Consider the following 72,089-nt stretch of genomic DNA (forward strand, 5'->3'; position numbering starts at 1 on the left):
AAGTTTGTTAAAATGATTTATATTTATAGTTTTGTATACTCTTCCTGAGAGTTCTTATCCTACCAGTTGGGTTTGCATCCCAGGGAACATCGACTGCTGACGTCTACTTTGTTCACCTACTTGTAACCTCACGTGACCCATTTTAACTTCCTGTGTGTTCCTTCCAATCACTGTTCCCTAATCCTGCTAACTTTCCATCCTGGCCTTCATGGCCTTCGTGGCCTTCGTGTCTCTGGCTGTTTTCTCGTGTCTCCCTGAGCCCCACTGTCACAGGGTTGTTTTTTATGAAGTGGCGTCTAGGTTGCTTCACACATTTTATTTAAAGCAAGGAATGCCTTGGTTGACAGTTTTAATCTGACTCAGGAGACATGTTTCTAATGATCATTTCTTGATGACTTCTTCCCTCCTAAAGTCTCTGTGTAGAACCTACACTGCTTCCTTTCAGCTCACTTGCTGTGGAGTAAAGCTGGACCAGCTTTATTATTATTATTATTATTATTATTATTATTATTATTATTATTATTATTATTATTATTATTATTATTATAGAATTGCTTCATTCCTTCCTCCTTTTCCTCTCTCCAGGCCCTTCCATGGACCTCCCCCAACTCCTACATGCGTTCTGTTTGCTCTTTCTTTAATGTTACATGAACTAATTGTTTTTAAAAGACTTCTATGGTCGAGAAGCTCCAGTCCTGTTCTACCTGGCCTAATTTTTTCTCATGAAGAGAGACAGAGTTTCGTTGGTCTGGCCTTTTTTTTTTTTTTTTTTTTTTTAACTTTTATTGAATGTCTATGATTTACACATCATGCACCAAAATCCTTCTCCTCCCCCAGTAAAATAAAACAAACAGACAACAAAAAAATCTTGTCACAGAAGCTGCAGTGTATCACGCAGTATAGCCTTTTGTCCACATATGTTTACTTTCAAATGTTCATTGCTACAAGTCATGGGTCTGGTTGGAGGCCTACACTATCGTTACCAGATCCATACTGGGATGCTGTCGGATCTCCCGCTGTTGCCATGTGTCAATGAGAGTCTTAATCTTTGAATCTGCAGATCCAGCCCCTTCATGTGGGGTAGATGTTGGGGTGAGGTTCACTCAGAGCCCTGGATCAGGGCCCACTCCCTTGTCCTCAGGGCAGGGCTCACTCTCTTGCTCCCATGTCACCATGGCAAGGCCAGCTCTCCTGCTCCTGTGTCCTCAGGGCAGGGCCAGCTCTTCTGCTCCCATGTCTTCAGGGCAAGGTCAGCTCTCAGGCTCCCATGTCCCCAGGGTTGGCTCACCTGCTCCTGAGTCCTAAGGGCCAGTTTTCCTGTTCTTGTGTCCTCAGGGTCAGCTCTCCTGCTTCCATGTCCTCAGGGCCAGCTCTCCTGCTCTCGTTCAATTCACCAGATTGTTGCTAGCTGTCAAGGCTTGGATGGCCTCCTACTCCTGTGGGTACTGGATCTTGTGGGCCATCAAGCAGGTGGCAGGTGGAGGCCTTTCAAAGTCTTTGTTGAGTAGGTCGCAGAAACCATTGAGGTTGGCCCAGCTCAGCTTCTTGTCACGGGGAACTTGTGACTCTGCTGATTTACACCTCCCAATTCTCTGGTTCCATTGTGTGCTCCATGTGCCATGGGCCCTGCCTCGGTGCTGCCCCTAGTATCCACCTCTGCACAATCCACCTTTCAGAGCTGAGCGTGAAAGGAGGTCCTTGAGGCCTATGGTATGGGCAGTGCCATCCTCGCTTGGGCTCGGTTCTGAACAGCACCCCCTCCTCGAACACCATCTTTTTGGCCCACACTGCACCAAGCCACAACCCCAAAAAACAGTGGCTGTAGCGGTGGCGGTGGCGGTGGCGGTGGCGGTCCCGACTCCCTGGGAGCTCACCTGAGCTCACCTGAGCGTGGTTCCATGGTCCTGCGGTGGGACGGCATGGATGATCCACATGACAGGATTTCTTTCTTTCTGGGAAACACCAGCACTGTGTTTTGGAGCTCTCAGTATGGTCCTTTGGTGGCTGTGCAGTCACTGCTGTTCTGCGGATCAGACACCATCTTGGATGATCTCAGCTCGGTTATTTCTAATACATTGCACGAAGTGTTTCCTTCCAATCAGGCTGCTCTATGGGTGAACATTTCTGTGTAGCTCTGGAACACAATCATCCTCCTCAGATTGCATTGAGGACTTCATTTTCGGGGGCCCTTAGACCTGCGCTCACCTTCCTACCCATGCCCGCCACTGGGACCTACTCCTGCAGCACGGACCCACCGGGTCTGGTCCTTTCCCCTGTAGAAACGCTTGTCCATTCCCAGAGCAAAGGAGCTCTGGCATACTACAGCCAACTTCATCCTACCTCGTTTTTCCTAGAAATCTTCCCAGTGATGCTCAGAGATGTTCCCCTCCAGCTTGCATGCCATTCCTTCCATAGGACAACAAGGGCTAGAAAGGTACAGCCACCAACTCCCTGCCTGTTTATAGAAATGGTTTTATGGTTCCCTGTCCTGCCATCTTTTCGCGATGTGTGGCTGTTAGCACTACGGTGGCAGTTAAGTAGTCATGGTATACATTGTGTGTCCCATAAAGTAATATACTTATCACCTAGCTACTTAAGAACAATAAATCACTAGCTCCATTGTAAAACACTGGGTTTACATTTCGGTACATGGCTCAGGGTGATGCTGCTGGATGGAAGCAAAGGTTGAGATGCTTTAGAGGGAATTTTGAGGGTCCCTCAAATAAAACTATCAGAGAATCTGGATTTGATTCCCAGTATCCATGGGGCAGCTTACAACCATCTGTAACTCCAGCCACAAAAGATCCAGCACCCTTTTTCTGACCTCATTTGTACACACATGGTGCACAGACATACATGCAGGCAAAAATATCATACACACAACATAACAATAAAAGAAAAAATTTAAGGCTCTTTGAGGGCCATTCTTGTAATATGTCTGGATTACAAATCTGTGGAAGTCAAACTTTTACCTTACTGAAACAATAGATTCGGGTCAGCTGGGACTGAAGCTGTGATTAATAAAAGGCCAATGTTTCTTCATGGGAGTATTTCCTTGAGATCAGCACATAGACGCTATGGTCTAGGAGTGGGAAAGGACTGCATCTCAGTCTGAGAGTTTGGCAATGTGCAAGATTCTTCTACACTGTGCTGATTTAGAAAGCAACGGATTGGTTCATGGAGTGCGGCTGAGGTTTAGCACTGAGGGAGATCAGGAAAGGTCATTGTCAAAAGTGCAGCCTCAGTTGTAGTGGGGTTTCCAGAGTACTGAAGACACCAGAGCAATGGGATGACAACCAAGGACAGGAACAGGTGTGGACTGGAGCTAGCATGAGCCTATGAGATAGTGTGTGCACATGTGTGTGTGTGTGTGTGTGTGTGTGTGTGTGTGTTGTGTGTTATGGGTAACAGAAAGAGAAAACAGGGCATGTCCCAAGCCCTTTGCAACCCAGAAGATCATGAGTGAGTCCCATCTGTCAGACATGGAGCTTTTTATGACTTTGGATTTTGGCTTGCTTTGATCTGATTATAACTGTGCCTTGGTTCTTCCCTCTTGGAATAATAAAGCATATAATGGATTTTACAGAAGCCCACAGTTAAGAGATTGGATTTTTTTTTTAAATAAAGAGAACTTGACTTTCATATCATTGGAATTTTTTAAAGACTGGAGGATTTTTAAAGATGAATAATGTTTTATATTATGAAATTAGCATGATATTGGGGACCAAAAAAGTGAAAGGATATGGCTTTAAGTGATGTGTTTGTGTGTCAGTGTTGACAAGAGGTGGAATGACATAGCTCTGTTATCAATTTGATGCACCTGGGAAAAGGGAATCTCATCAGACTAATTGCCTCCAGCATACATCTGCAGGACTATCTGTGACATTTTCTTCATTGTTGTGATTAGTATGTGGAAACCCAAACCACTGTGGGTGGTATCTCCCAGAGACAGGTGAGCTGGACCTGTATAAAAATGTATTTGAATTTGAACCTGGAAGCAAGCAGCAAGCAGTGTTCCTCTGTGATCTCTACCTCAGTTCCTACCTCTGGGTTCCTCCTTTTAACTCTTGTCCTGGCTTCCTTCAGTAATTTACTGCAACCTGAAAATGAAATTAACCATTTCCTCCCCAAGCTGCTTTTGGTAATGGTGTGTTATCAAAGCAATTGAAGGCAAACTTGAAAGACCATAAGGAGGTAAATCTCAACTACCTTGGCCCTTTTCTGTATATCTATCTCTCGACCATGCCCAATGCTACCGTAATCTTCTGCCTTATGGTAATGAGTGAAAATCTCCGAAACAGTGAACCAAAATAAGGTTGCCCCCTTCAAGATATCTTTCTTCGGTTTTTGTCACAGAAAAGAAGAAGAAAAAAATAATAGCACACAGAACATGAAATGTCACAAGTAACTAAAAATGAATACATGCTAGACATTTTAAAAAATAGATGGGTCCAATCTACTTTTAAATAGCCTCTACTTCACCCTCAAATTCTTCTAATATACAGGTGTTTTAGTTTGCTATAATTGCTGTAATAAAGACCATGACCAAAGGCAACTTGGTGTGGGATTATTTGGCTTAAATATCTCACATCTAAATCCACTGAGGGAAGCCACAGCAGGAATCTGGAGGCAGGAGCTGATGCAGAGGCCCTGGAGGAGTGCTGTTTCTAGTTTACTCTCTGTGGCTTGCTCTGTTTGCTTTCTTTTACAGCCCAGGACCTCTGGTTGGCTCCTTAGTAGTACTGGTCCCTCCCACATCGATCATTAATCAAAAAAAGGTAATATAGACTTGCAATCTGATGGAGACATTTGCTCAATTGAAGTTCTACTTCCTAAAAAACTCTAGCATATTCAAGTTAACAACAACAACAACAAAACCCCATAAGGACACTAAGTATTATTACTCATAGATTGGGTTTATTTTAAAATTAAATCAATTTTTTATCTTTTACATAGTTGTGTATTTATCAAAACAATAGTGCTCAAATACTTTTGCATATAATTATATTTTTAACTAAGAAATGTAATTTTTTAATGGCGGGAAATCGTCATGATAACTACATTATTTGGTACCATATCTGTTTGGTTTTTGCCTTTTGTTGTTATACTTTTGTGAAAAGGTAGATTGGGAAATCCTGCAGTCAGAGAAACAGAGAGAGTGCAAGGAGAAAGAGTAGGAATGGAATGTCAAGACCTCTGAAAGGCTATAGCATGAGGGGAGGAAAGTAAGCAAACGTGCACTGGCATCTTCCCACCTCGGACTCAAGGGCATCCCAGGGCATCGCATGTCCTAGTCAGCATCTCTTTTGTTCTCCAGGGTGGTGAGGGCTGAGCCAGCTCAGTCTGAGGTTATTGAAGTCTTCTCAAGGAATGATGCCAGGCAGAAAGATATTTTTTTCAAAAGAAGGAAGGTGGGAGGTGCCAGCAGTAGCAAAAGCGAGAGGGCAGGTAGGATGGCGGGAAGGAAGTTCAGTGCTGGCCACCCAGAGAAGACGTCCCCTGAATGGAGAGGATGGAGATCTGCTCAGCCAGAGGGCAGACAGCTGGTGCTTCAGCTTCTACTAAAACTAAGTGCGAGATAGTTTTTCTGGCACTGTAACAAAGTGCCTAGGGGAGAATGGCTGCCCTACTCCCTAAAGATGTAGCCCCTTCAAACCATATCACCAGCTGGCAAGGAAGCCTTTTAACAAGTGGGCACTTGCTGGGTGGTCCAGATCCAAATTACACAAGTGAGAATTGCTGATATTCTTGCTCAGTTTTTGTAACAAAATAATGGCTTTAATTTTTTTTCTTTATTTTTAACAAGGAAAAAAAATCAATAAAGCCTGGCATAGCATGCCAGCCCGTGATCCCAGCACTTTTTGGGGCAGAAGGATTGTAAATCTGAGGCCAGATGAGGCTATGTAGGGAGACGCTTTCCAAACAATAAACAACAACAAAAATAGAAACTGTGAAAATGAATATGGAGACGTCACAAAGAACGGACAACATACCGTATACTGGGTTACATTTTAAATTAGGTATTTTAGAGGCATATGCCTTTAATCCCAGCAGTTAAAATACTGAGGCAGTAGGATTGCTCTGAGTCCAAGCTATTATAAAGTACACTACACAGCGATACTATGCCCCAAAACACACACATGTGGATAAATACATAGATAAATAAGCACCTAACAAGGCACTTAAGTAATATTGTCAAGGGGAGAACATGGCTTACAATGGGACCCATTCCCAGATCCTCAGTCAATTCTGCAAGTCTGGAACCATGTCTACTTGCTTGACTAATCTGAGCATGAGATGATGATAGCAGTTTGATGGACAGTCAGATGATAACGCACAGCCAGGCTTCCTCGCCAGCTCCCCATCCCTGGGAGGTATTAATCAGTGAAGCCTTTGCCTTGGAACAGATGCTTTGAAAGGAAACCCTAAGAACTTCATTTCCCAGCTGAAGGGAGAGAGTGTTTCACTCATTCCATTCCAGAAAGCAGGGGTACCTGGGAACTGAACGTTTCTTTCCACTGGAGCCCAAAGATAATCTCATTAGGAGCACTTCGTGCACTGGGGGGTGATAGAGCAAGCTGTAGTCTAGTCTACTGCATAATTTTCCATCTAAAATTACTTCCCACTGGACATAATGACCCCATCAGTCAACCTATCGACTGGCTGATTAAATGAAGAAAGAAAATAATCCTAGCTGGTCTCAGATGGTGAGAGTCCAGCCGCCCAGGGGACTGAGATTTCCTGAGAGCCTGACCCAGACCTCGGTTGGCCAGCCTGTATTCTGTCTTCAGTCTGCCCAGGAGAGGCCACTCAGGCCAAGGGAGAAGCAGTTCTCCATTCAGCCTGTAATCCAAGATGGAGATACTGAGCCAAAATCGGTTTTTCTTTTTCCTTTGTGGTGGATCCAATGCTCAGCAAGCACCCCTGAGGCAACCTGACCTGAAACGTCCCTGAGATGCCACAGAGAGCTCGCCTCAAGTGTCTTTGAAGCCTAGGTGTACTGTGACAGAAAGTCTACATTCGGTGAAGAAAAATCAGCCAAATAAACAAAGTTTGCTCAAAAGAAAAAAAAAAGTACAGGCTTTTTTTTTTTTTTTTTTTTTTCCAGGAAAAAAATTGAAACAACCTGGAGAACTGTCCATGACAAGCTGTCCTGCTGGAAGACCCTCTAAGCCAGCAGCTACAGAAGAGATTGGTGACATAAGTGACTGGCTCAAGAGGGCAGGCACAGCAATTGATTCCCCAGGGCTGGTTTCGTTATCTTGAGTTCCAGGAGAGCCTTCATGAAGCTCACAGAGACTATGGACGCTGGGAAAGAGGGGTGGCTAGCACTCCGTCCTTCCCCAACCATTCTCACACCTTCTGGAAGGTCCCCTTGGAAACAAAGACCTCACTCCCAGGAGAATGTTCCTGGTACCAGGCTCTGCCCAAGATGCCCCACCCCACCCCACCCCACCCCCACTGGGTCCACAGACTCAGTCCCGTCTTCCAGGCAGGTGCCATGACTGCACGTTTCACGCAACGCTAACACTGGTTCTGACATCAGTGCAGAGTTCTGAGCTCTTAAAGAACAGCCAGTTCAATGAAGCACAGTATTTCTTATGATCGAATATCACTTTCATGTTCTTTTGAAGGGGATATTTTGACGACAGAGAAAAGTCAAGAAAAATAAGCAGGTAAGTCTGTTAGAAAGAAAGAGGCTTGACAGGGGCCTTCTCAGTGCAATTAGCTCCACAAGACAACTGTTCTGTTTCACCAGCAGAACACTACCTCAGGATGAGGCCCCACCCACCCACTGCATTAGGGGAAATTCCACAGAGCACTTCTTGCACCAGGACCTGTTGAAAGGGAAGGCATCATTGTTTGCAATCCATTGCCACCCATAGCTCAGTGGTGTGTGCTTTGAAGGGACCCTAGGCAGTATTCAACTGTTGTGAACTTTTTTAGTTTATTTAAAAGTTTTGCAGTTCTCATATTAAATACCTCCGAGAATCTCAAATCTTCACATTCCTATGGGATATCAAAGAGCTTAATGCTGTTTGCTTTTCAATGACCCCAAAAGTTTGTAGATAGTGTGACTGAGAAAGGATTTGAAACATTCTAAAATCCCTGGGGTGAGTGAATGCCTCCAGGTGAGTAAGCTGCATGCAGGAAGGGGTGGTGTGTGTGTGTGTGTGTGTGTGTGTGTGTGTGTGTGTGTGTGTGTGTGTTGTGAGCTGGAAGTACTCCCAGGATAAGCCCCATTTTTGTTAGGTCTCCTCATCTTCATTTAATTTCTCTGACCCTAGCAGAGGAGCTCAGTACTTTAGGGCTTTCATGAAAGACATCTAACAGGAGAGGGGAACCTGGACAGAAACTGGATGTTAAGGACTCAGCCTGCAAGGTACCAGAGGAGAGAAGAGGAGGGGCAAAGTAAGAGGTCACGCCATCCATCTCAAACAAGGCTTGGGGCATACAGACCACATCCTGAGCAGAGCCCCATATGTGCTCTCCTGTAGGTAGAATTCTGATCTGCTTAACAGAAATGCTTACAGTCGGCTAGGATCTCCTGTTCAAAGGACTATGAGGGTTGGCCTTTCTGAGGGAACTCGCCTGACCAGCAAAATGTCCCTGGCATGAACACCTGTGTTTGGCTAGGGCTGACACTCCCTTCCCAGCATCACCAGCCTTGGCATCGGGGCTGCGTAGCTTGGGGATGCTGAGCGGGGCAAGTAGAGAGACACCTCAGGTGATTGTTCTAAGCCCACAGAGCTAGTGGCTGGTTGGGGACTGAAGGGACTGGGGCTGACTCCAGCTTTGTGTTTAAAAATCTAAGAGAAAGAAAACTACAGCATTTACTTCTGACCTTTCTTCAGTAGCAGGGCCCTCTTTAAACAGAAGGGCTACTTGAAAATCATTTAAATGATAAACACCCAGTGGCCTGATGGCACGGTCACTGGAGCCCAGGTTCCAGGGCTTTACCAGTTTCACCTGCTGTGAAAAGTTCCTTGACAGACCTCGGAACGAGATGGATTTGACAGACACCCTGCCCAACTTCCATATCTGCTTAGTCTGGGGTTGTCATAGGAAACCCACCAGAGCACCCCAGCAAGCTTCCACTTGTCACTAGAGAGAATGACAGAACTAAGAATGGCCATGGCAGCGGATCCACAGCTCACTCTCAGGAGAACGCAGAGACCTTTTACAAAGGCATCTGATGCCAGGCAAGTGAATGCCATGGGGGCCTCGGCACACTAGGATCAACTCTATGGAACAAAACGTTGCTCAGTCAACCAACACAGCTTCGAGGTCAGACTTGTTGCTGTGTGTGAGTGGATGGGTACAGTCTTGTACATCTTCATCCAGTTCATAGAGCAAAAGACAAATATTTAAACAGTAAATAAGATGCTGGAGAGATGGCACAGTTTCATCAGCATGGGCTGCTCTTGCACAGAACCCATAGTCCAGGCCACCCAGCACCCTCTTCTGGTTCCCACAAGCACACACCATATCTACATGCAGACAACATTCAAATGCAAAGTAAAAACAAATAAACATTCTTAAGAGTAATAGGTAAAAATTGTCACATGAAAATGGAGACTATTTTAGAATGACAGGAAAAAAAAACAGACATCTTAAAATCAAAACTTCTCTTTAAAGTTATAACTGAGCTGTTCATTATAAAGAAACCACATGCCCTGAAAAGATTTTAAAAAGCCAAATGTCACCCACTTTCCTCTGAGTCAATTTAAATAGTCTTTTGTGTGATACACTGAGAGATGGGACACACTTACATGCTGCTGCTGCTGCTGCTGCTGCTGCTGCTAACGCCCTGGGAAGAAACCTAACTTCAGCTTCAACATCCCCTCTCAGATAACTAAAACATCCTTGAAGGTTGAGGAAATGCCTCACTCAGAAAAGTTCTTGTCTCAAAATTTGGAGGATGTAAGTTCGAGCCCCAGAACCTACCTTAAGACACTGGGTGTGGTAATGTGCTTATAATTCCAGTACAGGAGAGGCAGCGACAGGCAGGTCCCTGATGTGCACTGGCCAGCAGGCCTAGTCTAATTGGTGATCCTCAGGCCAGTGAGAGACAATATTCAAAACAAACAAGGTGGAGGATCCTGGAGGAATAGCTCTTGAGGTTGACCTATGGCCTGCACATATATGCACACTCTTGTACATGTGTACAGACAGACACACACACAGAGAGAGAGAGAGAGAGAGAGAGAGAGAGAGAGAGAGAGAGAGAGAAACACACAAGCATACACCTTATGCTTTGCTTTCATTTTTTGAGACTTTCATATGTGTATATGATTAAATATGGTCATATTTACCCATGTTCTTCTCCAGCTCTTCCCATATTCTCCCAGCACAGCCTCCTACAAACGCCACGTCTCTTTCCTGCTGCCCAGCAACGACTCACTGTCAGTGACTCCTCAGTGAGGGATAGAACCCGCAGACCATCTGCGGCGTCCACGGTGGCATGGGGCTAGCTTGATCTTGGGCAGGAAACCATAGCTGTTGTTAGCTCATAATTGCCATAGCATGGCCCTTCCAGATGACAGCATCTCACAGCTCTCCTCTCTCCTTCAGTTCTTACATTCTGTCCCCTCCTCTTCTATGATGGCCCCTGAGCTGTGGTAGTGGCCGTGCTACTATAGATGTACTGAGCACTCAGTCTCTTACTCTGGGCATTTTGGCAGCCATGCATCTCTTCATTGACTGCTGCCCATTGCAAAAAGAAGCATCTGTGACCAAGGTTGAGAGCAGTCCATGTCTGGCAGCACCAGGAGCTGAGCGGATGGTGGAAGTTTGGGCCAAATGGCCAGAAACTGGAGACCTGTTACCGCTAGGCTCCAGGAGCTAGGCAGGCTGGAAAAGGTTGGCGCTGGAAATTTTTATTCAACACAGAAACTATTTAAGGTAAATCATAGAGGTCTTTGGATAAAATGATAAAGTTAAGACCCTAGATGATGGAGTAAAACAAAGGTTATGTTCCACAGCCTAGTCACTTTAAGAAACCTTATATATTACTCATTTTCATAATGTATTCATTTCTTATAAATTATGTCTAATTTCTCTGTAAGATTAGATTGAAACAGAATCCCAAGGAGCTTTTTTCACCTTATTTATTTTCTTTAACATGAACAGTAAATGTTATTTTATTTTAAGTAAGAAATCACTTATATTGAAAAAAAGCCTAGGCCCTATATTTCATATGGAGAATAATATAAAACACAAACATGGTATTTTAAGTGATATATATTTAAATTGTGTTGGACTTCAACATGGGAATTTTTAGATCAACAAAAGAACACCAGTCACATCTGGCAGGAAATCAAAGAAAAAAATCTTTTTTTTTTTTAAGTCTAGTTTCAACTTCAAAAAAACACAGAAGAAACAGAAATAGCTAGTTCTGCATCTATTTGAGCAAATTCCTTGTTCCACTGTGATTCGAAAGGTCTCTGGGGAGCTAAAAATGAGGGAAATAATATACAAGGACAGAACCACATTTGAAAATATGATGTTCATGATGCCTGTGGCATGGGTTTGATAAAAAGGAATTCACACATGGACAAGACTTTCTCTTTAGTTTTATGGAAGATTTTGATAGTAACCATTTTTGTTACTATCTTACTTTTATGTTATTGTGACAAAACATCATAATTAAAGCAATTATGAAAGAATTTAATTGGAGCCCTGCTCATCATTTCAGAGGGTTAGAGTCCATGGCCATCATGGCAGACAGAATGGCATCAGACAGATGCAGCTGCAGAGTGGTATCTCAGAGCTTACCTACCAATCCACGGACACAAGACAGAGAGAAAGCTGATTGGGAGTGGCCATGGACTTTGAAACCTCAAAGCCCCACCCCCAGTGACACGCCTCCTCCAACAAGGCCACGCCTCCTAATCCTTCCCAAACAGTTCCACCGAATGGGGACCATGCATTCAAACATTTGAGCCCATGAAGGCCTTTCCCATTCAAATCACCACAGTTACTTAGAATTTAAGGAATGTGTCGCGACCCTTCCAACCAGCGGAAAATAAGGACGCGACCCGAACGTTCTTCTCCAGGCAGTTTATTCAGGAACCTTTTCAGCAAGCTTCTTCTTTTCCTTTCTCCTTTCTCCCTTTCCTTCCTCCCAGCGCCCCTTTATATCCTCTGCCTCACCCAATCAGCAGCTCTTACGTCGGGAGCTCCAATTGGTTCCCGACAAGGCGGGATGCATACGTCAGAGCAAAGCGCGGCCCACAACCCAAATAAGGACTTGTTTACCAGGAGCAGAATTGCAAGTTATCCTGCCTGGCAGGTTGCCAGGCTCCATCTTAGCGAGGGCGATAGCTTCAGCTTCCCACAGTTCCCCCTTCTTTATTTTAAAACACAACAGGCGGGAGTAGAGGTCTGATCTCCAGTTGTCAAAATGCGAGATTGTAATGGCCCAGCCAAACACCACTCAGGGAGCCTGGCTTGGCCACACCCAACCCAGTGCCTTTTTCCTGGAGACGGGGTCTGGGACACTAACCCATATGCAATCAGACATGCTCCTCAGGATGACACTGGTCTTCCTGCAGCGCCATCCCTGCAGTGCTAAGCCTCGCATCCTGAGCGTGACGATCCAGGGGACTGCTCATGGATCCTTCATATAACCAAGCCAAATCTGCGGAGATTGGCCATCCTCTAGGGCTGCAAAGCTTGGCCAACCATGGCATTTGCTCTTTGTTGTTGATTGTGCAATCGGCACATAAACCAGAACGCAAGGCAGCTGATAAGAATGAGGCACAGGCCCAATGCCCCCATGCCCGCCCATTCCTGGAGATGGCCCATGGCTTGAGCAGTCCCACAGGAATGCAGAATTATCCAGATGTGAGTATTATTAATAGATTTTTTACAAAAAAAAAACTCTTTAAAGAAATAGGCTTTGCAAAGAACAATATTGAGCAAGCAGAAGTTGTTGATTCTGTGGGGCCTTAGTTTTCGTTCACAATCTAATCCAGTCTCAGTCCAGAAAAACTAAGGACCAAGGCTGCTAGAGTACTGATCAATGAAGGCCGTCCATACACCCTTTATTTGTCCTTCTATCCATCCGTTTGTTTATCCACTCATCGTCTACCCCACCCATCCACCCACCGAGTGTTTATCCACCCATCTTTTGCTCCTCTCTTGATGCCACTCTCATTTCTTCTGTGGAGTGGTAAGACCACTAGTGAGAGGTTTATTTGGGAAACAAACTCTCGTGCTTATTAGCTAGGGTATTGCCCTTGGCTCCACGGAGCCACTTCAATTTGTGATGAACTTCTTAAAGATTGTAGCTCAGACATAAAAGCTCCACCAGAAACATGTTGTGATAGTAATTAATCACCACCAAGTCCTCTTGAGGACATATGGAGTGTCTAATCACTACTTAAGAGTGGCATGTCATTCTGGAAGTTTCTCATTTCTATAGCTACACATTGTTAACCGAGAGCCTTTGCACTCAAAAGACCTTGCAACCTACATTCCTATCAACTAAATTGGGGGAAGAAAATTAGGAAAGAACAGCTGGAAATCATTTGTTCATTGATATAGGAAATTACACTACACACACACACACACACAGAGTCACAAAGGCATAAGGAAATGACAGGCCTGCTGTCCTGTGTATGTAAAGGTCATGGTGACAAGCAATAGCACCATGATCATGCCAAAGTGGGCATGTTGATCGGTGCTCTGCATGCCTTCCTCAGGTACATGGGACTCTGTGAGTGTTTGTGACTGATTTAGACAGCATTTCACACACACACACACACACACACACACACACACACACACACACACACACAGAGCAAGGCCCAGAGGAAAATGGCAAAAACAATGTTCAGGGCAATATCAGAAATTATACCCCTATTTCCTTGAGAATGCTGGTCACTACTAAATAGAGAGTCTTCCCTCTGTTATGCAAAAGCCCTAAATAGGTTTGCAAAACAGATATTATTCTTAAGATGCTACAAAAAAAAAAAAGTAAAATTCAAACTATAGGCTAAGGTTTAAAATTAATTAGGCAGAAGTGTGAGAATGGTTATATAAACATGGTTTATCTCATTCCTACCCCTCCTACTCTTCAGTCAAAATTGCCAGAACGCAGGGAAACAGGCAGAAGGTACTCACATTTCCCCCTGGATATAGTGTTCATCCAAAGTAAGTAGAAACAGCATTCCTGCCACGGACACATAGCGTTCAATTCTGAAAGTCACAGCATGTATCTACCAAATACCACGGAACCTGAGACAGGGGTGGGTGGGAGGCGAGGGAATAGGTAAAAAAGTAACGGAAAGGAACCAGAGACCAACATCTGTTAACTTTACTTATGCTTAAAAGAATCTTTAGAGATGGAAATCATCGTGCAATTCTGTCTTATGAATGCCTTTGGCTACAGTTCTGCGCAAGGCGCTCCAAGAGACGGGGAGGGGCGGGTAGAAGACTGAGGATTAAGAGATGAGAGCAGACTGAAAACCAGCTTGGAGACTTGCCTGTGATTGCTTTTCCAAGAGCCCTCATGGCACCAGGGCTTCCAGGCCATAGAAAGTGGGAGCATGAAGCTTTGGTGCTTTTCATTAGAGCAAGTCTAAAATCAATCAAGCTCATGCAGCGAGCCTAGAAGAGACAATGGTGGCATCCCAACATGCATGTCTCCCTAATTCCTGCGTTCGTGTGTGATTCCACCCCTCTCCAGCCTCCCTCTACACTCTGTCCTCTTTCCTCCCCCACCTCCCCGCCCCTCCCTCACCCCCACCCCAGCCCCTGCCTCCATGTTTTCTAAGTGTGAGCTGTACTCTGCGCATGCGCTCATGTTAAAGTCTGAGTTACATCCACACAAGCAGAGGGAAGGGGCCTTTGCAGAATCTCCTCTTTGTACCAACCGGAGCCAAAACTACTCTCTGCAACTTGTTTCTGGGCTCGCTGGGAGTTTGCTTTTCTGCCAGATATCCTTACGCTCCACAGACATTTCCTAATTCATCTTTACAAAACCGAAGGTGAACCCGTGATCATTATAATTTTTCATCAAAGCCAGGGAAAAAGAATTAGCGATGTTTCTGTGCCAAGAAAGGTTTCTTCTAGCCTTGGACTCAGGACTGTGAGCAGTCATGACCTTTTCTATAAGGAAGTGACATGGGTTAAGCAAAGCCAGGAGTGTGGTAAGGCTTTAGCCGTTGCACGGAACACCACACTCCCCGAGGAGGAGTCCCCAGGTGATACTCAACTTCTCGGTTGGGTCCTGCTGAATCACGTGTCTTGAAACACATAGGTCCTCAGAATTTATCTTTTTTTTTTTTTCTTTCAGATAGATTTACTGCATGGGGATCTGGCACTAGAGAGGAAAGAAAAAAATGGAAAGAGGGCCAACGGTTGAGAGGGATTTTTAAGATGTGAAAGACTTGATGCTTGCAGTCCAACATCCTGTCTGACACAAGTATCTGAATAGTTTCCCATCCGCTGAAGGCCATCGTTTAAGCCAAGGAAGCCAATCCATTTTGAGGAGAAACTTGTGCCTTGGGGTTTCTACTGCTGTGATAAAACACCAAAAGCAACTTGGGGAGAAAAGGTTTATTTCAGATCACAGCTCCATAGCATGACAGAAGCCAGGAAAAAGAACTCAAGCAGGACAGAAACCTGGGGGCAGGAGCTAATGGTCACAGAAAAGTGATGCTTACTGGTGTGCTCCTTATGCCTTCCTCAGCCCACTTTCTTATAGCACCCAGAACCACCGCCCGGGGGTAGCACCACCCGCAGTCTGCCTGCCACCTCAATCGCTGCCTTTATAAGCACATCGTCTCCTTTACTATATTGGCGCCTTCTGCTTCTTACTCATAAGAACACGTGGTGGTACCCAGTGTCCCACGCAGATATTCCCAGTCTCATCACACAACTGTAAGACACTATTCACAGGTTCTCCTTGATTAAGATGCAGACATATCTTTTGGAGATCCCCAATTTAGTTATGGCAACATAATTGATGCATATACAAAGAAATTCAAACCCTCATAAGAGCAATGCAAAATTAAGAAAGAAAGGAAGAAACAGGAACAATGGCTCAGAAAGTGGTAGGTGCGGTTGTGTATGCACATGCACACGTGTTTCTAGAAGCTGAATTCAGGACTCACACATGCTAGGCAAGCAAGACGAGTCCCTTCTAATGATGTGACACTGTGGCTGAGAGCCACTTAGAGAGAGAAGAACAAATACAAAGGTCCTAAAAAGTAGCTGTGGAATCCGAGGAGACAAGGGCAGCACAGAGGCCAGCATTCAGACAGGAAGTGCAGCAGGATACAGGGCAGAGAGGCGGGATTTGACCTTTAACCTCAGCAGGAAGGAAGCTGTAGATGGTGAGCTGCTTAACCTTGAATGTCAGCTTTGTCAGAGTGAGCATCACCTAGGAGGTTAGTAAGGCTCGCTTGTAGCCACAAGCCACAAGCCACACCTCTGAGGACATTTCTGAAGATTATTAACTCCCTCTACACGGGCATACCCTCTCTCCCCACTCCCTGGCTGCTATGAGGAGATTAGCTCTGCTCCTCCACAGCCTCCCACCACAGACCCAGAAATGATGAAGTCAACCAGTGACAGAGTGATGCCTCTGAAACTGCGAGCCCAAACTAACATTTACTCTTTTCAATGATTTCCCCGGTATTTGGAGCAGCAACAAAAACCTGACTGATGGAGTAGGCTTGGCTTCTTTTGCAGTAGTTGGTGTGTGTGGGGGGGGGGGGGGGATACCTAATGGTGAGTAAGAAAGAGGGTAACGTGAACCATTTAGGGGTGAACCTCAACATCCCGTTTAGAGATACGACAAACTGGGTCTAGGGTAATAGCTATGCAAGTAATGAGACGTAACCTGACTTGAGATGTATTTTGAAAGTTGGTTAAGTAAGATTTGCTGATTTGATCGACTGAGTGGGGGAGGGAGAGGGTCAAGGATGGATCTTGCAGTTTTTTGCGCATATGGCCCCAAGAAGAAGATCCATCATCAAATGAGACGTTATCGATACAGGAGGAGCAGGAATTTCATTTTGAAATCAGAAACACCTTTTCTACATCTGACTAGATTGGGAATGTTTGGGGCAGTATGACCCTTAGACCCTATACATGTCGGAATGGAGACATTCTGTTGTCTGCTGGATGCAGGAATTAGCCATGTAGAACAGAAGATAGAGCCCAGATGTCATCACTGGTGACTGAGTGGAAAAAGCATCAAGGAGTGTAATCAGAGAGGAGGATTCAAACTGATCCCTGAGCCTCTCCAAACTCAGGGAATCAGGAATCTTGCAAGAGCCAGGACGTCAGGCCTGTGGCCAGTAAAGAAGTAGAACTGCCAAAGTCTGATGACCTGGAGCCAAGACTAGAGTGCAATCCAAGAACTGAGTCACCAGGTATGTCAAAGCCGCTGACATGCCAGTAAGGCCCACTTTGAGCTTCATCACTAACGTTATCAGTGTGGGTGTCACGAGGGGGTCTCCCCAAGAGCGGTGTTGATGGATGCTGGCCATAAAATTCATTTGATTGTGCTCAAAAGAGAACAAGAGAGAAGCAAGCATAAAAGCTGAATTATTGCAGCAAGTTTTGCTGTTAATAATGACCATCCGAAAGACTGGGCCTGTTCGAACACACTGAGAAAACGCTCCTGAAGAGCTTGAGGGTGTGTTCAAGAGGAAAGTTGGTGAGTGGGTAGGAAGGGCAGGATCCAGGGTGTGGGTTACTAACCAGCCTCATGTGGGGTCTGGACAGGCCCTCCTAGAGGCGGTAAGGAGCTCAGAGTATGTGAGTACTGAGACAAAGTGGATAGTTCCACGGTAGGACAGTAAACATACCCGTTCGGTGGCTTGCACGGTTGTGTGTGTTCAGGAGACAAGCCACGTCAGAAGAAGGAAGGTAGCTTGAGAAGACGTGCAGATATAAGTGAGTATATACCATTTGAGTCTTTCTGCTTCTGGGTTAACTCACTCATTATGATCATTTCTAGCTCAATCCATTTATCCACAAATTTCGGGAATTCCTTGTTTTTAATAGCTGAGTAGTATTCCATAGTGTATATGTACCACAGTTTCTTTATCCATTCTTCTACTGATGGACACTTAGGCTGTTTCCATGTTCTGGCTATTATGAATAAGGCTCCTATGAACATGGTTGAGCAAGTTTTCTTGTTGTGTGCTGGAGCATCTTCTGGGTATATTCCAAGGAGTGGAATAGCTGGGTCTGCATACTAGCCCAAGGGGCATGTCCCACGAAAGCCTTCACTTACCAGGAAACTGGGACAGAGGGGAGGACATCCTATTGGGACTCTAAGTGAGAGAAGCATGGAAGAATAGAAAAGTAGAAGGATCTGGAGGGTCCTAGAAACCTACAAGTAGAACAATATGATAGGCAGATTTGGGCCCAGGGGTCCCGCTCAAACTAAGGCACCAGCCAAAGACAATACAGGCGGTAAACTTTAAACCCCTACCCAGATCTAGCCAATGGTCAGAACATTCTCCACACTTGAGTGGAGAGTGGGATATGACTTTCTCACATACTCTGGTGCCTCACATTTGACCATGTCCCCTGGAGAGGGAGACCTGGTGGCACTCAGAGGAAGGACAGCAGGTTACCAAGAAGAGACTTGATACCCTATGAGCATATACAGGGGGAGGTAATCCCCCTCAGGAGCAGTCATAGGGGAGGGGAATAAGGGGAAAATTGGAGGGAGGGAAGAATGGGAGGATACAAGGGATGGGATAACCATTGAGATGTAACAAGAATAAATTAATAAAAAATTTTAAAAAAAAAGAGAAGACGTGCAACAGTATCTAGAGAGTGGACAGTTAAAGACAGCAATGAATTGTCTCTTGAATTGTCTCCAACAGCACTACTCCATAGAACAATGCAAGTTGCTCACGGAGCCTCATGTTTTCTAGTAGCCATACTGAAAATTTTCTTTTAAAGGCACACTTAACTGTATAGCATACGTGTGCATGGTGTTTGTGTACGGCGTCCTTATATAGTGTGGGGGGGTGTGCACGTGTGTGCAGGTGCATGTGAGTGCAGAGGCCAGAGGAAGCCACGAGGCATTTTCCTTGATCACTTTCAACCTTCTTTTCTGAGACAGGGTCTCTCACCGAACCTGAAACTCACTGTTTTGGATGGGCTGGCTGCGAGTAAGCTCCCAAGATCTGCCTGTCGCTGCTCCCCAGGCAGTCATAGCAGTACCTGGCTTTAGTGTGTGTGTGTATGTGTGTGTGTGTGTGTGTAGATTTGAACACCAGCCTTCTTGCTTTCAGAGCAAGGGTTCTTATCCCTCACTCTTCTAATCACTTATTTTATTCAACACAACATGTTCAAAATATTACCACTTCAGCATGCACTTAGTCATAAGATATACTAAGCATTTTTATTCCCCTCTGCTTACAGCAAAAATACTGGGCTCCTGGGGGCGGGGGTGGGACCCGGCAGCATGTACAGTAAATGTACAGCCATGTACAGGTGAATGATCATAAATACTGACAACAGAGATGACGCAATGGCTCATAGTTAGGTGGGGAGGTGCAAAAGGCAACAGGATCAAAGGACTTTCAGAACTGAGACGCTGTGCAGCATACACAGAGATGTAGACATCCTACCTTCAGAAAGTTGATCTTCATGGCAGATGCACCCATTAGCCACACTGTTACAGACTGTAGCATTAGCTGTGCTCCAAACAAGTTAGGACAGGAAGAAGTCGTTTTCAAAAAGGGTAACCCAAAGTTCAAAGTCAATAGAAGGTCAGTCATGTCCCAGAGGATGAATGGGATTTTTATCATCTCTGGGAACCATAGTACAAGGTAAGGGGAGAAATCACATGCTCAGAGAGAAACATCGAAAGGTATTCAATATGTCTTAGAATAAGAGAAAAAAAAAAAAACAAAAAACTTCTTTATGTTCATCAAGAGAGTGATTGGTTGAAATGGAGTAGATGTCTTTAAAGATGTCTGGGTCTGGGTTTGGCTGAGTTGGTAGGGCGCTTACCCAGCACATATGAAGCCCTGGATCCCTCCCCAGCATCACATACCTGCAGTGGTGCACACCTGCAGTCCCTGCACTTGACTTGGGGAAAATGGATTGGTTAGAAAACCAGGATCATCAGCTACATAAAAAGCTGAAGGCTGGCCTGGGCTACACAAGACCCTGTCTTCAAAAGAAATAGTTCTGTAATCATTGTCTCATAGGAGAAAAGGTCTCATATAAAGATACAGCCATCCCTTCAAAATATGATGCTTCCTAGAAGTGGGGAAACGAATGACAAGACTGTTCTCAAGAAATAAATGCTGTCCTTGTGCCCACTCCCAGACTTCCATCTCACACACACACACACACACACACACACAGAGAGAGAGAGAGAGAGAGAGAGAGAGAGAGAGACCTTCCACTTTAGAATTCTGTGAATCACATTCATGTGTAAATGGTCTGACATGTAGAAAAAGAAGGCATACATACACATGCCTTACATATATAACATATGTTTATATATAAATATACACATTACTTATATAAGCATAAGTTATATATTTATATGTTCTATAGTTTACTTTATAATATACATTATATATTAGTAATATAATACATACAATATAATATGATAATTATGTATAATATGTAATAGATTAATACATATAATATGTAACTTCCCATTGGCAGATTCTGGAAGAACCTGTCTCAAACCAAACCACAGAGACTTCATTTCATGGTTAAAAGGGCTTTGCTTGTGTGTCCTCCTCAGTCCTCAACAGACTACTTGCAGGTGCTTCTCCTGACAACCTTCCTCCATTCCTGGGATTCCCTGCCAAACTGTGGCATGGACCCAGGTTCCTTTCCTGTGGACTCTCTCAGCCCCTACTTTCCTACTTCTAGCCTATCCCCATTCCTGTGCGACAACTGCCCCCCTCCCCATGAGCCCCAAGCCACGTTCAGCCCAGGACCTAAGTGGCTGAAGGACTCAGGTAGGTGATTGGCACTGCCCTCCTGGTCCTCCAATATGATCTCTCTATTCTCACTCTCAATGCTGTAATAACCTGCTTACAGCTGCCCTTCTTCTCACAACTCCATTTACTAGAGAAGCCAACTCTTGCTTCAGGGCCCTATTCTTTTCATCCCTGCCTCCCTGTATAATGTTTTGCCTTATTATAACCTAATTGTAGGGTCCCCTCTTCCCACTACCCTTCCAACTCCATGGTGAACCCCCACCTCTTCATGTGAACAGGGCCCCCTAGCTCTATCCTGAAGCCACTATCAGCTTTTCTCCTGGCCCATGTCATTCCTCTCTGCCACCCACTGCCCTGCAGAAGCATTCCCTGTCAGGCAGCCCACTACCACCATATTTTCCTAAGATGCAGAGAGGCCAACAGAAGCCAAGGGACAGAACACCCACTCAACAAACGCCAGACCTCAACACCTAGAATCCCCTGCATCATCCCGAAGCCAAATGCCTAGCCACAGGGAGACTATATGTTTCCGGCAGAAGCCAATAGCCCTACTACTGAGGCTACAGGAAATACAATACAGCTGGAGCATGAGAAAAGGACTTCAGAATAGCTATTGTAAGTACATCCAAAGACCTTAATGATGATATGAGGTCTGTGGAAATACAAACAGTGGAATGAAATAATGGAAACAGTTAAAGTCACAAAAGTAGAAGCAGAATCACTAAAGAAAATCAAAACTGGGCGTCTTAGTCAGTGTTCTAGTGCTAGGAAGAGATATCATGACCATGGTAACTCTAATTGGGGATGGCTTTTAGTTTCACAGATTTAGACCACTATCAGCACTGTGGTGAGCATGGGAGCACACAGGCAGGCAAGTGCTGGAGAAGGAGCTGACAGTTCTACATCTGGTTCTGCAGGCAGCAGGGAGAGAGGAGGACACTGGGCCTGGCTTGGGCTTCTGAAATCCCAAAGCCCATTCCCAGTGCCACACTTCCTCCAACAGGGCCTCTAATCCTTTCTGATATTGCCATTCCCTATGAGCCTATGAGGGGCATTGTCATTCAAACCACCAGGCTGACATAAAACTTGAAATGAAAATTTTAGAAACAAAAATTTCAGAAGTAAGCCTCACCAACAGAATACAAATATGAAAGAGAGCCCCGGGCATCTAAGGCAAGGTACAAGAAGCAGACACCTCAGTCAAAGAAAATATTAAATCTAAAACAACAACAACAACAACAATAAAAACCACACAGAAATCTGAGACACAATGAAAAGACTATATCTATGAATAATAGGACTAAAGAAGAAGAAGAAACCCAGGTCACAGGCACAAAAAAATACTTTTAAAAACATTTAATGGTATCATAGAAGAAATTCTGCATGACACATAATAATCAAAATATTAATCATACAGAACAAAGAAAGACTATTAAAAGCTGCAAGGGGAAAAGACCAAGTAACATATACAGGCAGATCCATTAGGAATAGCACCAGGCTTTTCAGTGGAGACTCTAAAATCCAGAAGGACCAGGACAGATGCTCTACAAACTTTAAGAGATCACAGATGGCCCACCCAGACTACTATGCCCAGCAACTATCAATGACAATCAAGAAAGAAAACTATTCCATGCTAAAAGCAAATTTAAGTTGTATCTACCTACAAATTCAGCTCTACAAAAGTGACTAGAAGAAAAACTTCAGTCTGAAGAGGAAGCAGTAGCTCACACTATAACAACAAAATAACAGGAATCAATAATACTACTCATTGATAACTCTCAATATTTTTTTTCAGAGCTGAGGACTGAACCCAGGGCCTTGCACCTGCTAGGCAAGCACTCTACCACTGAGCTAAATCCCCAGTCCGATAATTCTCAATATTAATGGTCTCAATTCCCCTATTAAAAACACAGATTAAAATATCGGATTAGAAAACAGGACAGGAAGACCAAGAGGGCTAAGTCTGATGAAGCAAGACTTTGCTGATACACTCCTCCTAGACAAAGGGGTGGAGAGAGCGGCCCTTATTGGAGAAAACCACAGGGCTGACTGGACTACCCAATGTCTTCCAGCACTGTCTTTGCTATTTTTAAAAATTAATTGAACAAAAATTGAAGAGAAGTGGGTATGCGAAAGAAAGAAAGAAAGAAAGAAAGAAAGAAAGAAAGAAAGAAAGAAAGAATGAAAACAGGATTCATTTATCTGCTTTATCCAAGAAACATCAAGGATAGATAACACCTCAGGGTAAAAGGATGGAAAAGTACTCCAAGCAAATAAAACCAAGAAGTAAGCAGGTGTAACAATTTTCCAAACCAAAAACAATCAGAAGAGACACTGAAAGACACTACATACACATTAACACTAAATACTCACCAAAGAAAAGATTCAAGAAGAGGATATTATAATTCTAAACATTTATGTGGTAAACAGGGCACCCAAGTCTATTAAAAAAAAAAAAAACCACTACTGTAGACTACTATAGCTATAACTATACTGACCTTCAGACAGTAACAGTGGGGGACCTCAATACCCTGCTTTCACCAACAGACAGGGTGTCCAGACACTATTCAGAAAAATGCTTGAGTTAAATAATGTTATAAACCAATAGACCCAGCAGAGATTTACAGAGCATTTCACTCAAAACACAAAAGAATATACCTTGTTCTCAGAACTTTGTTGAACTTTCTGCACAAAGCACATCTCAACAACAACAGCAAAATAGCAATAACACTATGTACCACATCTGACAACCATGGAGTAAAGCTAAATATCACCAACAGCATCAACAACAGGAAGCTTACAAACTCATGGAAACTGAACAACGGACTGATGAATGAAAAATGGGTCATGACAGAAATTCAGAAAGGAATTGAAAACAGAACAATCTCAAACCTATGGGACAAAATTAAGGCAGATCTAAAAAGGCAAGTCCAAAGCACTAAACGCCTACATTATAAAGTAAAGTAAAACAAAATTTAAAAAAAATGGAAGAAATCTCATATTACCAACTTAACATTATACCTGAAAGCCCGAGAACAAAAAGAAGAAATCACACCCAAAAGGAGTAGATGACAGGAAATAATCAAACTCGGGGCTGAAATCAATAAAGCAGAAAACAATACACATAATCAATGAAACAAAAGATTAGTTATTTGAGAAAATCAGTAAGATGGATAAACCCCTAGAAAATTAACTAAAAGATAGAGAGAAGCTCTAAATTAATAAAATTATAAGCAAAAGGGAAGGCATAACAACAGACACCAAAGAAGTACAGAGAACCAAGTTAAAAAGTCTGTACTCGACCAAATTGGAAAACCTAAAAGAAATGAGTGCATTTCTTGATATATATATATATATATATATAAACCTATCCAAGTTACATCAAGATTGGATAAGTAATTTAAATAGACCCATAACACACAGTCAAATACAAGCAGAAATTAAAAGTTTTCCAACAAAACAACCAGGGCTAGTTGGATTCAGTGAAGAATTCACTGACCTCCAAAGAGGGTGTCTTTAAGTCAGTGTTCTATTGCTGTGAAGATGCACCCTCACTATGGCAGCGCTTATAAAGGAAAGCATTTAATTGGGGTTTACTTACAATTATAAAGGTTTAGTCCATTATCCTTATGGCAAGGAGCATGGCAGCAGGCAGGCAGACATGATAGCTGAAGAGTTCTACATCTGGATCTTAAGCTAGCAGGAAGAGAGAGAGAAAGCCAACCGGGCCTGGGTTGGGCTTCTGAGACTCCAAAGCCCACCCCCAATGGAACACTTCCTACAACAAGGCCACACCCACTCCAACAAAGCCACACCTACTCCAGCAAGGCCACACTTCCTAATCTCTATCAAGTAGCACCACTCCCTAATGATTAAGCATTCAAATATACAAGCCTATGGGGCCATTTGTACTCAAACCCCCTGCTCCCCCGCATTCCACTCTGGCCCCAGTAGGCTTGTAGCCATATCATAATGCAAAAATATACTGAGTTCAACTTCACAAGTCTCCATAGTCTATTACAGTTTCGACACTGCTTGAAAGTCCAAAGTTCAAAGTCTCTTCTGAGACTCATGCAGTCTCTTAATTGCAATACTCTGTAAAAGTCAAAGTCAAAAAGCAGATCACATGCTTCCAACATATGATGTCACAGAATATACATTACCATTCTAAAATGGAGCATAAGAGAGGAAACACTGGACCAAAGAAAGATCTAAAGCCAGCTAGGCAAACTCCAAACTCTACATCTCCACATCTTTTGTCAAAGCTCTCTTCAGATCTCCAATTCCTTTAAGCTTTGTTGACTACAACATACTTCTCTCTTGGGCTGTTCCACACCTTGCCAGCAGCTCTCCCATGGCTCTGACATCTCTAATACCTTAGGATCCCCAAGGCAACGCAGGCTTCATTTTTTGCAGCTTCATGCAATGGCCTCCATGCAGGGACACCCCTGACACTTGCCTGGTCTCACAGGCTTTCCTTAGTCATAGAGGGAGAGATCATATAACCACTTTCTTGGATCCTTGACTCTAAAGCCAGACCATGTGGCCAAAGCTGCCAAGTTCTGCTGCTTGCTGGGGCTAGACCATGGACCTCCTCGTTCAATTACATCTACATCTGCTTTCTGTTTTCAATGGTTTCCTTCACTGCTTAAGCTTTTCCCTCATTCCTTCTCACAAGCGGAAAGCTTAGCTGGAAGGGTCATGCCCTGAGGACACCAATCCCTTTATCCCATTTAGCACGAGGCTTTTCTTCCATCTGTTCATCTCCTTAGGCTCTAGCCTTATTACACTTCCTGGTGTCCCTTTTCTCCTCAAACTGTATATTTTTTTTATTTCTCTTTGTCTAGTTTGCTTCTTTTCATTAGAGATCTGCATAAGAGTGACCAATAAAATCCACAGGACACAGTCAATACTAGGCTGTCTGGAAATTTCTTCTGCCAATGCTATTAATTCAAAACTCTTCTATTTAGTTTTATGCTAATTTCTGGATAAGGGCAGAAAGCAGACACATTCTTTAGCATAATATCACACACCAAAAGAAATGTGGCCTCTAGGCCACTTACTAATATCTGTCACTTCTGAAACTTGTTGGACTAGACCATCACACTGCGCTCTCAGTACCACTGCCTTCCATGCTCCTACCATTGTGGCCCATTAAGCCCCACCTAAAGTATTCAACTACTATCCTAATCCAAAATCCTAAAGCCCACATTCTGACAACAAGCAGCATGATCGGACGGGTTACAGCAACACCCCAGTCCCTGGTACCAACTTCTGTCCTAGTCAGTGTTCTCTTGTTGTGAAGGGACACCATGACCATGGCAACTCTCATAAAGGAAAACATTTCATTGGGGTTTACGTAGAGTTATAAAGCTTTAGTCCATTATACTTATGACAGCAAGGAGCATGGCAGCAGACAGGCAGACTAGTAGCTGAGAGTTTTATAGACCAAGCTGGCCTCGAACTCATGGAGATCTGCTTGTCTCTGCCTCCCCATGTGTTTGGATTATAGGCGTGCACCACCACACCCAGTGCTTTCAACATTCTTATCTTCCAGTTTCCTGCAGTACAGTCCAATAAATTCTCAACAGTCAATGATTTTTTTTTTCCCATCCCAAAGTCCTGCCACCACCTTCCCACATTCATCACAGTAATACCCCACAATCTTGGTACCAATTAGCTTTTGTGAGGGTTACTATTGCTTTGATAAAAGTCCATGGTCAAAGCAATTTGGACAGGAGAGAATTTATTTGGCTTATACTGTCTTATCTCTGTTCATCATCCAGGTAAGTCAAGTCAGGAACTCAAACAGGACAGGAACCTGGAGGCAGGAACTGCAGAAGCCATGGAAGGTGCTGCTGACTGCCTCCCTCCTCAGAGCTTGCTTAGCCTATTTCATTATAGGACCCAGGACCACCAGCCCAGGGATAATGCCACCCACAAGGCACTTACCTACAGGCTTGCCGACAGCTCAGTGGTATAGAGGCATTTTCTCAATGAAGGTCACTGGCTCTCAGATGACTATAGCTTATGTCAAGCTGACACAAAACTAACCAGCATATACTCCTGGGGACTACACTCAAAGGACTCTAGGGCCTACTACAGAGACACTGGTCTATGTTCTGTGCTTCTCTATTTGTAATAGCCAGAAACTGGAAACAGTGTAGATGTCTACCAACAGGTGGCCAATGAAAATGTGATATAGTTACACAATAGAATATTAGCCATGTATTTTTTGAAAAAAAAAAAAAAACAAATCATGAAATTTGCAAGTAGATTAGTGGAGCTAGAAAAAAAAAATCATCCTGAGTGAAGTAACCCAGACCCCAAAAGAAAAAATGTGATATGTATTCTCTTAGATATGGATGTCAGCTTTTAAGCCTTCAATAGGCATGCTGCATGCCCTATAACCTAAGAGGTTAATTACCTACTGAGGAACTAGTGGGGAGGGGAAGATTTCCCAAGGGAGCGAAAATAGAATGAATAGCTAGGGAGAGATGAGGGAGACTGGACTGGGGGATTCACAGAACCAGGGAGGGAAGAAGGACAGACAGAAGGCAGTACAAGGAGGGGCAGCTAACATGAAGAGCCATTTGAGGGGCCATCATATGGAAAGCTACTCTAGCAGACGCGTCTTAAAATACACACATATATGAAAGAAATCTAAATGGAGCCACCAAATAACAGAGGAGAAAAAGCTCCAACTAGACATTCTGCACCACCAAGTAAAAGGCGTTAGGAATGGGCTATGTCTAATTGAGTTGTTAGCCAAAGTGGCTCCATGGACACTGAAGCTACTGTCAAGGCTACTGGCCGCTCTCCACAAACTGACGGTAAGGCCCTATTGCTGAAGACAGCACTTACATATCTCATCAGACATGGAGAAGTGGAGCTGTGCCTCACTAGAGCCTTCACCCCCACTGACTAGTGTTCCTGGTATCGGGAGGTACTCTACACACTACCAGAGAAGAAAGGCAAACACCAACCCAGATGGAAACCCTGTGATCTGCAATGGTGACCTGTCTGCATGATACCCTGGTGCAAGAGATGTGGGAGTAACCCACCACTATCTGATTAGATTTAGGGCTCTCTCCATGAGATGGAACCCACGCCTGTTACTGCTTGAGTAGCCAAGAACTTGAGACTAGATAGGCCAGGAACCTAGGAGGAAACCAAATAATACTATTCCACTGAAGGAATGCGGAAATAAAATTACTCCTAGCAACATTCTGCTATACCTATATATCCAGTGTCTATCTCAGCCATCATCACAGAAGCTTCCTCCAATTGTAGATGGGAACAAATAGAGTGGCACACAGTTGGACAATGTGCAAAGAGTGAGAGACCGTGGAACACTCAGTCCTAAATGGCATACCTTCACCAATCACCACACACACACACACATACACACACACACACACACACACACACACTCAGGGCTTGGGGAAACATGTGAAAGTGAGAGGGGAGGATTTTAAGAACCAGAGGGGATGACCCCAAGGCAACAGTGTCTGCACAGGTCTAAGTCAGGTGGGGTCCCAGCACTGAGAGAGGAAAGAGGACAGGAGATCACATCTCCAATTAAGAAGGAATCTTCAACTGACAACCTCTTGCAAAGGGAAAAACTCAGCTTTCTGCACTGTAGTCTCAATGATGTAAACCACACTTAATGGCAGGCCACATGCCCAGCAGCAGACAGCCACACAAAACAGACTCAGCGGTACTTTTGGAGATTATTTTTTGTCTTGTATTGTTTTAGCATTTTTTTCTTGTTGGTCTTTTGCTTGTATGTTATGGTTTATGGCTTTATGCTGGATCTGGGAGGAAATGAGGAAGGGAAAACTGTGATAGGGATATATTTACGAAAAAATCATTTCAATAAAAGAGGCTTTGATTACCACTAACACTTATTTTACACAGATACACCTCACCACACAGATCTGGTTATTAATTTTTTCAAAAACAAGACATTCGTATACACTGTGATCTGCCTTCCTTCCCTCAACCTGATGCTGATTCCACAACAGACTTCTGTGACACAGCAAAGCTTTTCTAGTTCCAGGTATTGTCATCATTGAACATCAGAAAGCATGGGTGGATAATTAATAATAATAATAATAATAATAATAATAATAATAATAATAATAATGAGACCACCTTCTCTTTGCAGATCCAAATGGTAGACTGTGCAGAGAGAATTGCTAGAATGCCCACACCCTCCTTCTTCTAGCATTTTCCTGTTTCAATTTGAATATTTAGATACAGTGAGAGAAGCTGGATGGCTCCACACGGAGGCTTTAATAGTACATACTTGTATTTACACCGTATATATGCTTAGCACCCCATAGTCCATTGTCATGTTAAATGTACAGAGCGTTATATGATAGTACAAAGCTTAGAAGCAGCTCCTCCTGTCCAGTGGTAAACTACTAATGACAGGGCTGCACTCACGATGACTGTCACCTCAAGTTTTATGACTACTGTCACTGCCTACAGTGAAGTGCCCAGCAAACAGATTGCGTCAACCACTAAATGTCCTATTTACACAAAATTACATGAAAAGCCATGGTCCTTCTGCTATACAAGTCTCTATTAAGCCTTATAGGCAACAGCAATACAAATATAGATTAAAATATCATTCATGTAAAACCAATGCTTAAGATGGTTAATAAATATATACATATATATAATCCAATTAGCTCCACAATGAGAAATATATTTCAGAAAGTCAGCGATAGTCAACATACTTTAAAAATGTACGCTACAGCTTTAAAAAATATGTGTGCCACATGCTATCATGCACTTGGTCAGACTCAGACATGAACTATCACGTCCTTTAGGGAATATGAACACCCATCACTGCCGATCGTTTAGAAGGTGAAGGATTCCGTTCTCTTAGCAAGGCCCGCTGTAGTCTGGCTGTCTCTCATGTTCATACATCTGGAAGATTCTGCAAGATCTGTCTCAGGGAAGCGCAGGCAACCACATGGGCATCTGATGGGAGATTAGCAAGTGCCTGGATCAACTTCTTCACTATGGTCTTCAGACACTGGTGAGCGGCATTCAAGTCTCTGTCAAACTGCTGTCCTTCGATCTGCAAAGCCAAGTGACTGCAGATGTTCCTGAACTCCACACTGTCCTGAAATGAGCAGCAAATGGGCAGAAACTTAGATTAGGAATGCAAACATTTGTGGTGCTTCCCTTGTCCAATGTCTAGATTTTTCTCAGACAAGTACCCTTTCCAGCGTTAGCCATGGGAGGGTAGTTTGACTAATGCTGATTCAATCCCACCCCCAGGTCCATGAGAGGACATCACAGCCAGTCAAGGGAACTGATCAGAGATGGCAGAATGACCATGCCCAGTCAAGCGATCTGGTCAGGGGCAGGTGACTGACCAATGCGATTGGTCCCCCCCATTGCTGGACCGGAAGAGAGATGCTCTCTTGGACTAGGATTACCTGGAAACACTTTGTAAGCTGTACAAAAAGGTGAAAATGAGGATGTCTCCCAAGCAAAAATAAAAGAGAGAGAATAAAAGCGGCTGACTCTAATGACCTTTCCTGACTATATGAAGCCAGCTATACTGGAACAGGAAGTGCTAGGATTTCCCATCTCCCTGAGTTAACGAATAGCCCTTTTAATTGAAACTAGCTGACACCAAGTTTCTGTTACTTGTTCCTAAAAGAGCTGTGACAAATATACAAATAGGCTGTGTTTTACTGCTTGGCATTTACCATGTTCATGAGTCCCTGTACAATGTACATGGCCTCCAGAAATGGCCAGCCTGAGCTACAAAGTGAGATTCCCATCTCAAAATATTTTAAAAACCCAAACTGATAGATTATGCAACAAAATAAATCATTCAGCATATGCTATGCACATGGAGAAGACTAGTGTAAACCGATGGAAATAATCAGACAGAAGTTATTCTCAAATACATTTGGAATATTTGTGGAGTCTGATGCCAGCATGTCATCACAAATCATATCTTTAAAAGATCAGGAAGTCTGTGTCATACAAAAATCACAGCGTAAGCAGGGAGAACTCAGTGAGGCAATTTATCTTCCCAAGCACAAATGACTTTAAAAACCGCTTCCAAGTGATTCATAGGTCTATGGGAAAAAAAAAATGAGCTTTGAGAATACTCTACACACACAGAAATATTGTATCAACATTTGTGGAAAGCAGAAAGATGTGCAGACTTAAATATCTATTTGCGTAAGGGAAAATGAGTGAAAGTTACTAAGCAAAGAATTAAATCCAATAGCTTAGGAAAAGAAAAAGTATAAAATGTTCTTCCCCATCACCTCCCCCAATTCCCTAACAATAGAAAAAAGGATTAATAGTTAATGGAAGGTTGGGGATTAGGTGTTCTGAATGAGGACTGCCCCACAGACTCATATACTTGAACGCTTGGTTCCTAGTTGGTTGAACCGTTTGGGAAGGATGGAGAGGTTGGCCTTGTTGGAGTGTGTCACTGGGGGTGGGCTCTAAGGTTTCAAAAGCTCTTGTTCTCTCTGCCTCATCATTGCTGTCACACTATGTGAGCTCCCAGCCACTGCTCTAGCACCATGCCTGTCTGCCTGCTGCCATGCTCCCCGCCATGATAGTCATGGATTCACCCTCTGAAGCAGTAAGCCTCCAACAAACTCTCTCTTCTGTAAGTTTCCTTGGCCAACATGGCTCTAAGTCACTAAGACAGTGAGGGGACAATATTTCTTCCTAATTCTGGCTAGAAGAGGAAACTATTTCCCCCGCAAAAGAAAATGTTGTCTGGCCAGGCGTAGTGGCGCATGCCTTTAATCCCAGCACTTCGGAGGCAGAGGCAGGCGGATCACTGTGAGTTCGAGGCCAGCCTGGTCTACAAAGTGAGTCTAGGACAGCCAAGGCTACACAGAGAAACCCTGTCTTGAAAAAAAAGACAGAAAGAAAGAGAAAGAGAGAGAGAAAAAGAAAGAAAAAAAGAAAGAAAGAAAGAAAGAAAGAAAGAAAGAAAGAAAGAAAAGAAAGAAAGAAAGAAAGAAAGAAAGAAAGAAAGAAAGAAAAAGAAAAGACAATGTTGTCACTTGAGTAAAAAGGACTTGGGTTTCCACTAATCTTTCAGCATTTCCTAGGAAACAAAACAAGTATAATTTACTTCCGTGCAGCAGTGTGAAAGCCTAGAGCTGAGGCAGGAGCATGTACTGTTGTTGCTGGATGCTAGTATGCCCAGACACAGAACTTGGCTTAACCTTCTCTGCCCAGCATTCTTGCCTTCCTGCCTTCAAGTGTTTCTCACCTCTGTTCAGAAGGGGTCAGAGTCTCCCAAGATCATCTTCCCACAGTCGTTGGGGCAACCTCTACTGAAGAATCCTATTGCTTGGTCTGAGACAGTCACTAGGGACTGTTTCCCCCAAAGCCACATCAAGGGAAACTGTGTGCTTGCTCTACAGAAGGAATCCAATCTAAGCACAGAGTCAAAGAGTGAAAAGGCGTGCCATGGGAGCAGTGAGACAGACCTGTGCTGACACGTGCCTGTTCATGCCTAACCAAGATTAAAACGCCTTGAGAAGCAAACCCATGGGCCTGAAACCTGAAATTGATTTCACATTTACTTATGTAAACACTCAAATAAGGCATCTTTGTGGAAAATTGTGAAAAGTTTGCAGCTGGTTCCTGACGGCCTGGGCAAAGTGCAGACTTCTGGTGAATTTTGCAAGTTCTCTTTATTTCATTATCCTAGAACAACTTTTCCTTTTAACCCTTTCTAAAACACGGTAACAGTCAAAGCAAACAAACTATTAAGAGTTGGCTTTCAGTGTGACTCTTACTCCAGGGGAGGAAGAAATAAAACAGGTGGTTTCTTTTCTTCCTTTCTAGAAGGGCTGAATGGCAACTGTAAACACACCAATCATTGTCTCCAGTCAACCCAGCATTGCTCTTGCTGGGGAAGACTGAATCCCCTGACATGAGGTCAAGGCTCATTAAATGCTCTGTCGCTTTCAATAGGAACACACATGATCAATACTGGCCATGATCTCACTCCATTCAATGACAAACCATACTTTTCTGTGGCTGGTATATAGGAAGTCCAAGATGCTCCCAGACATAATTCAGTGGGCTACAATGCTTTGAGCACTTTGCCAGGGGTAGAACTACATAGCTGGGCAACTGAAAGCAGTTCGAGGAGCCTCTAAAGCATTCTGTAATTTCAGATTCTGTCTATGAAATGTATTGATGGCTACAGTGGCCCAAACTGAAGGCAGCGCTGACCTTTTTAAGTGCATTGAAATTGCCCTCCCATGTCTTAACTAATCTACTGGGCTACCAGTCTAAGCCTGTTTAACTCAGCTAATAAGGGAGCAATTTTATTTTAAATGGGCATCAAGCTATGTTACTTTACTACACTAAACTCTCTAACTCTAAAGAGTTGATAATCCAGCGAGGAGATTGGGCATAAGAATCATCTGCCCAAACATGCAATGAAAACTAATAAGTATGGAGAGGAGGAAGCCCTAAATGAGCATAGCCTGTGGGGAGGTCTCTCAAGGCCTTGGGCCATTGGGACAATTGGCAAAGCCATTACCCACAAGGACCAAGGTCTTGGTGCCTAGCAAAGCTCTCCTAGGGAGCCTGTATATGTGAGTGTTTATGGACCACCAGTCAGTGTATGCAAAGCCTGTCAACTGTGATAATTTTTTTTTTTTTTTTTTTTTTTTTTTTTTTTGGCCTGAGACTGCTTGCCTACAGAGATGGGACTAGCTAACTCCTCCCCCATGCTGTACTTAACACACATGCTGAGGTTCCAAATTGAGACAGTATTGTTAGTATGTGGAAGAACCCCAGCTGACCACAGTTTCATTTTATGTGTATCTCTATAACTTTTTGTCACTCTCCCACTGATCCTAAGCAGGGCTATATGACCCATGGGACATGGCAGCATTCCATAGGACCATCACAAAGACAGACTCTTCTTGAAGAACAGAGTTTCACATGCTTAGAATAGATGCACCAACCCTACAAAAATGGGTGGATCCTTCCTACCAAGTGCCCCATGTGTTACTGTCAAAAATTCACACATAAATACCAGAGAAACCAATGCTATTACAATTAAATTACTTGAAGGAGATTACAGTTTCATTTATTTATCACTATTGTAAGTGTGTATACGATGAGAGTGTGCTTGTGTACACACACTAAGGTTCACTCACATGTGACACGCTATCGTGCACATTACACAGACGATATGTGGATGGTGGGGCAGCAACTTTTGGAAATTTGGTCTCTCCTTCTACCATGAGTTCTGGGAATTAAACTAAAATCATCAGACTTGCATGCCAGAGGCTTTTACCCACTAAGCCATCTCTCCAGTCTACCACTATTTTTAAAATAACTGTGTGGGGTTTTGTTGTTGTTGTTGTTGTTTCTATTTTCAGCAGAACTCTGTCCTGTAATAGGTAAAACAGTTTCCTTCTCCAAAGATGACAGCATCCTAAGTCCCAGCACTGTAAACATGTCACTCAGCGTGGCCTTTGTACATATCAGGCTGCGCTTCCCTCTGAGCAGGAGGAGCCCATTGTCTCAAGAGCAACGCAATCGCCATCAACACCCCTGGTTCTGCCATTTGATAGGTCACCCTCAGGCAGTCCATTTTATCCATGGAAAACACATTTTTCTCATCTGTAAAATGAAATTAATAATAGCTGGCATAGAGAATTGTCTGTAGTGTGCAAAGCCACCCCTGCTAATCAGTGGCCTGCCCAGGGCATTCTCCCCTCCTGGTCAGCTCTGTTCTCTCATTCAGAAAAAGGGGGTCTCTTAGGAACACTGTTGCTCTGAGACTTTCTTGCATCGCATATTGTGTTTATTAATAATGAATGTCCTGAAATGTTTAAACAGTACTTTTAAAAGCATTACAATGAATATGTCTTCAAGTTATTTGTACCCGCAATGCCCATAAAAGGGAGAAGTTAAATCCTTTTCCAAATCTTATTGAAAATAAACATTCCCTTCAGAGCCAAAGGCTTGAAGACAGGAGACATCTGCCAGCAGGAAACAGCTTCGGGATTTGTTTTCTGAAAGCAGCATTGATGGGCAATAAATCCAGAAACCCCGTGTGATGTCACAGGCTCTTAATGTAGATGCTACTTAAATAATGTACAAGCAGGTATGGATACCTGGTTGTATGTGTGTGCAGATATGTGTGGAGGACAGTGATTGATGTCGGGTGTCTTTCTCAATCACTGTGTGCATGGAGGGGTGCCTCTATCATGTGTGTGTGTGTGTGTGTGTGTGTTTGCTCATGTGCATGTGTGCATGTGTGTCTGTACTCGTGCACACATGGAGGCCAGAGGTTACCATCAGATGTCTTCCTTCAGTTGCTCTTCACCTTTATTTGGAGGGGACAAGGCCTCTTGGTGAACCCGAAGCCCACCAGTTTGGCTGGACTGGCAAGGCCAAAGGACTTCAGGCTGTCCCCTCTCACCTGAGTGCTGGCCTTATAGGCCCATGCCATGCTACCTGGGTTCTGGAGATGTGAGCTCAGTTCTTCCTCGTGCCTGCAGTGCAAGTTCCTGACTGGACTGTCTGCCTAGCCCTCTACCTTCAAAAAAGACACATATTTTACATGTATGACTATCTGGTCGGCATATATGTCTGTATACCATGTATATGCAGGTCAGAAGAGGTTGTCAGACACCCTGGAACTGGAATTATAGATGGTTGTGCTGTCCTACGGGTGATGGGAATCAAACTCAAGTCCTCTGGGAGAGTGGCCGGTGCTCTTAGCCTCTGAGCTGTCTCTCTATCGCCAGCACTCTCATTCTTTTTGGGGGAAAGGCCTCTTACTGATGCTGGAGCTCGTTGTTTCAGTTAGACTAGCTGCCTGGCAAGCTTCATAGATGATTCTGTTTCTGCTTCTCAGTATGGAACTGCAGACACAAACTACAATTGTTTACATGGGATGGAAGTCAGAGCCTCAGTCACTTCAAGCCCCAACGGTGATTTTTTTTTTTTTTTTTTTTTTTTTTTTTTTACTTGCCAGGTCACCTCTTACCGGTCTGTGTAACTTTGGTTGGCAACTTGCTGATGTCAGCGTTAAGTAGCACTCTTTTCAAAATGGTCACATCCCAAGCTATAGTTCCAATGGCCTCACTAACATCTTTCTTCCTGTTTTCCCCAAATCCCTTCCTAACAGAATCTACAGAAAGCAGGAAAGACAAGGAGAAAGGCAGAGAGGGTGGCAAAGGAAATTGATGAGGGGACCGTGACTCAGAGACAAAGACACACAGAGGCAAAGAGAAGAAAAAAATAAGCCTTCCCTGGGTTTCTTGGGGAGCACCTTGCCCTTAAACATCTGCCTAGCATCACACCAGCTCCTCCTCTGCAGCCAAGGGCAGGGATAACAATGAACATGACCCCAGACCCATTAGGATTCTCCACTGCACAGATATCACTGAAACGGGGATGGTATTTTCTGCGTAGAGGAAGAGTGTGGACAATTGGGACCTGACCCAATCTCACCTGGCTCATCAGCATCTGACTTGAGTCCAAGGCTACTCTCAAACAGATAAGTAGCTGTGTATCAGTGGAAAAACCCAGTGGAGAGCCAGAGTATGTGCGAATCGCCAAAAAAAAGCCCATCATTGATGAGAGAAAATTAAGCATTTTCACTTGTGGAGATTATGATGAAGCCCCTCCCTCGCGCTTTGTTTTGGCTTGGACTTTGGGGATAGCACCATTTTCAGTGGGATTGAAAAGTGCTTTTGCGATGACTACCAACGAGACTGAAGTGTGTTCATGGCAATCAAACCCTACAAAGTTCCTGTCCAGGAGCCAAGCAGAGCTGTCTTAAAGCTTTTCTCGTGTCTTTCCCCAAAAATGCATTTCAGAAAGCTTTCATGCCCCGACTTTCATGTTATTTCCATTATAAAGTATTATCAAACTATAAATAAAATAGACATCGGGCCACAAAAGCATAATTCTATCTCAAATAACAAGCAGTCCCCTTAGCTGTGGCCACTGACAACCATGAATTTTTATTTGTTTGGTAGTAATGTTCATAATGTGTGTGTGTGTGAGCATGGGAGCTTGCATGTGTGTGTGTGTGTGTGTGAGCATGGGAGCTTGCATGTGTGTGTGTGTGCGCACGCGTGCGTGTGTGTGTGTGCGTGCACATGGGCACACACTAGCACACTGTAGCCAGAGATCAATACCAGGTGCCTTTGTGGAGGGATAGACCAACCTGAGGCATTGCCTGAGGCCCCAATATGTGGAGAAGATACATAGCATCTTCTTTAAACCAGAACCAGTAATAGCCTGTGGCCAGGGCTTCTAGAGCTTTTCCTTGAGGCCATGATGTATGGAGAAAGTACAGCGCCTTCTCTAAAACCAGGAATATACTTGGCAGAGCAAGAGACAGCCTGGGATCAAGGCATTGTGGAAGCTGTACTTCTTAATAAATTTGGTTGGCATATGGCATAGCTTGAGCAAGACCTCCTAAGCCCAGATTTCTTATCTTCTTTCTCTTCTCGTCTCCTGGCCCTCCACTTGAAGACCCTCTCTATTGAAGAAAGATATGCTGGTCCAGATCAGTTTTACTCAACCACTCTCTCCACTTTTTCCCTGGTAGAGTCCCCCCCACCGAACCTGGAGCTCACCAAATTGTCTAGACTGGCTGGACATCAAGCCCCAGGGACTCTCACACTTCCATCTGCCCAGCGCTGGGATTAGTGACACACACCACCACACTGTGTGCCCTGGGGGAATCAAGGCTGGCCACCGACACTTGCAGAGCAGATACTATACAAGGTGAGCCATCTTCCCACACTTAGTTTCCTAACTTTTGAACATTTATTGATTTTTAGTTTACATATATGAGTGTTTGACTGGGCGTGCCATGCCTGGCTGTGCCATGTATGTGCCTGGCACAAGAACAAGGTGTCAGATCCCCCTTGAACCTGACCTCACAGATGGTTGTGAGCTACCTGATGTAAGTACTGGAAATCAAAGCTAGTACTCTGCAAGAGCAGCCAGTGCTCTTAACCGCTGAGCAATCTTGTATCGGGACCCCAGACTTTAGTAGAACCCCAAAGCTGAACACAACTGACACCATGTTGGAAGTCACATTCAGGGTTTGGAACCCATCATGTAGGAGGGCCGTCTGCCAAGACCAGAACCAAGACCTAACCTATCAAAGTCCATAGTTCGGGGAAAGTCCCTAAACATACTAACCTTGTTTTTCCAATTCTGGAGTTCTGCTTCTGGCTAACTGAGATGTGTCAACAGAGGATGTCGGCTTTGTGCTTAAAAGTTAACACTGAGAAAGGCTAGGGACTGCACTCAGGCCATGAGCACCCTGTGTAGTCACTGGCTGGCTAACAAAGGCTTTCTATTAGCTTGAAGCCATGTCCAAGTGATCGTCTCTGGTAGATTACCCCACAACAATCTCTCCAGTATCCAAGGTTTATAATTTAAGACACTATTCCCAAACCTGTAGAAGCCAGTTCCCCTAACCATGAATGGGGTAGTGTCTTCTTTGAACAGCTGGTCGTCACACTTATTGAGTGTAAGGAACATAAGTATAAGAGTAAGGCCAAGGTTAGCAGTGTGGGGGCTGCTGGTCTCACTCTGGAAAGTGAGATACTAACACGAGCTAGTGAGTGTGACAGAGAGAGTGTTACTCTCATGAACTTATTGACCTTTATGAGTTCACAGGAAAGGTTAGCCAGCTATGGCAGGAAGCTCTGTCTCTGAAAGTTGGCATCAGCTTGTCTTTCTGCAGCCTTCTTTAGATGTTGCTCTCGGAAACTAAACGTTTTTAACTCTTGAAGACTGGTAAAACTCAGGGTCACTTCAAAACTGGCTTGGTCATCTTTTCAGCAGTTCAGATTGGTTGCCTTCTGGTGTCCTGGACATGTCTATGTTCCCTCTGGGGACAAATGTCTGTCATATTCTTGCTGTTACCATTGGCTTGATAATGATTTCCTGCGTTTCGCCAATGCTCGGTGCTTTTGGTCACCCTATAAGGTGGCCTTTAGGGAAGGACACGTGGACCACCCAGCATGACAGACTGAATACCTGGAAACTTCCTACATTGAAGCTCTGGCCCTCAGTGTGATTGCCTGTAACACAGGGCCTGTGGGAAGGTAAGCAAGAAGAAAAGAGATCACAAGCAAGGAGAAATGAGGTACTACCTTCACACATGCACATGCACACGCACACACTCACATCTAAATGGGTGGGGGCTGCTCATGAGATCTCAAATTCACTGTGCAGCCAAGGAAGACCTTGAATTTCTGTTCACCCAGTCTCTATCTCTCAATGTACTACTGTAGGCCTTGTTTTACATAGGGCTAAGGATTGAACTTCGTATACTCTAGATAGTGTCTCTATCAAATGCACTATGTCCCCAGTCCTCTCACCTAAGAAGATTCTGGAAGTACTCTCTCTCTCTCTTCCTCTTCCCCTTTTCTGAAGGCAATATGAAGACCCTGAGAGGTGCCTTTGGAGCCAGACAGAAGAACTCACAAGAACTGAATTCGTCAAGGGCCTTGATTCTGGATGCCCAGCCGTTGAAGAATGAGAAAATGAACGTCTGTTGTTGAAGCAGTTTTGTTACAGCAGCTGAACTGACCAACACACCCAGTCTACAATGTGACTACAACAGCCTGGATAAGATGCAAGACATGACACGCAGATGCTCAGCTCTAGCCTTGTCTACCACAGACTCTCAAGTAGGACATTTATTTTAGTTCATAATATCCACATGGCCTGGCCTGTGATATAATCAAACCACACTGACTCCTACCATACCCAGTCTTCCTCAAAGCCCTGCAGTTGCCAGAGCCTGTTTTCCTCCTGTAATAAATATTTCCCAAGCTAGTTACCTGTACCAATTTTGGCAAGACTCGAAACTATTAAACATCACTCATCCACCACAAAGAAGCTCACTGAATGTTTCCTTTAATATGTTGGAAATTTTCTAAATATTCAAAGAGAATACCAAATGTAAGTTTATTTACTTAAAGAAAAAATATGCACATAGCTCGGCTGCCTTGTCTGGCCTCAGCGGGAGAGATGTGCCTAGTCCTGCTATGACTTGATATGCCAGAGAGGGGTGGTACCTATGAGGGGCCTCCCCTTCTCTGTAGATAAAGGCATGGGGGAGTGGGGAAGAGGGTGTGAGGGGAGAGACTGAGAGGAGAAGAGGGAAGGGGCCTTGATCAAGCTGTAAAGTGAATAAAAGAAGAAAAAATAAATAAAAGTTTTAAAAAGAGAGAGAAGTATGCTTAATAGAGAGGAAAATGCCTGTTACTGCTAAGGTGAGGATGGCTCTGCTTTCACACCTCACACCATCGCTCTTCCTAAACCTTCAACAATGACACCTATCGGTAGTACTAATGGAGCCAAGGCATAAAGCCAAGCTGAATTCTATACAGAGGAAACTTCTTGAAAATCCACTTAGTTATCTGTCCTAACTGTATGTTTATCAACAACCCTGGAAATGCAAACAGTTTTCATAAGTCAGAGTCATCCAGAGATCTAAAAACAACAACAACAACAATAATAATAATAATAATAATAATAATAATGGTAGTAGTAGTTTATGAGCTATCAGCTTGTTAACAGCAACAATAGCAACAGCTTTCCACAGGAAGCTATAGCCAGACTTTTACCACTTCGTGGTTTCCTCTTTCTTTTACCTTTCTCCACCTCTTTTCTTCTTCCCTCTCAACCCCTTAACACTAGATTCAAGAGAAAAAATGATAGAGAGGAAAGGAAAGAGATCCCTGAATAAAGTCAGAGGCCAGAAAGGAGCGACATTATCATTAGACTACTTTCTGCTGATTAGGGGTGTCAAGCTCCTTGGGCCAAGTTTGATCTTCACCATCAGAATATATAATTTCTTCTTGTTGTTGTTTCTTCTTTGTGCATGGCACTACTTAACAAACCACAACCCAACAACCAACCGACAACCCGCTCCACCCTAGCATTTATATCCCCTCTGACAAGTCAGCAGAAATTATGTGCCGCTGACAAAACCATGCCTCTGCCAGAGCACGGGGCAAATCCTAGGCAGCTGCTACAAAGCAGCCCCATGTCTCCATGCTTGGGATTAAAACAAAAACATATAATATTTCTGTGGTTTTTAAAGAAACCTTTATTCGAGAATTGTCACTACTTAGGAAGCTACCAACTAAGACGGTGCTGCGCCAGCCACCCTTTAGATCAGGCAGCATTAGCTCTCTTAATAAAAGAGGCTGGGGACATAGGAGGGTGAAGGAACTCATAGAGCTAGAGCCGGAAGGTGTAGAGCACTCTGTAAAGCTCCTGGGACTAAGTGGTGGATTGACACCAAGGCATAGTCCCTAGTACTGCCATCTGAGCCTTGGCCTTAGCTTTAGTCTCCCTGCTACCGTGTGTGTCAAGCAACCCCATCAATGAGACCTGGCACTGAGGAACTTCTCGCGCACGATCTCATTTCCATGAGCACTACCTTCCTGAGTTCATATTGTATAGCAAACAAGCCTTGTGACCTCTAAGGAATCTCCATCCAAACAGTTTGACTCAACAGTATTGACGAAGCCAAGCACAGCAGCTCCAGGGGAATGCAGCCCTCTCTAGTCTCACTGCGTGATCACACTTGCTTAGAAGCCAAACGGAGACAGCCCTTTCCTCCAAACAACAAGCCAAGCAAAGCCTCTGGCTGGCCCTGCCCCTCTCACTTCCAGTAGCCAGACTGTCCTCAGTCCCTGAACCACATCACTCCCGCACAGGTGAGCCGCAGACTAGCAGTGAGAAGACCAAGGCCCCTCTTCCCATGAGCACCCTGCGTACTTGTAGAAAGTTACAGCAACCCAACAGAAAGCTGCAAACTTGCTGGAGAAACAGAAGAAAAGGACTCTGACTCCAATGGAAGGAGAAGGTGACAAAGCCTTGAGCATCCCTGTGGACTGAGGGATTGGCAGAGAGGTGGCAGAAAACACAGTTGGGGCCCCTATTCAAGGCTGCATTGTGCCCCAGGTTTAGTTACCTGCTGTCAACTACAGGATGAAAATATTATATACCAATTGGCAGAAGTAAACAATGTATACATTTTAAATTAGGTCCAGTCCTAAACAGTGTGATGCACTCTTTCAGTGTCCCCTTGCACCTTGCCCAGGATAGCAATCAGCCCTTTGCCCAGGCTCCAAGTTGGATACTCTTCCCACCTATTAGTTACTTTTTAGCCAGCATGGTTACTATATTGACAGAGCTTGCCTTCAAGGGGCCCTTATGTAGGGGCCTAGGGCTAATTCATGAGGCCCCTGCCACTCACCTTATCACACCCAGGCATTGCTTTGTCCCAGGTCAACACAGGGGTGAATGCAGTACAATGAAGATGATTGATCATTGTATATTGTTATTAACTGTTCTGGTTTATACATGATTATTGTAGATAATCTCCTACTTACCTACTTTATAAATTAAACTCAATTATAATGTATTACAGAAAGACACAGAGTGTATACCATAGGGCTGAGCACTCTTCTCTGTTGAATGCGTAACGTGAGACAAGTGAAAGATTTGCTTCAGTGGTACAAGAGAGAATCCGTGGCAGGGAAACGTTTATTTGTTTGAGATGGTAAGAAAGATGAGTGGAAGAACTAGGGAAATGGCTCAACCAGTGCAGTGCTTTTTGGGCAAGCATAAGAACTTGAGTTCAGATCCTCAGCACCCACGTTTTTAAAAATGTGAGTAATAACACCCCTCCCCGGTACCTGTGCTGAGGGAACAGGGACAAGAAGGTCCTCGAGGCTTACCCGTCAGCCAATCTAGCCAAACTAGTGAGCTTCAGGCTCAGTGAGAGACCCTGTCTCAAAAAATAAGGTAGAGAGCAATTGAGGAAGACACCTGACATTGATCTGTGATCTCCATACCTGCACACAAGCATGCAAATGCACGCACACACACACACACACACACACACACACACACACACACACACACAGTAGTTAATAGGGAAATGACGATATTTGCATCTATTGACTTCAATTTTCCCAGAAGATGAATAAGATTTAGGTGAAGACTCCTGGAAAGGGGTGGAACGTACTTAGGACCTAACGTCAACTAGAAAAGTCTAAAAGATTACTAAATAGGGGTGACCACGGCACTGAACAAAACGCCACAGTCTTAGTGCCAACAGCATTTGGGTTCCTGTTCAAACCGCCTCAAAACATCACCACTGACCTGACTCGCACTGAAGTTCAGCTGTCTGGGCTTGACCTGTCTCGCATTCTGTGGTTATACAGCAACCATGCGGGTCTTTCACCTGCCCACTCCTCCTAAGCGTCCAGACTCATTTGTCCTTCTCCTAAATTGAACTCCATGCAGCTGCCAGACGACTGTCAATGCTTACGGTCTGACTCACACAGTCATAGTGACCCCGAAACAGCTAATACACGTGTATTTTTTTTTAACATGTTTCTAATGTTACATAACACTTGAAATCGTATCCGTCCTAAGACACATTGTTTCATATCTTAAAATCAATGAAATTAATATATAACTCACAACATTATGTCATACATTGGCGGAAGTTAATTTATTTTTCTCATGGGGGAGGGGAAGGGAAAGAGAGAGAGAGAGAGAGAGAGAGAGAGAGAGAGTGTCAGAGTCAGAGACAGAGAGACGGAGAGGCAGAAACAGCGAGACACACAGAGAGAGAACCCTATCTTGGACATTTCTTGGTGATGTTCAATTTGACATTTTTACAGCATGTTATATGCCACTTAATATACTGCATATTTTCTAAGCTCTGGCTTGTGGAGCAAGAATAGCATCCACCCTCAAGGGACTCATGAAGCTCTCCTCAACACCCGCCCCCTCTAGCCTCCTCACTGGATGGACAGGACGGTGCTCCTGGCCACAACTTGAGAGCCAGCAGGTCTCAAAAAGTTGTGGCCTTAAGACTTTGCCCTAGTTTGCTTGCTGTTGCTGTGATAAAGACAATAACCAAAAACAACTCGAGGAGGAACGGGTTCATTTCCCTCTACAGTTTATAGCCCTTCGTGAAGGAATCAGGGCGGGAACTCCAGGCAGGAGCTGAAAAAAGAGGGCATGGAGGAACCATGGTTCCTAGCTTGCTCCCTAGGACTTGTTCAGCTGCCCGGGAGTAGCACTGCCCAGTTGGGTGTGAGTTCTCCGCCCCCACTCCCTTCTCACATCAATCATTAATCAAGAAAATGCCCCAGCACACTTGCCTACAGGCGATCTGTTGGAGGTATTTTCTCAATTGAAGTTCCCTCTTCTCTGCCGACCCTAGCTGTGTCAAGTTAATCAAATCTAACCAGCACAGTCAATGAAATTAGTCAATGGCAAGACCAGGACTGGACCCCCAAAACCCTAGACTCCAACTCTGCCAGTACCAGCTAGCTGACTCAGCAGGAATCCCTGCTACTATTAGCAAGCCTGTCAACACCAGAGACCACCTACCCTCCGCCCACCCCACCTTATGAGGGTTTAGGTTGACTCTGTCCGGTCTCTGTGCTCTGTAGGGAATTGGATTTATGCAAAAATAATTGTGATTCACGAGTGTGAAGGAATTTGAAATAAACAAAGAGGGTGTTATATATGCAACCAGGGACTTAAAGTGTACTTAAAGCTTTGAAGGAGGATTGTAAGCTTGGAGGAGGGGGTGGAGGGGGGGCGCAGCTGACCTCCACAGGTAGAAAAAGGTTTCATGTGAAAGTTAGGTCTTACAAGGCTTCCTCTTATTCACGCTCCCACACACACACCTGCCCCCACCCCACCCCACTCCACCGTACAGGCGTGCTGTTCTTGCCCAGGTGTAGTTCCACAGTCTGGCAGAGCCCAGGTGATTGGTTCTCAAGCTCTCTGTCCCACACGCTCCATCCTCAGTGTGTATTTCCTTTTGCCCCCTTCCTCGTCCACGGCAGGTTGACCACACCCTGCTCCGACTCCTATGGCCCCATTCATTTCATCCAGGCACTGCAGGCCAGGGGGAAGGCAAAGAAGACTCACCTTTAGGTGGATGGGGAAGGGCCGCTCGTGCTGGAGAGGCCCAAGCAGAGTCTGCTCTACGCTGACCAGCTCCGAGGTCGAGTCCACCACGCGAGCCAACGCGCTGCGCATTGCCATCCGCGCCAGGGTACAGGGCCCTCGGTCCCGGGGGAAGGGCAGCAGCTCAGCGCCTCCCTCGGCGCCTCGCAGCCCGCCTGCCTCGGGGGAGCCCCGCGTCCCGGTGTTCCCGCGCCCCAACCCCCTCCGGGTCCGCATCTGGCCTGAGCGGCGAGCCGGGGTGATGGGCACGTGGTCCAGACCGCGTGGGTTCCCGGGGGCGCTGGGACCGTCACCCCAGCCCCACTCCTGCTGTAGCAGCTGCAGTGTCTGCAAAGCCACCATTTGGTGGCTGATGGAAGCCACTAAGGGCGCAGGGCTGGCCATGGCCGGCTGGCAGCTGGGCGCTGGCGAGGAGGTAGAGCGCAAGCGAAGGAGCCTGCTGAAGGCGTTCGGGTCGCGGGGTCACATTTTTCTAACTCCTGGCTCTTCCCCTGGACTCCACATCCCTCAGCGTGTGTGGCCCGCCCCGCCCCCGGCCCGCAGGTGGTGACCCTCACTGGCCCCTGCATTCACTTCCAGGCAGAACGGGCTCAAAATGACCCAAAGCTCCCTGAAGCCTATTCGGTGAGCGCTTGAACATCAGCCAGATGCTGAGCTCTGGTTCTTCCGCCTCTCGGGGCTTTGGTGGGGAACCGCGCTGCTTAGTGCGGATGTATCTATCTATCCCCAGATACCCCGCCCCCTTCCCTGAAGGACGCCAGCAAAGGACCGCTTAAGGCAGGGAAGGCCCTAGTTCTAGGGTGTCAAAACCCCACCCAGGGAACCAACGTGCCCAGAGCTTCAGCCAAACAGACAAGGACACTGGTGAATTTCCCTTGAGGCATTTCAGAAAGTCCTTGAAATAGCCTTCAAAGCCTTGCAGATCCCCAAATAAGACATATGGACGATGTACCTCAAAGTTGAGCCCGTTTTGCTCTGTTCCCCAAGGGAGGGTACTGATTGACACCCTTGATGCAGAAATGGCAGTGTTGGCATAGCCTGCTCCAGAAACCCAACCCTGGCACTAACCAGATGAGAAGCTTGACCTTTTTGTGTGCAAGGACTCAGGCAGCAAGGTCAAAAGTCATTCCTTTTATGGAGCATGATCCTCAGGACAGTTGTACAAATACCCATGTTTAATGACACCGAACATGGCTGTGTCCTTTAAGTAATGGGAGAGGTCTGGTAATTTTAATCTAGATCGGCAGCCACCCGTGGTTTTTGTCTTGTTTTGTTTTTGTTGTCGTTTGTTTCTGGTTGGTTTTTAAAGACATTGGAAGGGAATAGTGAAGAGACTTAGCCCAGGGAGCATCATGTCCTGCTTTCTTCTCGCAAGGGAAACTGTTGGAGAGTCTAGTGATCCAGCTGTGCAGATGCAAAGGCACAGAGGGGGTATGAGGACGCCAGAGGAGGGCATGTCCTGTGGAGTCAGTTCTAGAAGCTCTCTGTCTGGAACATGCACGGTGAAGGTGCTGGAATTATGGAGGGTGATCGGTAAGACATGTGGGGGCCCTTTAAGGTTCCTTTGACTCTGGAATAGTTTACTCTGTGTAGTCCTCCCCACCCTCCCGCAAAGGCTCCTGGAATGCTCCGTGTTTCCTTCCCCTCTGAAAACCAATCTGAATAAATAAAGAGGTTTTCTTAGGCAAAAACAAGCATGCTCATGCTAATTATATCTAGGTTTAAAATGCTAGTCTGTGCAGCCACAGGGGAAATGACTTTGGAGAGAAGCCGTTTCATATTGATTAGTTTATCTTGCCATAAAGTTACTTAAGTTCATATGCAGAAATGCAGAAATTCTTCCAAAACGTGTATTTATTTTTTAAACCTTGAGATGTTGAGACACATTTAGCTCAGCAAAGATGAAGCAGGAATAGCACAAACCATCCCTTGTTTGCACAGAGCATGCCAGGTCTCCCAGGCTCCAAGAGCTAACCCCTGTGCTCTCAGATTGCTGACTGCAAACTCTCCTGACAGATGAAATTCCAGTCCATAGGGCAGCAATCACTAGACAGAACAGGACCTGGCCCCCACTCTTCTAGATGCCACACTGATTCTGAGAGCCACGAGACAACTGAAATCCAGGAAGTACATGAGATGAGGGCCAGAAAACCACAAAACATGATGAGTGATACCACTTACAGAAAGATGACCTGGGAGCTCTTCCAACGAAGCAATGCTTCATCTATTCAGCCATGGGTCACATTTGTGTCTGTGTGATCTCACAATGGCGTATAGCTCAAAGCAGGAGACCCAAAACCCTAAGGGAAAGGCTTCATGGGGATATTGACATGAATTAATAGCATTGGCAGGTCTGTCCTTGGTCTAAAGCACCTGCAGGGACATCTTTACTGGACCTTCAGACCGAGTGCACATCCACACTCATTGTGTACCTGATCTGAAACACTGGAAGGAGGGCTCATTCAAAAGCACAAAATATCGCACAACTGGTATTTTTTGCTTCAGTATCTATTTCAGTATTTTATGGAACATGTGCTTTCACTGCTTTGTGGATATTCTTCATCTTCCATGTTCAGCCGATGGGATCAGATAAGGTAAACCAACCCAAATAATAGAAAAAAGAGATTTGGGTCATCCAGGCTGCAGCCAATCACATACCACCTTCTCACGGTGAAGGCTTTCGATTGAACGCACTGTGAAAGATAAAACAATGGAGCTTCATGGTATAGGGCCGGAGATAGCAAAGAATGAAGGGGAGGGGATGAATTAACTGACAACAAGAATTTATTGTTTCATATTACAAGAAGTCTGAAGGTGGTTTCCATATTGCTTAATGATGGAGTTCCGAGGTGTCATCAAAGCCCTTGGTCTCTTCCATCTTTCTGTAAGGTCACCCTCAGCACACCGACTTTGAGTTTTGTACATGGACCTTGGGCCACTTCCCTTCAAGCCACTAACTAATGACAATGGCTGCTGGCCAACAATCTCTAAGCCTAGAGGTTATCTCTTCTTCACCGTCCCTCCTTACTCAAGTTCGGAGACATAAAAAGCTTCATAAAAAGCTTCACCTGACTTTCCTCTACATCTTGGCCTAAACTGTAGGACAATTTTTTTTTGTCAAGGCGTTCTTACGGAGACGAAAGGGGCCAAGATAAGAACGGACCAAAATTCACTCCTGAAGCACATGCTTGTAAGGAGACTGGAGAATACTCAATAGGCATCAAGATTCTGTTACCAAGCAACAGAAGTGGCAACCAAACACCAGGAAGCCTCTGCAGTGGCCCTGGGGAAAAAACACAACTGACCTCCAAGGCCTTTGCTATTTCCAGATACATGGGAAGTCCAGTATCACGAAGCTAACCTTTCTACTGCAAATGGCTGACTGCGATGTCCCTTGTACATGAGACACCAAAGAGATACATATCGCGGACCCTCTGCAGCCATCTTGTGAGTCTGAGGGGAAAGCCTGCCTATGAATAACTCAACACCAAAGAGAGAAAAGACAACAATACCCATGGAGAAAAGCACGAGTCCTTGTAGCATCATTTGCATCCTGCACAGAGCTGCTCATGAAAGCAGTCCCACCACTGAGCTGTTTACATACAAAAGACAAAACCCACTTTGGGTTTAATTTATTAGAACAGAAAGAATCATAATGTAAGCTAACATATATCACTGAAAAAGTAGCAGGTCAGTTTCACTGACCTTGTGACCCAGCACCTTTTTGACTAAACACTACTGATTCTATCCAATCAACTACCTCCATGATACTTTTGCTATCCCCTGAGCTTTGCAGATTAAAGCTCTCAGGGAAACTCCTGTCTTCCCCCAGAATGCACAAGAACCTTTTAACTGGGTGCCCAAATCATTGAGACACCCGTGGACAAGAGATGAGAGTCAGAAGGGGCTAAAAAGCTCAGTGAGAACCAATGTCCACCTGCCAATGGACAAGGAAGAGTGTTACTACAGGGTCAAGAGTCCTGGCGCTTCTTTTAGTTCAAAGGCTCACAGACTCTTTTCGCACATGAGCCAGAGGTGTCAGTGCTCATTCAGGGTGTCTGAGAAGCTGGTCTCAGAGAGGGCAGAAGAGGAAGGGTATGCAGAGTCACTTTCAAAGGACTCAGGGGAGCCCAGATACATTTGGTCCCTGCTTACATTCTTTAGCGCTTTTCTCCAAAAGGGAGCCAAGAGAATTTCAGAAATGGAGCTGTTAGCCTTCAGTGCACCCTGGGGAAGTTCATAGAGTAGAGCAAAACAAAGCATGTCCGAAGAGGCCAAAGTGGGTTCTTGTGGAGTATAAACCACAATGGAGGAGCACAGCAGAGGGAAAGTAGACGATGGGGACACACAAATGTGAAAAGGGTCTGTGGGGGAGGAACAATCAAACAAGAAAAATGCAAGGCAGAAGACAGAGCAAGAAAGATCAAGTTCCCTTTGTAAATATGTAACTGCAGTGATTGACATCAAGTTGTGAACGGGCACAAGAAGTTCTAACTTCAGCTTAAACGTTCGATTTTCAGTAAAGAACAAAGAGAGAGGGGGGCGGAGAGAGGGATAGAGGGGGGGAGGGAGGGAGAAAGATGTTCCTATGCCACAAAACTGCGAAATTGCCAAGAACAATGTTTGCATACAGCAATGTGCTTTCAAAACATCGTATACACATCGCCCTCTAAGACCCTCTTAGGCCGATGGCTTGGCGAATCAGAGTAAAGAAAAGAAAGACAAGAATGAGTGAAGAGAGAATCATGGCTTTATATTAAGTATCTCCCAAAGGGCTAGTGTGTCCAAGGCTTGGTCCTCTGCCGGTGGAGCCAATCATTGAGGGAGCGTTAGATGGAGAGGGCTTTGACCTCATCAGGGATCCATTAAGTATTAGAAGATGGAGGATACTGATGAAGATGAGGTCACTGAGGGCGTATTCTTGTGGGTAATAACCAGTCTCTGACCCCTGTCTCTGCCTTCACCTCCTACACTCTGCTTCTAAGCCACTATGAGGCAAAGCAGCTTTGTGGTAGCACTTGCATTGTGATGCTCGGCCTCACCACAGGGCCCAAATATGGCTGTGCACTCTGTCATAACAAAAGTGACTAACACAAGAGGAAAAAGAAACCTTGGAAACGATGAGTGACACTTGGGCCTCCTGATACAATTAGACATAATTTGCCAGGCTGTGCTTTGCGTTTACAACACAAGATACAGTTCTTTCCTGGTGTAGAAATTATTTTGCTTGGTTCACCTTATTTAATGAATCAAGTTCCAGGAAAAGGGTATTTCTATGTATCCAGGATGGCCTTGAATTCACCATGCTTTTGCCTTAGCCTCTGAGTGCTTTGCAGTGTGTGGTGGGCTGCAGGTGAGCACCAACATACTCACTGTGTTTTAAAGCTTGTTTCTAGGAATAACTTTTTGTTATTGGAAGAAAAAAAGAAAATTTTAAGAATACATATCAACCTTTTGAGTTGTTGCAATTTTGCAGGTGAGGGAGTTTTTTAAGAGTAAGATAATTTTCAGATCACCTCAAGTTATTTCAACAGAGCTGGATGACCAGTGTCACCTCCAAAAATGTTTTTTCCTTAAAGGGAAACTTAAAGGGCTACTGTATCCTAAATTGTTTTGATTACATTTATAAATATGGCTTATGTGTTGACATGGGGAAATTAATGATAGAAATGGGCAAAGAGTCTGTCACAGTGGCACATGCTACAACCCCAAAACCCTAACCGTAGGGAGATTGAGAGTTTGAGGCCAGCCTAAATTATATATTTATAATCTATCTCAGAAAGAAATGGTTTGGGTTGATGAGTTTGTCAATAGGATTCTAGGGTCTCTGACCTTAGTGAAAATAAAATGTTACCACCTTATCAGTTTAGGATCCCCATATATTTCATATTCTAGTAGATTCCATTGGAGTTCAATAGAAAGAACAAGGCTAAGCATGCTGGCTTGTCCCTTTAATCCCAGCACTCAAGAACCAGAGTCTTGTGGACCTCAGAGTTTGAATCCAGCCTGACCTATATAACAAGTTCCATACCAGTCAGGGCTACATAAGGAGACGATATTTATAAAAGCAGCAGGAGGAGGAGGAATGAAAGAAGTAAAAGCATATATAAAAAAATCATTTAAATCTTCCAAATACTTTTCCTTAGATGAGTCTCTATTTTCTAACACACTTTTCCCCTAAGGAATTTTCTGTTGTTGGTCTTTGATGACTTTTCTTCAGACATCACAGTTGAACAGACACTGGGGTTGGTTTTGTTGACACCGTGTACTCCCAACTGTGTCTCTTATTCCTGTTGTTATAATGAATGAGAAGGGATGGTTTGGGGCACATAGCTCTTTAGCCTGGCTTGTGATATGCTCAATAGATAGAATTCCATGAAGCCAAAAGTTCATAGTGGAAGATTCCACAGATTCTTCCCAATTCAAGCCCTCCCTGCAGGGGATGAGAGCCGGACCAGCCCCAATGGCCGAGTACTCTCACCTCTCCTCTGCACCAGGCAAACAGGGAAACCACCAGATCTACTTATGTTATTTGTTCAGCCATTTTAATCACATTTGTTACAATGTATTATTGAGAATTGTCTGAGAACCTGAAACAAGGTAAAAGATACTAAAAATAGAAACTCCTTAAACATCTCCCCCTTGACAGAAAAAGGGAAAAAAACAACAACAATATTCTTAAACTTTCATTGCAACACATATTAGGAGCATTTTTAAAATCTCCTACTGTCCACCATTTGGAAATGGAGTCTTAGAAATGCTAATCTGGGGACAGAGAGTAGGTCTGGGAGGAGATGAGAGAAGGGGATAGGATTGCAATGTAAAGTGAATTAATTTTTTAAAAATAAATTAAAATTTAGCAATGCTAATTTGACCACAGTTGGAAATGCTTCATAGAAATGATCAAATACAATTAGGATTGGCAGGAGGAACACCTTTGCTATAACCAAAGGTGCTGGCTACGAGGCTTTTCCAGGGGTAACTGAAGGAGGAAGACCGCCCCCAATGGGGGCTGAGGACCAAGGTAGAATAAAAGAGGGGGGCAGAAAATGCAGATGCTCTTTGGTTACCTCCAAATCCCAAATCCTGGCTAAGGTGGGCTATGGAGAATAGCGAGGGCCACTCTTTCTGTCTCCAAGATGGCCTGTTATTGCCACATCTGTCAGGAGGATGAACGCTGTCCCTTCATGTGTAGAAAGGGAGAGAGCAGAAAGGGATGAACTTTCTGCTAAACTTTTAAAATATTTATTTTACATGTCTGCATGATTTGCCTGCATGTACCTGACAGGTATCTACAGAGATCAGAAGAAGATATAGGATCTCCTGGAGTTGGAGCTACAGATGTCCATGAGCCACCAAGGATGTGCTGGGAATCTTGATCCTGGATCCTCTGCCAGGGCTGCAAGTGCTCTTTACCCTGGAACCTCTGTCCAGCATCATTGTTTTTAGGTGCGCACATCTCACAGGCCCTCTTGACTCACTGCCCCCAAAGACTGCACCTCCCAAGACTTGATGCTTCAGTTTCAACATGAATTTTGAAGAAGGAAACCCACTCAAAACTCAGCAGCTATCACTGGGATTAAGAATAAAACTGGGAGTGTTCTTACTTCCCTGTGAGAAGGAATAACAGGTGGATTGAGGCTACACGGAAGCTGCCGAGACTGTGTCAGAAGGGAGCAGCAGCGGGTATACGTGTAGGCGTGAGTAGGAGGCACATGTGAAGACAGGACACCGCACCCACTTAGGGAACTGGGTAGGTTTCGTTACGTACAATATCGAAACTTGTGGAGATGAACAAAAGCTCAAGTTACATTTAAAAGACACGTGGTGAGACCTGAATAGACATGTCAGCAGTTAGGCACACTTGGTGCTGTAGTGGAAGACCCTGAGTCAGCTCCCAGCACCCTGGTCCAGCAGCTCAGAACTCTCCAAAGCCAAGCTTAGAGATCCAATGTCCTCTTGGGGCTTCCATGGGTACTCTTACCCATGTGGCATACAATCTCTCTCTCTCTCTCTCTCTCTCTCTCTCTCTCTCTCTCTCTCTCACACACACACACACACACACACACACACACACACACACACGTACACACATAAATGAAAATAAAACTTCACAAAAAGGGAGGAACACATACCAAAACCATGAATATAAGAAAAGCACCCAGAGTTTTTGTTGTTGTTGCTTTAATAGCAAGCATTTTGATTGAACATAGCAAAAATTAAGCTAGAAAAAAGTCAAATGTTCAGCAAGCACATGGAAAGATACTTAACCTCAGTGATTAAAGGGGGAAACAGCACACACTCAGCCTGCGTGTGATATAGTCCCTCACTACTCAGTCCTCACTGGTTCATGTGGCATTAGTGTGACAACAACGTAGGGCAATGGCTGGGGTCACATGCCATGTAACAGCATCTGCTACAGGATTAATTTTGTCTGCAGAAATGTTGATACATGAGCACACTGTACTTACAGTATGGGATTTTTTTTTTCTAAAACGGGATGAGAGCGGAATGAAAATAATTGAAACCCATCTGTAAAGGAGTGGGTCCCCTAAGTCACAAGGCACCCAGAAATGTGTCTCTTCCGCAGTGAAGGGTTTGTTTGTTTGTTTGTTTGTTTATATACCAAGAGCTTGTCCAGCCAATGGCTGCGGCTGTCAGAACACAGCCTGCATCCTGATGCTGGCAGCGCATTCTCCCTGCCCAGCTGTCTCAGAAGCAGCGAAGCAGGACTCCTTCTTCCCCGGTGAAGTTCAGCTCTGACAGTTCAACGTAAACAAGTACAGTGAGTGGAAGCCAGGCATCAGCAGCAGTAAATGCTGGAAGGAGAGTACAGCTCGTCCAGCCTTTGTATGCTCACTATTTTCAGTTGTAAGACAAAGTCAGCCAGGCAGAGGCCTGAATAATTATTGTGTGAAACAGAGATTCTAGCGAAGAGAGGAGTCGAGGTGGATCGGCAGGGACAGGAAGCTCCTTCCAAATGCTGATCTGCCTGCCTCTCAGTATGTCTTTACCCTCTTGGTTACAGCTAGTGCACCTCTAAGGAGCTAGTCGGCGTTGCACGCACGAAGGCAGACCGACAGAGTTCTGTATATATGCCACATGGCTACACTTTAAAAGAGAAGTAGCGTAAGGGGTTGTTCTGGGAGATGACTCAGAAGGCCGTCTGCCATCAACGCAACCCGACTCCCAAGTGTCTTTTCTTGCTACCTGAGACTCACACGTGTGATGTCACTGCCACAAATGACAGAATTTTAATCATGAGGGAAATTTGATCTGAGCTCGTACGACGGGAAAATCAGCTGACGCAATACAAATAGAAGGACCATTTTGCTTTGCCGAACCTGATGACCTGAGTTTCGTGCCTGGTTCCCTTCTGACTTCCACACATGCGCTGTGGCATGTATGCCCCATACACATACACATAATAAAAAAAACATGTGATTTTAAGATGAGGAAAGTGTATATTTAATTTTTGTTTTGTTAGGCTAGGTATTAACTCGTGGTCAGGGGCTTGTGCTCCATGAAAGAGGGCCTGGGCTCAGTGAAAAACAGAGTTATTAAAAGTTGAAGTAGACAAAAACTGAGTAAGAAAGGGAGGCTGTGTCAATCAGGACAGATCCTCTGGTGCCATTTTTTTTTCTATCGTTGAGTCAGTCAACTCCTGGCAACACCCAGCCTACCTCAAAGAGGATGATGATCATCAAAGAACCTCCTTATAGAGATGTCTTCAAATGTGGCAAACAAGCCACTGGGCAAAACGTCCTCCTTTCTACCACAGACAGAATTCTGCCTAAAAAAGGGCAAGCTTGGATGCGTGCAGAGTCAACAGCCAAACTCTCTCTAGAAAACGCAAGTCCTCAATAGTTCCTGTCTCACAAATATGTCTGTCAGATATATTGGGCCAGAAGACTGAAGAAGATGCTCTAATGTTATAGAGAGTTTTGGGTAACTATCCAGGTAGCAAACTGTCTCTGTCGTCTTCTCATTTGGAAAGCTACTAACCTGTACTCCCGGCATACTCAGGCAATCAATTTTATTGCTCTTCAAGTCTCTGATGGAGTTGAAGACCAGGTAACTTAGTTTTACAATGAAGCTTAGTTGTTTAGGGGTTAAGATGTTTTAGGTCTAAATAGATGTTTTAAGTTGATAATGGCAAGATGTGATGGAGATTTACTTACATTCAGAATTTTAGACGCACCAAGATAGGAAAGATGTTTTCTTCAAGGCTGTCAAATACAAATAGCCAAAACACTAAGAATGTAACATTTATATAATTCCTGATTGTGTCGTGGTTCTTCTTGTTATAGGTAGTTTATTGTATATATGTGTAATAATTGTAAATATGTGTGTAAAAAATAAAAAAAATGTAATTAAAAAGTAAAAAAAAATAAAAATTAAAAATTAAAAATAAAAAGAACTCAGAAACAAAACAAAACAAAACAAAACAAAAAAAGCCTTAAGAAGAGACTCAAAGGATTCTGGGAAGTGACCAGGTAGAATTTGAAGCACTGTCAGGGAGGGCAGACAAGAGTGCTCCTGGGGTCAGAGGAGGGGAATGCTCACTCCAGGACAAGAGGACTTGCTGGGACCAGATCACGCGCCAGGAGTGAGGACATTGGGTGTTATCCTTAACTTCCGAGACTGAAAAAGAAAGTAAAGCAGGCATTGAAAACATTGCAAACAACTGTCATGTGTTCCTCCTTCTTGCACCGTGTTCCATGATTAGGCTAGGCCAGATTCGCTGCCTTTCTCCCTCCTCCCCTCCTTAACCTCATCTACATTTTTAAAAAAAACTATTCAGAAGAAAATGTATCCTGTCCCGTAATTCCTAAGGAGGCCTTCTTATGTCTTCTAAGCACAGCTTCCCACAGGCTCCTGAGGCACAGTGTTGTTCCCAGCCAGACAGTGATGGGGGAGAAGCAGCTCCACAGAAGGAAGTGAGGTCACCCAGAGGGTGTGCGCCCTGTCCTCCCCTCTTCCTCCCTCCATCACAACAGCAACCCTGAGGCATATAGCTTGTTCTATCACACATCCCTTACTGGGATGTCCCTCACCACAGACCATCAAACCGCAAAGTCAATCAAACATGGACTGAAATTATGAAGCCGCAAGTCAACTCTGCTCTCTGTTCTGCTTGAGTGTTTTGTCACAGCCACAACAGCCTCTAGCATTAACACACTCTTACGTAACCAAGCTACAATTATCACATAGTGATAAAATACTGTCCAAAATATTTTTTTTTTCAGTTGCACCAGTAATGTTCTTCAGAGGCCCCACTCCTTTACCTTTCTGACTGAGGCGCTAAGTCTCTGTAATACACCATATTTGACTGTCGCCTGCCTCCAGGGGACCTTGGGCTGAAGCTGCAAAACGTTTGACCAAGTGGACCCAGGTGTCACAGTGGGGAAAGACTATAAATAGTAATTGTACATCACTATTTAAAGTGAATATTTTAAGTTTTAGAGGTATTTGTGGAAAACAGAGTAGGATATTTCTACACAGAAATGAAAAGTCTAAAGAAATAAAATTTCTACCAGTGGAAAAGCATAAAAGTAAAGTTAAAATTCGTTGTGTATGTTTTCAATGGCAGACCGGAAGCTACAGAAAAGAAGTGACAAGAAACTGAAGAAAAATGAGCGGAATTTAAAGGACATCGATGACAATATCAAACAGCATAACATATGTGCGCTCTGAATCTTAGCGGAAACGGAGAAAGATAAAGAGATTACAAAAGCTACATGAAAAAATAGATTTGAAAAGCTTTCCAAGTAAAACATGAGTTCACAGATCAAAGAGGCTCAATTATTCCTAAATAGGATGAACGCAAGAGAAATCACTCCCACACATCAGAATTGAATAACCAGAAGTGAAGAGAAAGAGAAAAGCTTAAAGTTAGTGACAAAACCCATGCTACCAAAAAGAGGACAATGAATATGGCCTAACTTTGCAAACAGAACCTGGGAGACATTGGAAGGCACACAGAGAAAGTATCAACTATGAATTCTGTGTTTTGTAAAACTGTTCTTCAAAACAGAAGAAATGAAACCAAGTTTTGGATGTGAGTAGTGTGTGTGTGTGTGTGTGTGTGTGTGTGTGTGTGTGTGTGTGTGTGTGTGTGTGTAATGTGTAGTAGTTTCCTCTGAGATTAAAACATTCTATTTCCCAGGGAAGTTCCTTAAACCACCAGGTAAACAACTAAAAATAGCTTCAGGAAATCCCTGAAACTGACTAGATTCACTAGGCCCCTTCCTCTCGGAGTAAGTAATAAAGTAAAAAAGAAAAATTTAATAAATGATGTTGGACATTTTACAGCTCTTTCAAAGTGTGTTCATCAAAACTTATAATAAGTCATGCTAGACAAATCTGATCTCCTTATTGAAGATGCACTTCAACCCTCATATAAACCTAGGGACAAATTAATTTGAGAGGCACCATATCTTCAAAGATGTGGTAGAGACCCTACACAGATGTTTAAAAGTATCTCAGACTCCAAAACACTAAGTAGAGTAGACAAGAAAAAAAATGTACTTCATAAAAGCTAATGTGTAATTCAAGAGAAACTGAGAAATGACAGGCTAGAGAAAATATTTTCATTATATATTTGACAAAGAGCGTGTATCCTGATATATACAAATTAATAATTGAAAACTTTGGCTTTACAAAGAACAACAAGAAAGTCTTTGGAAAATTCTCACAAGAAGATACATGGACAGCCAACAAGGAAATTATGTAAACATCATTAATCATGTGGGAAATGAGAATTAAAATCACAGTATGACTTAACATCAGATTATTCAGAATGATGAGGAACAAGAAGAGAGACAGGGAGAGGAGGAGAAAGAGGAGGAAGGGGAAGAGAAGGAGGAAGAGGAGAAGAATGAGGAGGAAGAGGAGAAGAAGGAGGAAGAGGAGAAAGGGGAGGAGGAGGAAGAGGAAGAGGAAAAGAAGGAAGAAGAGGAGGAGGAAGGGGAGAAGGAGGAGGAAGAAGAGGAGGAAGGGGAGGAGGAGGAAGGGGAGGAGGAGAAAGGGGAGGAGGAGGAAGGGGAGGAGGAGGAAGGGGAGGAGGAGGAAGGGGAGGAAGAGGAGAAGGATGAGGAGGAAGGGGAGGAGCAGGAGGAGGAAGTACCAAGACAACTAATGACAAGTGTGGGCTAGCATCTCCTACACATTGCTAGATGGGCAAGAGTCAGAAACAACCAAGCCATTTGGAGTTTCTGGTGTTTGGAAGTTTCTTGTACAATTAAACATACACGTCCCCTCTGACTGAGCCATTACATTCCTAGGTACTTACCATGAAAAATATAAACATATATGATCAAAAGATTTGCAAAAAAATATATTCATAGGATTCTTATTCACAATGGCCAAATTCTGGGAATACATATCAGTCCAGTAGGAAGGTAGATAAATAAACTATGATGTGTTCATGGAGTGGGATACTTCTCCAGGAAAAAAAAAAAGCTTAAAACTATGAATAATTGCAAACATATTCTTGAACCTTGCAGACACCAATCTGACTGCAGCAAACAAATAAGAAACATCACTCCCTTTAGGTTGTAAAACTGGCTCCATGACAGTTGCTGTGTTGTAACACCTGCAAATATGCTGAAGGGATTTTGGAACAATCCTTAAGGTTGGTCATAAGTTAGTAATTCTGGATTAACTTGCTGATCTCATTAATCATAGCTCTTAAAATTGGAGGCTACAGGGGAAGTCTCTGGGATTCAAGGCTTAGGAAGAACTCCGAATAGCCTGAGGTGGGACGGGTCCAAGCGGAAAGCATAGGATAGAGAGAGATTCTGTCAACAGCAGGGCTTGGAAGAAAGCCCTGAGCACATTGGGGCCTTCCATGGGGCTAGCACCTTGATTTTTAGCAAGAATTTAACTATGCTCTTCCAATCTTCTACTTTATGAAAACAAAAACCCAACCTATGGCTGTGTTTTTGAGCTGTGTGTATGTGTCTTCTACATCTGTAAGGAAAGACTAGGCAGAAAAACCAGAGAAAACTGCAGACAACCACGAAGGAGGCCTGGAGAGAAGGTCCTTCAGGCTTAGAGTCGGTGAGACAGACAAGTGACCACTGGCCTCAGGCATTTTGATTAAACCTGGCTATTCAGGATGGGCTAATGGAAGGTTTGCTCTACCTGGTAATGCTGTTTTATGAGACTGCCCAAGCTCCTTAAACGCTGCATTTCTATTTAAGAGCGCGCACACTCAAACAAGGAAGCAGCAATCTACGTGCACTAATCGAGCTCAAAGCTTACCACACAAGTTCTGAATTGCTGGTGAGAATATCAGATGCTACAATCAGCTCCGTAAAGAGTCATGTAGTTTCTACACCAGATATGTACTCCTCCCATAATGTCACAGTTCCACTCGTAGAAATTTATGTAAGAGAAGCAAACATTTATGTCCACAAAAAGACATGTGTAGCTCTGTTCATAGCCCCCTTATTCATAATAGCTTCCAATAGCTGAGAACACCCTCCAGTTCATCAGCAGGATCTGCATAAAAATAAATTACAGAATTAAATTAAATTACACAGCAAACTCCCATTCAGTAACAAAGGGAATGACAACACCCAATAACATAAATACATTTAAAATATTTTATGCTTAGTAAAATAATCTCTGCTCAAAAAAAATGTACTTCATTCAATTTAGAGGAAGTCATCAAATAATAAAAGCCATCCATGATGATGAGACCTCTGGATTTCAAGGGAGGATAGTTAATTGGAGTAGGGCACAAAGGAACTTTCTAGACAGGTGAAAATATTCTGTATTTTGGGTTTGGTGATAATGAGGCATGAATACAAATAAATAATTAGCAAAACTTCAGACTGAATTTCTAGGCTCTGTATTACGTTAACTGACAATCATATTAGATCTAAATAATGAAAACAGATACTCTGAGAAAGCAGGAGGATTGTTTATTTAATCACCATCTTCAGTAGTTGATGCATTTATCCAATTCATGTTATCATCTTAAAATGCCACATGGTCTGACAGTCTCTGTATGGTTATCTTAACAAATGTGCTTCAAGTTAATCAAATTAGATCTCCCCCGCTGTGTGTGTGTGTGTGTGTGTGTGTGTGTGTGTGTCTGTATCTGTGTCTGTGCATGTGTTTGCCTGTGTTTGTGTCTGTGTCTATGTCTGCCTGTGTGTGTGCGTGTGTGTGCACGTGTGTGTCTGTGTCTACGTCTGTGTCTGCGTGTGTGTGTGTGTTTGTGTGTCTGTTCTATCTGTGTCTGTCTGTCTGTCTGTCTGTCTGTCTGTCTGTCTGTCTGTGCACCGCTCTGGCAGCCAGAGAGCAATACTGAATGTTTTTCTCAGTCTCTCTTCATCTTAGTTTTTGAGACAGGGATTTTCAGGGAGCTCATCCACGTGCCTTGACTGTCTGGCTGGCAAGCCCTAGAGATCTTTCTTTCTCTGCCTCCCCAGTGATAAAATTACAATGCACACGGTAGTGGGTTTTGTTTGTTTGTTTGATGTGAGTGCTGGTGAGTGAACTCAGGACCCTGTGCTTATGCAGCAGACACTTTACTGACTAACCATCCCCCCAGCCCTAGTTCCTTCCTGAATGAGAAACTTCATCATTTCAAATAGGTCTTTATTGTGAAAATAGTAAAAACATTCCACTTTATAAATATTCTATTAACCTCAAACATTTGTATTTCCAGCAACTATAGCAGGAAATAATAGCTTGTTTTCATAGAATGTGAAAAATAGTATGTTTAAGAAATAGTTTGAGTTAGAATTCTTTGTCCATTCAAATTTCATGGGTTACTTTTCCCCATTTATTTTATTTTATTGGTTTTTGCGACAGAGTTTCCCCCTGTAGCCATGATGGCCTGGAGTTCACTAGGCCAGTCTATGCTGTCCTCAAACGCATGGGCTCCCTGCTGCCTCTGCCTCCTGAGTGCCAAGAGAAGGGCAGACCAGCACGTCCCATCTATCCATGTGGAATTTCACTTGCTGCCTCTATCCTTGTGACAGTCCAAGATTTGCTTTATACTGTGGTGACTCTAAATGTCTGAAGGTTTTATGTTGAGCAAAGGGATTGTTATAGAGGCATACGCCTTATTATACAAGGCTGCTTTCCCTTCCCAAAGCATTTTGCTTCAAAATTTAAAGCAGTTTATAGTTCATAAAGGGAGAAATACCTATGACCTGCAAGCATGTAACAGACTTAAGCCATTTTAATAATAAATGAGAAGTCAATTCAGAACTAAATAATATGGTTTCCCCTCTATAACCTATTTTAAACTGACATTACTTATGTTTGCCTGATCTCCAGAACTAACAAACAGGTCATTTTTTTTTTTTTTTTTTTTTTTTTTTTTTAAATCTTCAGTGACAGGCTCCTAAGGGGTATGGTGAGCAGGGGATAAGAAGATAAAGAAGATAAAAGATAGAGAAGAAAGGTTGGGATCAGCAGGTCTCAGAGTTCATAGCTCGTGCGAGCCAGTTTATTAAGTACAGTATCTTATATACAGCTCTTAGGGGAGAAACGGGATGAAGTCAGCAGGAAGCTGACAGAGCAGTATTGCACATGGGGACCTCAGAGTATCTCAAACCTGTCAGTGACCAATCACACTTGGGGCTGATAACTCCAGTCTCTTCAGGAGGAAAATTCAAGTTCTCAGGAAGCAAAACCTTAACTCTTTCAAGGCCCTGGCCCAAGCCCTGGACCAGACCTTGCCAGGTCTGCCCCTGGGCAAGAACACAGAACTAGGCTCCTTTACCCTCTCGTGGAGCTCTGAGACAGCCTTGGGTCGCCCAGGCTTGAAACAGGCTGGGATATAGCAAGGTGGCTAAGGAAAATGTAAATAAACACAGTGAAAAACAAAGCTATTTGCCCTCATGCGTTAATAGCCTTTAAATGCTGGCCTGCAGCTCTCCCTTTACACCATGGTGCTGTGTTTAACAGAAATGTAGTCATATTAAAATGTGGGAAGAGAGACATTTATAGCACTTTAAAGCCAGCAGTTCCACATGTAATAACCAATGTTTAGATGCAAAGAGGCTGACGTGTAAGTCTATGTACTGGTGAATTATTTTTTATTTAAAAATGGTAAATAAATCCTATGTCTAACCATAAGGAATTGGTTGTAAATTATGATGTTTCAATGTTCTGAAACATTGTGATCCCATAAAAGTCTATGTTTCCAAAACAATAAATTAAGATAGTTGGATACGCTGGTACTGTGAAAGTTAATGAAAAGCAGGGCATAAGCCTCACAATAGAATGAGATCAGCTGTGTGCACACAAGAACCATCCCACTGCCAAACACACACACATGTGCTCCTGGCTTAGGTTTAACCAAATGTTAAAAAAAAAAAAAAAAAAGACTTTTGCTAAGGTATCAGACTATGAGAACATTTGTCATTTTGTTGAAAGCTTTCCTTATTTCATTAAAGAAAAAAAAAAACAACTCAGTGAAATGTGTTATATTCAAGGCTATCATGATCTGGTCCTACCCATCTCCACCCCCACCCCCACCCCAGTCCTTCACTGATCAGATGCTTCCACAAGAAGGAGAACCTGAGCTGAGCTCTGAACACTGCATGTGGAAAATGTAGCAGAGCTGGGCACAGGGATCGAAAGTCACAGCACAGAGAAGAGCGATGAAAGCTAAGCAGACACAAGAGGACTCTTACTGCAAACCAGTCAGGGTGGTCAGGCATCAGACATATATGGGGTCCCATTAAGGTCTCAAAATAAAGTGAAGTCACTAAAAACATCCTGACTTTCACGTCTGACTACATGAATAAGCATGCCACACGTGTACATAACTCCGCTCCCGACACACTCACATACATACAAAAGAAATGTGTTAGTATACTTTACAGCACATTTTAAAAATCTGAAACTAGGAATGGAGAGACGGCCCAGTGTTTAAAAGTGTTTACTGTTCATCCAGAGGATCCAAGTTCAGTTGCTAGCACCCAGGTTAGGAAATTCCCAACACCTCGACTCTAGTTCCAGAAGGGTCTGACACCCTCCTCTGGCCTCCTCACATGCACATGCCCACCCACAGACATATGCATATACATGTGATTTTTAAAAAATCTTTTTGAATTATAAAACTATATGCAATAAAATAGTAAAAGCCCTAGTCCACTTCCCTGTCTGCCTTCCTCTGTGTATTTGCATATGCATGACATATTTGCATATGTATAGAGACATATCTATTTTCTCCTTGAAGTTTAACTGACAAAGGCTACGGCATTCTGCATCTATTTAAAGTGTGGGACACAGTTAGTTTGATAGGTTACAACCAGTTAAACCTCCAAGGTGATCTGAGCCCCGAGCCTTCTCACATCCCCTAGAAGGTTGTTTATGCTCTGTGCATTCCCTGTGTTCCCAGTCCTTTCTTACTGAGGGGTGCCTTTTCTAGAATGCCACACAAATGGAATTACAGTGTACAGGCCTTTGTATGCAGTTTCTTTTATTCCATGAATATTTCAAAAGTCATTTTGGTTGTGTGCATAAATAATTCCTTTTTAACCTCTTAATAGCACTTAATTATATGAATACACCACTTTCTGCCTGTCTTGTTGATACCCTTGAGTCATTTTTAGTTCTTTACTATTACGGGTAGACCTGCTATAATTATCTGTGTAGAAGTAGACAGGTGTTTTCATTTTTCTCGGGTAAACACATAGGAGAGTGTAACAGTCCATGTTCTCCGAAAAACCGAACCAGTAGGATGGAAGGGGACACACACACACACACACACACACACACACACACACACAGCATGAGAAGTCCAGCTGACAAAGCTGGAGACCCAGGAGAAACAATAGCGTGAACTACAGTCAAGTTCAAAGCCAAAAGCAGGGAAAAGCCAGTGCCTGGTTTGAAGACTGGCAAAGAAAGAGCGTTGTTTCTTCATTTGGTTTTTAGTCTAGGCAGACTTCTAATGGACGGGCTGTCCACAGTGGAAGAGTGTCACAGGCTTTACTCACATTCACTTCCTCAGATGCACCAAAATAAGAGACAGCTCATGCCCAGTCTCTCTGACAGCTTCCCAGGGTGAGGTGATTGCTGGGTATGTTCGCCTCCCTACGAAACAATAAAACATTAGCTCAAGTGACTGGGTCCTGCTGTCGGTTTATCTCCAGCAGCAGTGTGTGATAGGTGCTGTCTCCAGCTTTGGCCCGGCACTTGGAAGATTTGAATCCTAGCCATCTGGAAACAATGTCAGTCAGGTGTGGCAGTGCACACCTGTAATCCCAGCACTGGGGAAGTGGAGGGAGGAAGATCAGCAATTCAAGGGCAGCTCGAGCTACATAGAAAGTCCAAGTCCCTGTCTCAAATAAACAAAAATTAAGCCATAATTAGGTTTTCTACTTTAGATTATTTGCATTTGTGTGTACTTTAGAATCAGCTTGTTATTTCTTACCGGAAATGTCATCTAGAGTTTTGACTAGGTTTCTGATTGATTGATAAACCAATGTTGGGACAAGTAACATCATAAGCGTATTGAATCTGGGCCAGTCAGGTGGCTCAGCTAGTAAAGGTGCTACCTACCTACACGTAACACTATTCCTGGGAAGACACTAACAAACATTTACTCGTGCTAGATAGGAAACTGGTGGCAGGTGGAAATGTAGGTATCGCCAAAGTTCAACTCGGTGAACTAATGAGTTTTATTCAGATTACTTACAGGAAAATGGGTGAGGGGTTACTCCAAGGGCGGAAACAACTCAAAGACAGATGTATCCCCGAAAACCCCACCCCAGCATGGATGGCAGCCCACCGAGAGCTAGAAACCTGGAGTGCACCCACACTCTGCAGGAAGCTCAGTGGGTTGCAGTGTCCTTCCCAAGTGGCTCAGTGGATTAGAGTCTCTTCTGGGCAGCTTTGTTGGCCTCTGCTTCTTCCAGGCATTTCAGCTGATCCCTCAGTGTAGGCATTTTTAGGCTACTTTATTTGGGTTCTTATATTGGCCTCTTTTCCTGCCCTTATTCTACCCTAATCCCCTCCAACCCTTCAACACTAGGTGGGAGAGAAAGATGGATACAGGGGAAAGGAGGCGCAGAGTTCTTTCAGACCACTTCCTGCTGATTGAGGGGCACTGAGTTCCTCCAGGACAAGTCCCTTCTAAACCTCATAAGTATGTCTCCAACTTCTGCTTTTTTCTCTTTTTTCTCAGCCACTTGACAAACCAGCAACAGCAGGAGCAGGAAGCCGCAGGAGAAACAGCTGTGCCTGCTCTCTTGGGGCTCTGATCATTTTATGCCCTCTCTAGAGTCTCCAGAATTAATCTTTAGCGGGCTGAGTCATGTCCCTGTTAGAACATGCAGAAATAGTCTACTGCTGTGGACAGTCTGAAGCAGTCCCATATCCCACACTTGGGATTAAAACAAAAATGTGTTTACATACCATTATTGGGATTTAAAAGACACCAAAATTCTCACTACACCTCACCAGTCTTCATGTACGTACGTACGTATGTACATACATACATACATATTCTTGAGGAAAGAGGAGCTTAGTGCATCTGGCCAGTCTCAGGGACTTCCTGAAGCAACTGAATTGTTTATTTCCTGTGTTTTAATGAGCTTCCCTGAGGGAAGGAATGTTTTAGAACTCCCTGATGATCCTGTTGCTTCACCTCCTTTTTAACAGCCTTTATTTTCACCAGCACCTCTAAGATGGAAGGTTTTAATTTCACAGAAAACTGCTATGCAGTTCTCCCAAGGCTCATCAGCTATGTGTGATTTCCAGGTCTCACATGGTAAAAGGAAAAGGAATCTTTTTCTATTTTTCTACATGGTTTGTGTGTGTGTGTGTGTGTGTGTGTGTGTGTGTGTGTGTGTATGTGTGTGTGTGTGTGTGTGTGGTGTGTAATTAAGTGTAATATAGAAGAATAATTAAGTGCAAAATAATTAAGTGTAATAAAGGAGAAACTAACTGGGTGACCTGAACCAGGCTCTGTGCTTTGGCAACACTATAAAGAAAAAAAAGTATGTGTTGGAAGGTGGGAAAGATGGAAGCGTGGAGCAGTTCATGGCCTGTGAGAGAGGATGAACTGGAGACATGAAGGTGGTGACAGGTGTGAGAGAGGGTTCTGGTCAAAGGTAGAGCATATCGCCGCCCAGTGGGGTCGGTATGCTGCAGCCTGGAGCTTATGCAGATACAGACTCAGGCCCCCAGAACTTGCAGCCTGGCTGCAGGACCACCCTGACTCTAGTTATGAGGAAGCTGAGATGGGAACGGTTCACTTCCTGGATTGGACCTCCTCAGAGGACCACTATGGACTATAATGCCTTTTGCAGGATAGTTAATCCCATTGTGAACCCTGAGATTGTGAACTGTGAAAACCTATTTCTAGTTGTGGAGTGGCTCAGCCCTCCACCCAAGAGCTTTCTGTTTACTGTAAACAAGTACTAGCACTCACCTTTAATCCACAAGCTAACTAAAGTCAACTCTAGGTCAAGGGTTGGAGCAAGAAACCAGCTGACAGGGATTAAACAGAAAGGAGGGATGTTGAGAGAAGGTATTTAAGACTGTGTGGAGGAGAAGAAGGAGCTTTTAGCTTTGGCGCTTATTAGCTTTTGGGTTTCGGATTTTGGCTTTTTCCACTGGGACATGAGCTGAGTAGTGGGGTCAGCTGGGTGCTTTCTCTGCCTCTCTGAGCTAGGAGGCTTTCCCCCCAACATCTGGCTCCTGAGTCTATTGATAAAACCTAACGTCTGTTTTTTATAACAACAGATGCCACTGAAAGCCAGATGTGGTCAGTGATCCTGATGTGGCAGGGGAATGGGCTGAGGGCTGAGGCCCATGTTACCACCTAATGCCATGTGGATATCTTTGGTCTATGTTGTGGCCCGAGGCCATGTTGATGCCCATGGGCTGTGTTGCCATCAAGGACCATGTTGATGTGGGTGGACTGCCCTGTCATCTGAGGCCATGGTGGTGTCCACGCCGATGCTGATGGGCCATGTCTGGGTTCATGGTCCTACTGCAACGAGGGTCTGTATTGATGTCTGTGCCCCATGTTACCACAGGAAGCCATGTTGATGTCTGTGGCCTGTGCTGCAGCCTGAAACCATGTTGATGTTCATGGGTCATGCTTCTGCTGAGGCCATATGGAAGTGGGAGGACTATGATGCCAGCTGGGGTCATGAGAATGTCCTTGCAGCTGGCAAGGGCCAAGTCAGGCTCTGAGGTCCTGCTGCACAAGGTTTGTGCTGATGTCTGTGGACTGTGTGGCCACTGAATGCTATGCAGATGTCCCTGATGGGTGCTGTCACCTGAGGCCATATCAATCGATGTCTGTGAGCTGTGTGACCCCCAGGGGCCATATTGATCTGTGTGGCCTACACTGCCGCCAGAGGCCATATTAATGTCTACTGTTCAGGCTACCTTTGAAGGCCTTGTCTGTATCTATGGTCCTACTAAAGCTGGAGGCATGTCTGTGGTCTATGCTGTGGACAGAAATCCTATGGAATCCCATGGTCCATGGCCCTTCTAACTTTAAAGAGCAAGAAAGCTACTTTGGCGGTGATATCGACAACTGTAGATACACAGTTGAGAAAGAGGGACATGGAAGTATGTGACACCACCTACTCTCATCTAACACCCCCCCCCCCAAAGCAGCCTAAATAGGAATGCATTGAAGAGAACACTTAAAAAGTGTGATGAGGATACTGAAGAGTAATTCTCCACAACTGATGGCTTCTGGCCGATCTGGGACAGGTAGGTCTCAGTTCTACTTAACAGGCAGGCCACTGAGAGTTTGTCTAGTCCGGTGAGTACATAGATAACACAAATTGGCCTTCTTGTTGTTGTTGTTGTTGTTGGGAGGAGGCAGTCACAAAGGCAGGGAGTGGACATAGAAGGACTGGGAAGTGAGTGGGACGTGGAACGGGGTGAAGATGCAAAATTCCCAAACAGTCAATAAAAATATTATACTAAAAAAAGAAACCACATCTCTGAAAATTATCTATCATCATCCATTATAAAGAACTTCAAAAGCATCAACTACTTAAAATTATCAGCAATAGGTAGACATGTAGCCACTCATTCTTTCTCCATCTAACTCTGGGTTTCCTCTCTCCTCTCTCTCTCCCTCTCTCTCTCTCTCTCTCTCTCTCTCTCTCACACACACACACACACACACACACACGCACATGCACACACACATGCATACACATACGCATACATTTATAAACTTCTAATTTCAGATATATGTCTACATAATGTGACTTCTTCCCTTTACTACATAAATACATTGGTCTAGTACAGCGGTTCTCAAGCTGTGGATCGCGAACCCTTTGGGGATCAAGTGACCCTTCACAGGAGTGACCTGAGACCATTGGAAATATTAGACATTTACATTATGATTCATAATGGTAGCAAAATTATAGTTATGAAATAGCAACAGAAATAATTTTATGTTTGGGAGTTACCACAACATAAGGAACTGTGTTAAAAGGTCGCAGCATTAGGAAAGCTGAAGATCAATGATCTAGTACATTCTGTCCTGTTCTTAAAGCATATGTATGTGTCTTGAAATACTTCTGTGGTTTTACCTTTCCTTTGGCTTGCAGTAGTTGGACTCTGATGTGCCTGCTTGTGTCTTCTTCCCATCAACCCTGTTAGTAGTCACTGAATTAATTAACTGTGAGCTCTACTGTCTTCCAATAATTTGAAAATCTCTTGGCTATTTTTCGTCTTGGATATTTCTTCTGCTTCATTTTCTCTTCCCTCCCTTCTAGAGATGATTGGTGTTCTAAAACAATGTTTTCAGAGCATCATTTTAAATTACATAAAAATTGCAAACGTAGTACAGTTTCGAATTGAAGACCCAGAGATGAATCCACATTTGCTCACTTGATTTTTGACAAAGAAGCCAAATCTATTCAATGGAAAAATGATAGCATCTTCAACAAATGGTGCTGGTCTAACTGGATGTCTACATGTAGAAAAATGCAATTAGACCCTTATTTGTCACCATGCACAAAACTCAAGTCCAAGGGGATTAAAGACCTCAACTTAAAACCAGAGACATTAATTCAGTTAGAGGAAAAAGTGGGGAAGAGCCTGGGACACATAGGCACAGGAAACAACTTCCTGAACAGTACACCAACAGCCCAGGCCTTAATGTCAACAATTAATAAATGGGACCTCATGAGGCTGAGAAGCTTCTGTAAGGCAGGAGACACTGTCAAGAGAACAAAGCGACAGCCTACAGAATGGGAAAAGATCTTCACCAACCCTTCATCTGACAAAGGTTTAATATCCAAAATATATAAAGAACTCAAGAAATTAAACACCACAAAACCAAACAACCCAATTGCAAAACGGGGCTTGGAACTTAACAGAGAATTCTCAACAGAGGAAAATCAAATGGCCAAGAAACACTTAAAGAAATGCTCATCCTCGTTAGTCATCAGAGAAATGCAAATCAAAATGACACTGAGATTTCATCTTACACCCATCAGAATGGCTAAGATCAAAAACTCAAATGACACCACATGTTGGTGAGGATGTGGAGAGAGAAGAACACTCCTTCATTGCTGGTGGGAATGCAAACTAGTACAACCACTTTGGAAAGCTATCTGGCTCTTTCTCAGAAAAATGGGAATAGGGCTTCCTCAAGACCCAGCTATCCCACTCCTTGGAATATACCCAGAAATGCCCTACCACACAACAGGGACATATGCTCAACCATGTTCATAGCTGCTTTATACATAATAGCCAGAACATGGAAACAGCCTAAGTGTCCTTCAGTAGAAGAATGGACTAAGAAACTGTGGTACATTTACACTATGGAATACTACTCAGCTATTAAAAACAAGGAATTCCCGAAATTTGCGGATAAATAGATTGATCTAGAAATTATCATAATGAGTGAATTCACCCAGAAGCAAAAAAGAGACAAACGGTATATACTCACTTATACCAAAACACTAGTCCAAGGGATATATAACATGAAAATTTTTACTTACCAAGAAAGTGGGTCAGAGGAGAGGACATCCTATTGAGACTTTAGGTGAGAGTAGCATGGAAGAATGGGGAAATAGTAGGACCCACAGGGTCCTGGAAACCTACAAGAAGAACTTTATGACAGGCAGATCTGGGTCCTGGGGTCCTCCTCAAACTAAGGCACCAGCCAAGGAGAATATAGGCAGTAAGCTTCGAACCCCTACCAAGACCTAGCCGATGAACAGGATATTCTCCACCTTTGAGTGGAGAGTGAGATCTGACTCTCACACGAACTCTGGTGCCCCTTTTCTGACCACGTCCCCTGGATAGGGAGGCCTGGCGGCACTCAGAGGAAGGATAGCAAGTTACCAAGAAGAGACTTGATATTCTAAGAGCATATATAGGGGGAGGAGGTCTCCCTCAGTCACAGACATAGGGGAGGGGCGAAAGGGGGAAGTGGGAGGGAGGGAAGAATGGGAGGAAACAGGGGAAGGGCTAACAATCGAGATGTAATATGAATAAATTAATAAAATTAATTTAAAAAGATTGGGGCAAATAATATTAACACTCATAAAGTACCAGCTCTGTGGGCCTGAAGGGACAGAGTGCATCTACACTGAAGGGGACAAGGAAGGCCTAAGTTTTACTGAACCGTGTTAGAACTTAGTCATATCTGCTTTCAATATTTTAAGAGTGGGATCAGGGATTTTCTTATAGTATGTCTTAGAATCCTAGAGCCAGCAAACTCCAGAAATTTCCCTGAACGTCCCATCCTAAAAACCACTTTCCAAGTAGCAAGGGGCCTCTGTAGGCTTTGTAGGCCATCTGTTTCCGTCTTACCTGAGGTGTGGGGGTTGTTGTGCCTTTTCCACTGCCTTCATATCTCAAAATCTTGGCACAGCTCTTTGAGTATTGATGCTTCTTTCCCAGCATTCATTGCAGGGATACCACCTGTCAAGGCCTGTTCTTCATACCTGATTGCTCCAAATGGAAACATTCCCTCCTTAATTCACAGAAGCAACCAAAACTTCAAGACTCAGGAAGCTCCTGAAATGTACAAGATTCTCAAAATGGGGCTCCACTCTCTCTGCTGTATTATTTCTACTTTCCAATGGTCTGCTTTACTCTGGGGGGATATGGTGCACATCTGGAGAGCATCTCTTGGCCCTTCAGCCATGCACCAGCAGTCAATATATTCACCTCTGAACACCCTCAGGCTATGCTGAGGCATACAGGCTAGCTCTGCTGCTATGGCTCTTGTGATTCACTCATGGCAGCCCACATGCAGTCTTTCAAAATGTTTACAGTAGGAGGTAGGCTGCACCTGACTTCTCCTCAGTGGTGCTTCCATCATGTCACTGGGGACGAAAACAACTGTGGATGTTGCCTCTCCATGGAAGCCTCAGTCCATTCTGAAATGTAACTAATGTCTGGCTTCCCTCCCTGGATTTTGTTCCAGGGTTGTTTGGTGTGAAAGAAACAACCTGTGGCTTTGTAGTGTTTGTGTCCTCTTCTCACTGTAAGAGACAGTGACAGGGTTTTGCCACTTGCTGCATCTTGTACAGAAACAAAGTCTTGTCCTTTCAGGTTTTGCACACTGTCTTCGGACTTTATGTTAATGCCTGTCACTAACTTATCTTAAATATGTGTTCACAAACACACAGTTTCAAAATATCCAAGCAATACTTTGAATATCCCTTTGACATCCATAGCACTTAAACTTTCTTTGATTTTCAGAACTTGCCTACACGAGCCTCCATACCTGTGAAGAAATTCACATAAGCTTCCTGTCTTAGTCAGCGTCCTAGTGCTGTGAAGAGACACCATAACCGTGGCAATGCTCTTAAAGGAAGGAATTTACACTTTCTTACTGGCTTACACTTTCAGTTTAGTCCGTAGCCATCACTGTGAGAAGCATGGCAGCAGGCATGACAGCCACGGTGTGAGAGGAGCTGTGAGTTCTACAGCTGGACCCACAGGCAGCAGGAAAAGAGAGAGCCCATTGGGCCTGGCTTGGGCTTCTGAAACCCCAAAGCTCACCCCCCAGTGACACACTTTCAACAAGGCCACACCTACTCCAACAGGGCCATACTTCCTAATCCCTCTCAAGTAGTGCCACTCCTTAATGACCAAGCATTCAAATATATG

The 72,089-nt window shown here is 44.0% G+C and overlaps 1 protein-coding gene and 1 non-coding gene across 2 annotated transcripts; one reads left to right on the forward strand and one right to left on the reverse strand.

The window, feature by feature from the left end:
* Positions 1 to 22,890: 22,890 nt before the first annotated feature.
* Positions 22,891 to 23,018, forward strand: LOC127202450 (small Cajal body-specific RNA 4). Its single transcript, XR_007832326.1, has one exon. It is a non-coding gene; the product is annotated as a small Cajal body-specific RNA 4 (non-coding RNA).
* A 6,803-nt stretch (positions 23,019 to 29,821) lies between these two features.
* On the reverse strand, positions 29,822 to 45,676 carry Dleu7 (deleted in lymphocytic leukemia 7). Its single transcript, XM_051160668.1, has 2 exons — positions 44,955 to 45,676; positions 29,822 to 30,090 (listed from the first exon to the last, which is right to left on the reverse strand). The coding sequence occupies exons 1-2, from the start codon at positions 45,375 to 45,377 to the stop codon at positions 29,884 to 29,886; spliced, it is 630 nt and encodes a 209-aa protein (XP_051016625.1). The 5' UTR covers positions 45,378 to 45,676; the 3' UTR covers positions 29,822 to 29,883.
* Positions 45,677 to 72,089: the final 26,413 nt, after the last annotated feature.

The sequence above is a fragment of the Acomys russatus genome, chromosome 18, assembly GCF_903995435.1.
Source record: "Acomys russatus chromosome 18, mAcoRus1.1, whole genome shotgun sequence".
In the NCBI taxonomy this organism is placed as follows: domain Eukaryota; kingdom Metazoa; phylum Chordata; class Mammalia; order Rodentia; family Muridae; genus Acomys; species Acomys russatus.

Bases quoted from the DNA above. Each gene is read 5' to 3' on its own strand.
- Dleu7 (XM_051160668.1), bottom strand. From the start codon at position 45,377: ATGGCCAGCCCTGCGCCCTTAGTGGCTTCCATCAGCCACCAAATGGTG. The intron at 30,091-44,954 runs GTGAGTCTTCTT...TGCTCATTTCAG, and splicing joins CCTTCCCCATCCACCTAAAG to GACAGTGTGGAGTTCAGGAA.